Raw genomic sequence first — 64118 nt, 5'->3', positions numbered from 1 at the left:
GCTTCTCATATGGTTCTACAAGTGTGTTTAGAGTGGTTTGTAGATCTTCTGAATGCACACAGACGACGTTGTCATCGGCATACTGGAGTTCTATAACAGATGTTGTTGTAACCTTGGTTTTGGCTTTCAGTCTGCTGAGGTTAAATAGCTTGCCATCCATCCAATAGATGATTTCCACTCTGGTGGGAAGCTTCCCATCAACAAGGTGAAGTATCATAGCGATGAAGATGGAGAATAGAGTTGGGGCAATAACACATCCCTGTTTGTCACCTGATTCCACCTTAAATGGGTCACTTTGGGAGCCATTGCTCTCCAAAACTGTTGCCATCATGTCATCATGGAGGAGCTGCAGGATGTTCACAAATTTGTTTGGGCATCTGATTTTTTGGAGGATGGTCCAGAGAGCGCTGCAATTCACTGTGTCAAATGCCTTTGCAAGGTTGATGAATCCATGTACAGAGGTTGATTTTGTTCCCTGCATTTTTCTTGGAGCTGTCGTGCAGTGAAGATCATGTCCACGGTTCCTCTGGAGGGGTGGAAGCCGTTCTGGGATTCTGGGAGAGTGTCTTCTGGGAGGGGTAGAAGGCGGTTTGCAAGGATTCTTGTGAGGATTTTCCCAGCTGGGGTAAAAGGAAGATAACTTGATAGTTTCCGCAGTCTGTTCTTTCCCCTTTTTTGAAGAGGGTGATGATGGTGGCATCCTTGAAATCTGCTGGGATTTTCTCAGTCACTCACACTTTTTCTATGAGCCTGTGGAGTTGTTGTGTCAGCTCAGGTCCTCCCTCTTTAAAGATTTCAGTAGGGATCCCATCCGGTCCACTGGCTTTGTTATTTTTTTGTTGGCTGATGGCATTGCTGACTTCTTCCAAACTAGGCAGTGCTGCAAGTTCATCCCTGGTTTGTTCTTGCGGGATTTGTGAGAGAACCTCTTCGGCCACATCAAGAGGCTTTGGTAGTGTTCAATTGATTTTTGGTCCTTCAGGAGTTTGGTTCCATCTGATGAGCGTAGAGGCTGTATGCCATGGTCTCTTGGTCCATAGATGACCTTTGTGGCTTTAAAAATCCCTGAGCATCATTGGCATCTGACAGGTGTTGGATTTCTTCAGCCTTCTTTGTCCACCAGATGTTCTTGAGTTCTCTTGTCCTTCTTTGGACCTCAGCTTTTGTGCTGGTGTAGATCTTTTTCTTAGCAGCACAGTTGATGTCTATCTGCCATGTTTGGAAGGCTTTTCTTTTCTTGTCAATTAGCTGTTGGATCTCGTCATTTTCGTCGAACCAATCTTGATGTTTCTTGGTTTGATATCCAATAGTTTATTATTAGACTATATTATGGAAATCTATCAGATCTTATACATATAAAATACAATATATATGTATAGGCAACACAATTAAAAAACAGGCTTGTTTACACCCCATTCATTGGCATGCAGTTTCATTACCTCTTGTTCAGGTTTCCACAGCACTAGTCTTTTTATTATGACAACTTCCAATCCTTCCTCTGTATTTTTCTCTCATGAGAATAATTTTGAAATACTGCACATTCTCACAACTGCCTCATAAATCTCCTAAACATTGATGAGCATCCTTAGCTAATGAAAGCTTTCCCAATAAGACTCTGCTAAAGAAAGCAATAACAGTATGTTTCAAAGCATGACAACACCCATCATCCAGTATATATGCCTGCATAGCTTTTCAAGTAACTATATAACCAGGTACACAATAAAAAGAACTGAAGAATGTAGAAATACACAACATGATATGCCTTAAGAAAACATGGCAGGAGTTAAACTCCTGACACTCTCCATGAGACTTCTAAGCAGAAATGTTGGGATTTGATTGGGAAAAAAAGTAATCAAGGATAAAAAGAAAAGCGCTGATGTAAGGAATGGGGGAAGTTAATATGGTTAGGCTAACCAAGACCAGTCTTCCTTTCATCTCTTCAGGAATCTTTTTTCTCCCATGTTGCCTCTACTAAAACATCAAGAGAACCCACAAGATTCAGACATTATCTATTACAATGTAAAAATGAGAAAACTGTTGTTGCTTTCCCCCCAAAAATTGTTTATTCAGGAAAAGATTACATTTTAGGGCTGATAGAGACATAATAGGTTACATTGAAAGATGTTTAGTGAGAACAATTAATTTACAAATCTATTATATAATAAGGATGGAGATGAATTGTCATGGCTGATGTTGTATATGCTATGCTGTGCACTAGGCCTGGGTAACAACGGAAAAATTTGTTTCTAAAATCGATTTGTATTTGGGGTTTTTTTTTTGTTTCGATATTTAAAATAATTACAAAATTTTCCTTTTAAAAAGTTCGATATTTACGAAATTTCGTAAATGGTAAAAAATTAACGAATTGATTTCCGAAACAATAACGAATCGATTCGTTAATGGCGGACGCGACCGCGAAATACGCTAAAAAACCTCCAAAACCTTCTGAAGCTTCCCTCTCCCTCTGTTGTTGACTGTTGGTGTGATATTATAATTTTTTTTCACTAATTAAACCATAAAACTGGCCCAGACATGCGGAAATAATAACGAAACGACCTCAAAACAATAACGAAACGAATACAATATCGAAATACGAAGCATTTACAAAACGTTTTTGAAAATTCGTTTTTTTTAATAATTGCTCCAGAATGGTTCGTTATCGTTTTGTAACTGAAAAAATTAACGAATTATTAACGAATTACGAATTAACAAAACGAAACCGCCCAGCCCTACTGTGCACCTCTGTCCTCTCTCCCTTCTTGTAGGGTAATAGAGAATAAAAGCCCCAACAAGCTCAGCAAGGGAATTGAAATTTCAATCTACACTTGTTTCTCCCAAATACACCTTGGAATAGATAAAGTGAACTAAATGAAATGACCATCTACTCCTAGTTGATGCTGGTGTCTTCCATGTCAGGATGCACTCATGAGATTCTGGGTTACATCAATAGGGTGTTCAAATCAAGGGAGGAATTAGTGCCACTATCTTCTGCTTTGGTCAAACTGCACCAGGAATTATGTGTCTATTTCTGGACAACACAGATGAAGGACATTGAGAAGCTAGAACATATGCAGAAAATGTTTTGGTTTTTTTGTCGTGTCAGGAGCGACTTGAGAAACTGCAAGTCGCTTCTGGTGTGAGAGAATTGGCCATCTACAAGGACGTTGCCTAGGGGATGCCCAGATGATTTGATGTTTTTATCATCCTTGTGGGAGGCTTCTCTCATGTCCCCGCATGAGGAGCTGGAGCTGATAGAGGGAGCTCATCCGCCTCTCCCCAGATTTGAACCTGCAACCTGTCAGTCTTCAGTCTTGCCGGCACAAGGGTTTAAAATGTTGACCAAGGTGAACAAGAATCTGGAAATCAAGCCTCTTGTGCCTAGGTTCGGTCTCTGACCTGGCTGTATTGATAATTTTACCCTTTTGATAGTTAGCCAACCGCATGGGCCGCCCATGGAGATGTTATCAAGTGCTGATAAATGCAGTGATCTAGACATAGGTCTTGCTGCAGCTAGAAGATGCTGACTGTGGGTTTTTGTGTTTTTTCATGGGCCTTAGGATTTCGCAAGGTTGCTTCAGAGGTCCTTTTCTGTCTATGCCTCCAGGCTGAAAAAAACATGGCTTGTGCAACATCACTCAGCTAAAAGGGATTTGAAACTTGAACTTTTAGTAGAACTAGTCCAACCCTCAATTCACTCCACTGTTAGTTCCCCTATATCCATCCATAGCAAGAATTCTTCCATTTGAGCAATAGGTACAGTAACGCAAAACAGAATGAAACAAAATTACCATATTTTTTTGGAGTTTATGACTACTTTTTAAGAAAATATTTCCAAAAGTCACAGGTCATCTTATATGCGGGAGTCATCTTATATGTAGGAGAAGTCTTATACACTGGGTGTCATCTTATAAAGTAGGTGCTGAAACTTCCAATCCCGATTGGAAAAATCTGTGGTTGCTGCATATGGTGGGGGGAGCTCAAAAATGGCAGTGGCCACGTCCCTGCCATATGCAGCGACTGTATGAAAGCACTAAGGGTGACACTGTACAAGTACGGTAGAAGAAAATCCATTCATCAGGATTCATGGACTTAATGCAATCCTGATGGTGATCTGAAGGGGTGCCTCACTGAGAAGGTGTAAGTGAAGGGCGGAGCAAGCTGCAGGCATCCGGGGTGCCCGGAGTATGGGAAAAAGAGATAGAGTGGCTCTGGGCCCAGAAAAACACACCTTTTTTACCTGTCTGGCCTGCCCTTGTATCCTATTACCATACCTTCTGCTATGACTCTCAGATCATGGTCCTGAAGACTGCAGTGAAGCGGTGCAGGTGCGCATGTGCGGGATCTGAGAGGCAGAGGAGGTACAGTGATAGCAAAATTACTTTATTGAAATCAAATCTGATGCTTTTTAATTTTTTATTTGGTGTGCTTTGGAAGAGGGGTAGTCTTATACGGTGAGTATATCCCAAACTCTATATTTTAACTGGAAAATTTGGGGGTCGTTTTATATGCCTAGTCGTCTTATATGACAGAAAATACAGTAATTTGGCACTGAGCTATGTCTCAGATTTGCTAGAGGTTCTAGAGGTAGAGAAGGGGTCTGGGAACATCAAATTAACTGAAGGGGGAAATTTGCTTTAAATATACAGCAATGAATAAGAAGTCACTTTAATTATTCTTGAATGTTTTATGATTAACTATTGCGAGGAATAGCACACACTTTATAAGGGCGGGGTGGCAATGTTATTCCCCTTGCAGGTTCTTCAGTGAATTCCTTGACTCCTGGAGGAGGCTGGAAACGGAATACCCTCAGCAGGCGGGTCAAGAAGATAAATAGCTCCATCCTGGCCACATTTTCCCCCAAGCACGACCGAGGTCCTGCATGGGGAGACAAAGGCAGGGGATGAGTATATATTCAATTGAGCAAATAAGGATGAAGCGGAAAAATAGACTATGAATGCATAAGGATTGATCATAGAATGATAGAACCATGCAGTTGGAAGAGGCCCCAATCGGTAACCCGTCCAAGCCCATGTCACAAAATCAAAGGACATCAAAATCAAAGATACGGTTATGTGTTTTGTTTACACTGTAAGTTGTTAATGTATGTAAATAAAAAACTACAGAACAAAAAAAACCCAAACAAACAAAATCAAAGGACTTCTGACAAATGGTTAGACACATATAATCCAGTTCAAAGCAGATAAATCTGGATTTTATATGATAGTGTTGCTGAGGTCCCAGGTCTCCCAGGTCCCTTCTATACTGCCACATAATCCAAATTATTAAATCAGATAACCCACATTATCTCATTTGAACCAGATTATGTGAATCTACACTGCCATATAATCCAGTTCAATGCAGACCATCGGTACTTAATATGGCAGTGTGGTAGAAGAGGCCTCATTTCACACCAAGCATTATATGCACTTCAAAGCCAGGCAACAAAATTTCCACAAAAGCAAGTCCTTTGTGAGGACTTTGTGAGCATCTGTGCTCTGCTTCAAGCTGATTTTCCTATGTAACCATCCGCACACACAGCGAAACTGCTTTGAAACTGCATGACATGATCAGTGTGACCGTTTTCGTCCCTGGCGCCAGGCCAATGCCCTAAAGCAAAAGCTAAAGTCTTCAGAGAGACAAATATCTGCCGGTTTAGATCCCAATGTATGTCTGTGTGCGCGCGCGCTCATGCATTCCCTGCTCCAAATCGGATGGCAGTTCTACAATTTTGAATCTGGTGTAAAAGTTATTTGTAGCATTTACAACTTCCAGAAGGGCCCAATTGAAAGCAGCGAGGATGAACTGCATTGAATTGAGGGGGCCGAAGCAATAGGCAAGTTACGCATTTGCATATAGCGCAAAATCCCTGAGGGGCACTCTTGAGACACCCCCGCTTACACTTGAAAATCACCTAGGGTTGGCCCTACTTCCACCTTATTTCCAAGGTCATCACTGTTGGTTAGGATCAGATCTAAAATAGCTGATCTCCTTGTTGCCTTTTCCATCTTCTGGATTATGAAGTTGTATGCAAGGCAGCTGAGGATTTTTTTGGACCTGATATTCTTAACAGAGTTTGCCTTGTAACAAATATCCAAAGAATTAAAATCTCACATCATTATTAAACCTTTCTGAATGAGTAGTCATCTGTTCCAGTAAGGCACCATCAAAATCCTCAGTTTGGTTTGGAGACCTGTAGTAGACTCCCACAAAGACATCAAAGCAGTTTCTTTCCCCCTAAATTTTACCCTGGTGCTCTTAAACTGGCTTCCAGCATTTATGTAATGGATATCTTCATCTCTTTAAACATCCATGACATAAAGTGTTATACCTCATCCATTCCTGTGTGGTCTATTTTTACATTACAGTCATGAGGTTCATCCTATTAGGTTTCCACCCTCTCAAGTAATCCCTCAAATGCAAGTTACAAGAGAAGGGTTTCTGCCTAAACATTGGGAATAACATTGAATATAAAAGCTGCTCAGGAGTGTAATAGGAGGGTGGTGAACTTTCCATTATTTGAGGTCAACTAACAGAGGCTGGTATCTTTCTGCTTCATTTTATTTAACGGTGCCCCAACAGCAGGCAATCACAGTACTTTGTTTCTTATAGGTCCAGATCTTATTCCAAAAACTTCCCGAAATACTCGTCCATACATAATCTACTTTGTTGTGGTCATGTGTTTTCAAATCAATTGGACTTACAGTAACCCTAAGGCTAACCAATATCAGGGATTTTTGAGCAAGATTTGTTGAAGGGATTGGGTTGCCTTTGCATTCCTCTGATACCAAGAGTCTGTGAACTGCTTGAGGTCATCCAGTACTTTTACCTGTACTAAATCCCAGAAATTCTTTTCTAGCGACAAAATTTCCATCCTTGTCCAAAAAATGATTGGGATTAAATTTGTTTGGGGTTTCCCAGTACTCATCATCAATAAGAGCAGAGCGTATATTGGGTGCAATGAATGTCCCCTGAAAGAAAGAAACAATTAGCAGACAAGTAAACATGCACAGTCAAAAGAATTTGAGCTTTATCTTTAGGACAAGCACAGCTGAAGCAGCTATGAGGGGGTGGGGTGAACAGGCCCAACAATACAGTTTAAACTCAAGACCAAAAACAGCTGTGGGGGAAAATCTTTTTTTAAAATATAAGCACAGGTTTGAACTGCTTTCTGTGATAGGTTACAGTGCCACTTTAAAGTTCTGACCTTCAGGCAGACTTAGACAGGGCCACAGAAGAAAAGCGGACCTCTCCTTGCTCACTGCCGGCACACCTTGGCAGAAGCCTTCAGCAAGGTATCCTGTGAACTAGCACCATGGTTTATAGGGAAGGGCATTCGGCCATCTAACTCGAATAGTTGAGCATCCACACTGGCATCCTCACTGGCAAAAAGAATGAAGTGAAAGCTCACTTTATCATCTTCAGCCTGACACTGGCCTTCTTCTGCTACTGCATTGTGGGCATCTTGAATTGCCTTATTGTTTCCAAGACATTTTGCCCTCTCATCTGGAGAGAGGTCAGCAGAATGCTTGGGTGATCCAAAAAAATAAAAGGTTCAAAACTCATTTCAGCTATTTGATTTTGAAATGATTTCTGAAATTTTCTTGGAAAAAAGATCAGAAATATCAGAAATCCGAATCGCTTCGTTAATGGAAGGTGCCCCTCCTTCCCTTGTTTTCCCAGCCGATTTTAACATTTTTGTCCCTGACGGGGATTTGAACCTGGAGAGTTCTGTTTGCAAGGTGGGAGCATTGCGAGTAGGCTATTTCCCAGCCATTGAGTTGGCCTTCAAGAAGAGGTGTGCTTGGGACTTCCGGTAGTGGCAAGATGGCGGACGCAGCAAACTTGTGACGCTCGTCGTAAGCTTGCCCCCTCGAAAAACCTCTGGGAGATATAATATGACCTCAAAGAAAATTGGCTCAAAGTATTCTATAGGTGGCATCTAACACCCCAGAAATTGGGAAAATTTTATAAGAACTTAAACACAAAATGTTGGAAATGCAGGGAAACAACAGGTACATACTTCCACATGTGGTGGCACTGCAAAAAAGCCAGAAGATATTGGAAGGAAATTCAGGAAAAATTACAACATATAATGAAGATCAAAATTCCACTCTCCCCAGAAATATTTCTACTGGGAATAACGGATGAGAAATTGGACCGGAATCTGGACAAACTTATATTCCTCGCAACAACTGCAGCGAGAATATGCTACGCCAGATATTGGAGAAAGGAAGAGATACCTACGATAGACGAGTGGGAGGTGAAGTTCATGGAAGTGAAAAACATGGACAGACTAAGTTATCTAATCCAGAAACATAAAGGAATGTCAGAAAAGGAAACGGACTAGACAAATGTAGACGAATACTTCAAACAGAAATGACTCAGAAGCAAAAAGGGGGGGAACAATATCTTCACGACCCGAATAGGGAATGAAACAAGAAACATAAGGAAAAATAGAGAACGAAGGAAGAAAGAAAAGGAAAACTCCCCGCAAATGACACCCGGAAGACAGACTGAAGGAAGGGGGAAACCTCGATTTCTGTCTCTATATCTTTTAATACACTTATACACTTTTTCTCGCTTTGAACTCTTTTACCCTCACATTCATCCACCCCTCTGCTTCCCCAAGCCTATTCCTCTTTCCTCATTCCTTTTTCGATTCCTCTCTAAACTCTCTGACCTGCTATTCTGATCTATCTTTTAATATAATCGTACTTTTTTCTTTTTAACTATATGTATTTGAAAAATGTGAATAAAGATTATATTTAAAAAAAAGAAAAAAGAAAAACCTCTGGGAGAGTTTCTCCCTCCTGCCCGGTGGATTAAACAGGGCAGCAAAGACCTCTAGACTTGCACCCCTGGGGGTGCCCCCTCCAAGAAGTCTGGAAGGTTGAGGTCAAGAGTGGGAGGACTGGTCGAGGCCGAGCCGAGCCGAGGCCAGGCCAGAACGCCGGCCATTATTTTAACTTCACATTACTGAAGAAAGCGAGTTACAAAGAGGTCTGTGTAAGGAATAAGAAGAGAAGAGAATAGGGGGAAAGAGAGAACAGATACAACTGAAGATACAACCGAAGACAGAGAAGATAATATAACAACAACAATAACAGGAACAGTAACAGCAATAATAATAATAATAAGATGTCAAGTCCAAATTAAAGTAATATAGCAAGAAGAAAGAAGCAGACGGAGTAAAAAGTTAACGAGAAAACACAGAGAGGGGAAGGACAGGGAGAGCTAGGTGGCGGAGGCGCGGGGGACTTAAGGAAGAACAAAGGGGAAGAAAGGTGATGAGAGGTGAAGAGAGGAGAGGAGATGACTGGGACCAACTCCCTAACTCCCCCCCTACCGAGACCTGACCACACTCTCGGCCGAAGCAAACCGCTGCGAGAGGACTAGAGAAAACCAGCAAAGAAGAAACAAAGGCGGCGACAACTGAACCTTCCCAATACCACGCTCCCCTTTCCCAGCAGAACTCCCCACCAATAGCTCTCCGAACACCCACCTCTCGCAGACCTCAAAGACTCTTGCGGCCCACCGTCGGCCATCCTCTCCTCCAGGCCGGGATCGAGCGGCCTCCGCAGCAGAGCGCACGCCGGAGGGCGTCTGCCCTCCTCGGAGACCAGAGGGGACTGCAGAAGAGAGAGGAAAGGAAGAGACGAACCAGGAAGTCTCACGAGAGAGGCAGAAGGAAGCGAGAAGAGAAAAGAGAAGGTGAGGTTTTGATAATATCGCGAGAAATCAAAATCAAAATAAGGAAGTAGATAAATAAAGGATAGACCAGACGCAAAAGAAGGAACTATAAGAGCAATAAGGGACAAGGATTATAGAGAATAAAGAGTAAAATCACTGAATGAAGACTGAAGACTGAAGATTGAAGATTGGAAAGAGCTTAAGGAAAGGAAGAAGAAGGGAGTGGAGAGGAACGGAGAGAAAAAGAGGAAGAGAAACTGTGAAAGGTAAAGAACCTTTTTAAATACTGACGAAGAAATAAAGAATAAATAATTAAGAGACAGAAACAAATATTATAACAATAATAGAACTATAACAAAAAGCAACCAGAAAGGACCAATAATAACTAGATAACAATCAGAAGAAGACCTAAAAGGACCTAATTATCCAACAAGAAAGATGTCGGCACAAAAAAAACCAGAAAGGGACAAAGAAAAAGACAAAAAGGCGGGCAATAAAAAAGATGCTCCAGTACCAGCAGAAGAACCCAACATCAAAGATGTCCTGGCAGAAATAAACAAACTGTACCTTGTGGTGCAAACTATGCAAACTAATCAGGATACACAAAATGCGGCCTTGAAAAAAGAAATAAAAGAAGATCTAAAAGAAATGAAGAAAGACCTTAAAGAAGAACTACATGTAGCCCTCAAGAGTAAACTGAAAGAAATGAGAGATGATATTACAAGATTGACACAAGAAAATAACGATCTTAGAAAGAAGAATGAGAATATAAGGGACCAACAACTAGACCTAAGAAAGAAGGTGAAAACCATGGAAGGAACAATTGCATCTTTAAAATTGCATAAAGAAGTACAAGAAAGTAGAGAAAAAGAATCTCAACTCAGATTCCGTAACATACAAGAAAATGACCAGGAAAACATCAGAGAAATACTAACGGACTTAATAGCCAAGATATGTAAAACCACCAACGAAACAGCAGAAAAAAATATTGATAGGGTCATCAGGATTAATTCCAACTACGCAAAAAAGAATAAAGTCCCTCGGGATGTGCTAGTCTTCTTCACAAAGAAAGCCGCAAGAGATGAGATCCTCAGAGAAAATGCTAAATCGCCCACAGTGTACAAAGGTAACAGAATTGTGATCCTCAAGGAAGTACCCATAACAATATTAGAGAGACGAAGAAAATATCATTTTTTAACAGACGAATTGAAAAGAAGAAATGCCCGATTCAGGTGGGAAAAAACAGAGGGACTGATGGTAACATGGAACAACACAAAACACTGGCTAACAACGGAAGAAAAAGCCAAAACCTTCTGGGAGAAAACACTGCAGAAAGAATCTCAAAAAGACCCAGAAAAAGGAGCGGAAGAAGGAGAAAGCCCAACAACACCCATGACAGAAGGAGAAACCAGCGAGAATGAGAGCAGTGAGGACACCTCTCTAACAGGGGCAGAACAGAATAAGAAGAAAAGGAAAAGAGCGAGGAAAAAATCGCCAAAACAACTCAACCAAGAGACGGACCTGGAGAGGACCAACCACAAAACTGCAAATAAGGTAATAAAAAACATTTTTAATGGATATAAGTCTTAACATTAAAATTTTATCCCAGAATGTAAATGGAATGAACTCACCGGGGAAAAGAAAAAGAGTTTGGTATTTTCTGAGAAAAGAAAGATGTGAAATAACATGTTTCCAGGAGACTCACATTATTTAAAAGCATGCACATTATTTAGAGCAAAGTAGTTTGGGAAAATTATTCCAAGCATTTAGTACAGAAAAGAAAAGAGGCCTGGCCACATATGTTAAAGATAATTTAACTTCCAAATTAGCCTTCAAAGACGGGGAAGGGAGAATTTTAGGGGTATTGGTGGATATACAGGGACAAAACATCTTAATTTGTAACATATATGCCCCTAATGGAGGAAAATCTAAATTCTGTGAGAAACTCCGTAATTTTATATTGGGAACAGAATATGACGAGCTAATGATAGTAGGAGACTTCAACGGAGTAGTAGATATCAGCAAGGATAAATCGGAAAAAAAGGGACGAAACCCACCGCAATCCTCAACTCTTCCGAAAGTATGTCTCCAAATGTTAGAAGAACTCAGAACTATAGACACATGGAGAGATCAACACAGGAACGACATAGACTATACCTTCTTTTCAAACCGCCACCAAACATGGTCGCGGATAGATATGGTGTGGTGCTCTAAATTATTATCAACGAAAGTGAGAAAGTCAAAAGTACTACCTATCCTGACCTCGGACCATGCCCCAATACTCACAATAATACAGGAAACCACAACCCCAAGAACATCATATATGTGGAAACTAAAGGATTATTTAATTAAAGGGGGAAAAAACATAAAAAGATATAGAGAATTAATAGAAGAATTTTTCACTCTCAACACTGAAAACGAGACTCCTATAGAGACAATCTGGGATGCCTCGAAAGCCTATGTTAGAGGATTCCTTATAGAACATGCCGCCAGAACAAACAAATGGAAAAGAGAAGAACAAGAAAAACTTAAGAAAGAGTTAGAAGGAAAGGAAAAAATAGCAAAATTAAACCCAGATAATAAAAAGTTACAATACCAAATCTCCATCCTAAGGAAAAAAATTAACAACTTTACACCTAGAAGAAATGTTAAAAAAACTGAGATATGTTAGACAAGACTATTTTGAAAATGCGAACAAAGTAAGCAAATGGTTGGCAAGGAAATTAGCAATAAAAAGGCACTCCAGAATTATTACACAAATTGAAGAAAAAGGCAAAATCTTTAATCAAACACCAGACATAATAGAACAATTTACAAAATATTACAGAAACTTGTATGCTGATGACAACATACCAAAAGAAAAAGTTATGCAGTTCCTAGGCAAACAAAAGATAACAAAGATAACAGAAGCCCAAAGAGAGGTACTAAACAAAAAGATATCGAAAGAAGAGATCGTAAAAGTAATCAAAAACCTACCACACAATAAGGCGCCAGGTCCAGACGGCTTTACGGGTAACTACTATAAAACTTTTATAGACCAGTTAACCACACCACTCCTAAAAACAATGAATAAATTTATGAAAGAAGGAAAAATCCCAGAAACATGGAGACACACGAACGTGACCCTGATACCGAAAGACAAGGCGGACAAGACCAAAACCAAAAATTATAGACCGATATCCCTTCTGAACCAGGACTACAAAATATTTACCAACATACTAGGAAACAGACTAAAAGAAATTTTAAGTGAAAGAATAGAAGAAGAACAGAAAGGTTTCCTACCAAAGCGCCAATTAAAAGACAACATACACGTAATAATAAACGCCATAGAATATTATGAGAAAAAGATACAAAAAGAAGTAGTGTTCTTATTTCTTGACGCAGAAAAGGCGTTTGATAACGTCAACTGGTTCCTATTTAAAGAGACACTCAAAGAAATGGATATCGGATATAATTTCATAAACCGAATAGAATCATTATACTCCAAACAATATGCAAATTTATTAATAAATGGTCAAAAATCAGAAACAATCAGAATTGAAAAAGGAACAAGGCAGGGATGTCCTTTATCCCCCCTGATATTTATCCTCACTCTCGAACTACTCTTATGCAATATTAGAAGAAATGAAGAACTGAAGGGACTACGAATTGAGAAATATTCATTTAAGATCCGAGCATACGCCGACGACCTCGTTTGTATTATAGAAGACCCAATAAACACCATAGACAAATGGTGGCAAGAAATAAACCGATATGGGGAGGTGGCAGGCTTTAAAATAAATAGAGATAAAACTCAAATGCTCACCAAAAATATGACGAAAAAGAAGGAGGAAGAACTACAAAAAAGAACATCGATCAAGATAACAAAGAAAGTGAAATACCTAGGGATCACAATAACAACAAAAATATACAACTATATAAAAACAACTATGAACAGAAATGGATCAAAATTAGAGAAAAACTGAAGAGATGGGAGACATTAAATCTCTCCCTGGTGGGAAGAATCGCGGCGATTCAAATGAATATCTTGCCAGACATACTCCAACTTTTCCAGTCAATACCAATAATAAAGACCAAGTTGACCTTTAAAATCTGGCATAAAGACATCACAAACTTTATTTGGAAAAGAGGCAGGCACAGAATCAACTTCATTAACATGTGCGACAGTAAGAAAAGAGGAGGCATGGCCCTGCCAAACCTGCAGTTATACCATGACTCAGCTGCCATCTGCTGGATAAAAGACTGGATAGGATTTAAGGAGAGAAAACTACTAACCCTTGAAAGTTTTGATTTAATGCAGGGATGGCATAATTACCTCTGGAGAGGGAAAATAAAAGGAGAGAGTAACTTCAGAAATCACTTTGTTAGGGATCCCCTCATTCAAATCTGGGAAAGATATAAAGCAAAACTTTATCAAAAAACACCGCTTTGGTTCTCCCCTAACGAGGCCAGCCAAATCAAAGGAACAGCTAGAGAAACATGGTTAACATACAAAGAAATATTTAAAAACTCACCCCAAGGGCTCTCAATCAAAACCCAAGAAGAACTAAGACTGTACGACCCCACACTTTCCTGGTTCCAATATCACCAAATAAAAGAAAGCTACAACAGAGACAAACTGATAGGCTTTGAAAAAGAAGACACAATATGTGAGAAAATCTTAAAGACAGACAATAAACACATTAAGAAAGCATACCAGCAACTACTGACATGGGAAATGGAAAGAGAACAAATAAAAGACAACATGGTTAGATGGGCCAAAGATATAGGCCGCCCTATCAAATTAGAAGAATGGGAGGAAGTATGGACAAAAAAACTAAAACTTACCTATGCAAATGAAATCAAGGAAAACTGGTACAAGCTTTTCTACAGGTAGTATTTAACACCGGAACAGATAGCCAAATTTAGCAAAGGAAAGATAGAAGGGAAATGTTGGAAGTGCCAGGGAGCCAATGGAAGCTTCATACACATGTGGTGGAGTTGTAAGAGAATTAAAACCTTTTGGTGCCAGATTTGTATAGAGACAGGAAAAATCCTCCAAATAAAAATCAAATTAAAGCCAGAATATTTCTTGTTGGGAATTATAGACTTTAAGTTGGAAAAAAATGAAAACAAGATCTTTTTTTACCTTTCCACAGCTGCCTGAATTAAACTAGCACAATATTGGAAATCCAAGAAGATACCGACAAGAGAAGAATGGATTCTAAAAATATATGACATAATGAACATGGACTTGCTGACGAACAAACTTTCAAGCAACTTAGACAAAACAAAAAATACGGACTGGGATAGATTCCTGAACTATCTCAAGAACACAAAGAAATGAAAGAAAAGAAGACCCAACATTGTCTATAAAACAAGAAAATTTGAAAAGCAGTAACAGTGCATAAGCTGGATTGGGTACTGCATTTAAGGAATCCTCCTCAAACCCTAGCACATCCACATACCGCCAGTCAGGGGCAATTCCTAGGTGGTACAGCACTTTGATCAGCATCTCAAGATTGATCTCCATCGGTAGCCATGCCATTGTCTCACTTGTTTAGACCACATCTTTCTTTTCAACTGCAACAGCAGCGACACCACACCTGCAAAGGACCCTCCGCTCTCAACATACACACACACACATCTCTCCCTTAGAACTGAGATTCAGTGGAAATGGTCTGCCTGAGAGCCTATCATAACCTAACTATGTATTTTGCAGTTGCTGAGATGCTTCCATAATATAAATCTACACTCACCTAACTAAATGATAGTCGTGTTACATTATTCTTCTAACTCCAATTGTTTTGGACTTCAACTCCCAGAAATTCCAGCCAGCTTACCAGCTGTTAGGAATTGTGGGAGCTGACATCCAAAACAATTTGAGCACCAAAGGTTGGGGTAGGGTTCTAACCAAGATGGACTCTTCCAGTATTTGGAGAAAGCTTGGGAGGAGTTAATCTGACCTCTTCCTTGAGGAAAGCATCACAGGATTTTGTGATTATATGACAGCAGTGCTTCCCAACCTGTGGATTTCCAAGTGTTTTATCCTACAACTCCCAGAAATCCCAGCCAGTTTGCCAGCTGTTAGAATTTCTGGGAGTTGAAGGCCAAAACATCTGGGGATTCACAGGTTGAGAACCACTGCTGTAAAGACTTGCTGAAATGAGCAGCAACTGAGATCTCATGATAACGGTGTCTGGAAAAAATAGCTCTTTGGTAGCAAATAATGTTGTACCATTTGTACTCTTGTGCTGGATCTTGGCTCTATCACCAATAATGAACTCTGACCTTGGCTCCTGCAATCTGTCCAAGACCCTGTAGTATCCTGAATCCTTGACTCTAAATTTTGACCTCCTGGTTTGATTTATGAACTTGGACATCAATGTGTATCCCTGACTATCTGGTTTGACTTTAGAACTCTGACTTCAGTTTGTACTCTTAACTTTTGGTCTTGTTTTATGAACTCTAATAGATGATCTCCTGGCTTCTGACTATTGGACTTTGACCTTGGCTTTTGTGTATTTTTGCACCTGACCTGGCTCTATCGTATTTGCCTTGTCTGCAGTACTTGGACTCTTAACCTTAAGACTTAAGACTTTAGTTTTCTTTATAAGTCAAAATAATCTTGGCTTACCTTGCTTTTGTTTAAATAGACCTTAGCCCTGCTACCTGGGGAGCCTCGGAACAAGGTAGGGACAAATAGTTATGGACTATCAAAGAATGTCCAAAACATGGTCAAAATTCTTCTTATTTAGTCATAACTAGAATAGAACCATTTGGCCAATTGTTGGATGACGAGTTAGCACATAGATAAATCCAGAAGATTTAATAAGAAAGCAAGTATCACTTAGATGTCTTAGATATAGCGACATGAATGTACTGGTCATGGAAAATAAGCTTTCACATGGCAAGGCAGATATGCTATGATAGCCAAACTTGAAACCACATAAAAAGTCAAATACAAGCTTCCTCTGAACAAATCTGAGCAGGGAAACCCCATGATGTGTTCACCTTAGGGTCCCCATAATTGGGAAACAACTTGAGGGCTCACATCAATCATTTCTAGAAAGGTTTGTTTAGAGGAGATTTGCCTTTTCTTTTTCTGCATGAAACTTGCCAAAGTCACCCAATGGATTTCATGGTCAATTGGTGATTTGAATCCTGGTCTCCAGAATCACATTCCAACACTATTATCCTATACTAGCTCTGTCTGTGTGGATACATTTCTCAAAATGACATCCTTCGAACATCTTTGTTCATGGGATACAGAATGCAGCTAAAACTTCCATCTGTACCTTTGGGATGATGTAACCTCTCATGTGGACATCTGTTGTAGTTTTCCTTGAAACTCCCATTATTATGGGATATCTGTAACGCTGGATTTCATGAACCACTGCATGAGTATAAGGCATTTTTTTGTGGTCATCATAGCAGATATTAGAAGAACCCACAACATCTTCTATCTTCTTGATGATTTTATCTGAGGAAATATATGGAAATGGATCAAAGCTTTATTTCAAATATTTATTATTGTATCCACGAGTCTATCACAATGAATTTATTACATTTATATTCCACTTTTCCTCAAAAGAGTACATGGCCCTATGGGAATCTGAACTTTTATACATCTCTTTGAGTAATGAGAACTTTTAAAAGCCCTGTCCTAACATTGAAACCATTTCATGAGGTGCAGAGTGGGGAGGAGAAAGGGGACAGGGAGAGTCTCTGGCAGTTCCCCAGGACATGCCCCCTTCCATACGTAGGGACTGGGGAGTGCAGGAGGAAGGCAAGCACAGAGTTGAAAGAGACCCTCAAAGAGCATCCAATCTAACCCCCTTCAGACAGGAAGGAAGACATAGTCAAAGCATCTCTGGATGGCCATTCAGACTCTGTTTAAAAACTTCCAAAGAGGATGAATCACTGCAGAAGTGGAGTCCTGATGCTGTTTAAGGGTAGAGACTGTTATAATGGAGCCCCCAGTTGCACAATGGGTTAAACCATTGTGCTAGCAGGACTGCTGACCAATAGACCAATGGTTCGAATCCAAGGAGAAAAGGTTAAGCTCCCTCTGTCAGCTCCAGCTCCCCATGTGGGAGCATGAGAGAAGCCTCCCACAAGGATGGTAAAACATCCACACATCCAAGCGTCCCCTGGGCAACGTCCTTGCGACAGCCAATTCTGTCACACAAGAAGCGACTTGCAGTTTCTCAAGTCATTCCTGACACACACAAAAACTGTTATAATTTTTATAATTTGCACAATTTGTTGGTTGAAATGTTTCTAATTAAGAAAATAATCTGCTGACAGTGGTGTATATGATGAACCACACAGAGCTAGTCGTGGACCTGATATTTGTGTCATCTGTTTATTTCGTCTTTCCGTTTCATACCGTCCATTCAGATGGCACGAAACGGTACACCCCCTCTGGTATGGAAATATCAGTGAAATGAAAGGAAATTGGGAACGGTAACCGTTTTGTCGCTTGATTTTTGTCCCATTAGTGGCAATGGGCAGGCTTCCTACACTCCCCTTCCCCTCAGTTTTAGAGCTAGAGGGTCTCACCATTTCACTGATCCCCAGGCACTCTTCAGTATTCATTTGAGTTGTTAGGGTTGGTGGGATAAACCAGCCCAAACCATTATCTTTTTAAATGGGTAGCAAGCCTCCCCTGTACTTTTCAACACACAGTAACTTGGAAAGAGACTCTCATTAAGAGAGTGTGTGTGTGGCCTGCAGGCCCAAAGTGCCCACGACTGCAAAGGTTTACAGCTGAGCACCGAGTGCCTAGTAAGAGGTGCTCTGTGCTCCGCTTGGCGCTCAGTGCCCAGCTGCAAAGCCCTGTCGGTTGTGGGCACTTTGGATCTGCAGGACACATTCTCTCTTTTTTCCCCAGCATAAATTGTTTCATTTAGTACAGGCTCCTTTTTTCTATATCCACAGGGATAAACATATCCATTCTTCACCTTTGATATCTCCTGCATTCTTCCTTTGGGCAACTTTTCCTAACCTTGAGGCAAATGCTTCTTTTTTGCCATTATTCTCATACTTTCTGCAGAAAGTTCTCTTGTGAAGTCTGACTTGGCCACAGAGGTCAATGTTCTTGTTACATCAAGAATAGATTACTTCAAAACACTCTATGTGGGGTTGCCTTTGAAGACTGTTCAGAAGCTTCAAATGGTCCAGCGGCATACAGGGAGCTCACAACTCCCCTCTAATGCTACCTCCACCACCTGCCTGTCTGCTACTGAGCACAATTCAAAGTGCTGGCTTTACCCTATGGTTCCGGTCCTGCTTACCTGTCCGAACGTATCTCCCTCTATGAACCATCAAGGAGGCTAAGATCTTCTGGGGAGGCCCTGCTCTCGGTCCCACCTGCTTCGCAAATGCGGTTGGTGGGGACAAGAGACAGGGCCTTCTCAGTGGTGGCTCCTCAGCTCTGGAACTCTCTCCCCAGTGAGAATAGACTAGCGGCCTCCCTCCTGGCCTTTAGAAAGAGAACAAAGACAGGGTTATGGAACCAAGCTTTTGACTAGTAAAATAATGAAGTACAAGAAGCAAATATGGAATATGTGCAATCGACATTTGGAGTAGCCCGGTCTACGAGTCGGATCATGTGATTTTAATGCTTTTATTAGGTGTTTTAATTCTTATATTTCATGTTTTAAATGCCCTTTGATTTTATTTTATGGTGAATTGTCCTATTGCTTTTATGCCTAGTTATATGTTGTTGATTTGAATTTTGATTTATGTATGTCAGGCATTGAATTATGCCAATATTTTTGTGTAAACCACTTTGAGTCCACTCAGGGGTGAGGAAAGCAGTATAAAAATATTGTAAATACCTATACCATGCAGCTGTTGACAAGTCTACAGAAGGACCGCCAAATGCACCATTGCCCAAACATGAATCAAGGAACATGAAAGGCACTGCAGACTACTTCAACCAGAGAAGTCAGCCATAGCAGAGCACCTGATGAACCAATCTGGACACAACATATTATCTGAGAACACAGAAATGCTGGACCACTCTCACAACCACCATGTCAGATTACACAGAGAAGCCATTGAAATCCACAATGAGAATGTGGACAATTTCAACAGAAAGGAAGAAACAATGGAAATAAACAAAATCTGGCTACCAGTATTTAAAAGCTCTAAAATCATAACAATAAATAAAGAAGAACATTCAAAAACAGGGGAACATTTAAAAACAGGGGAACTCCAGACAATAAACAGATCATCCAGGACAGCTAATCACTTCTCAACGAAGGATTCCCCAGGCAGTAAGAAGCCAGTTCTAGAAAACTGCTAGGCCATTAAATGCTAATCATGGTGGCCAATTGAAACATTCACACCTACCTCCAACAGACAAGAGTTCTTTCACCCACTGATATATAAACCCAATTTTTCTAGTTTCTAACAGACCTCACAACCTCTGAGGATGCCTGCCATAGATGTGAGCGAAACATCAGAAGAGAATGCTTCTGAAACATGGCCATATAGCCCGAAAAACTTACAGCAACCCACATTCCTTCTCTTTTTTAAAAATACTTTTTATTGAAGGATAACATAGATTTTATAGATTAAAAAAAGTTAAGGGATAGGAAAAATTGGGAGGAGTTGCAGTAATGGGGGGATAAAGAGAAGGGAAGGTTGGGAATGGGGTTGGGGATTGAAAATTGTCTTCCCGTCCAGCAAGCCTGCAGCATCATCAATCTTCATTTTCATTTTTTTTAATGTCCTTTATTCAGGGCAATTTGTCTTCAGCTCTCGCAGAAATTCTTTTAGGAGAGACCAATCCGTTATGTATGTCTCTGTCTGGTTTTTAAGATGGGAAGTTAATATGTCCATGTCCATATGATCTCTTACTTTGGATATCCAATTCTCTAATGAGGGGATATCTTTTAAGCACCATTTCTGTGCTAAAAGAGTTCTCTCAGCTGACGTTAAGTAAAGGAAATTCTCTATTACTGTTGTAAGGAAGTTATTGAAACTAGGTATATGTATTTGAACTGTTTAACTATTTGTTTGGTAACAGTAGCTGAAAACTAGAACTAACTGGTTGTATTCACTGTGGCGTTGCCAAGGAGACCAGGCAGGAGAGAGTGGAAAGTGGGCGGAGCCTAGTGAGAGAAATCTATCTGCGTTTGAAAAAAAGCAGTCAGTTGGGGGTTTGGAGTCGGAGTTAGCAGTTGAGAGAGAGAGAGTGGGAAGTAGAGAAGCAGTGTTTGTGAATAGTCAGAGGTTTCTTCAGTTTAGGAAGGCTGAAGGGGAAACTTAATTAGTTTCATTAGTCAGAGAGGACTAAGAGAAGCTTGTTTAGATCACTAGTTAGAAATGAACTAGAGATCTGGGGTTTGATCACGAAAGGATCAAACAGGAAGGCTATTCACCTCAGGAAACATTGTTTAAGAAAGTGCTTCACCACAGTAAAAGTCAATTACAAGTTGTATCATCCAGAAGTGTGAACTGTATTGCAAACCGAGTTACATTTAAAGTTCTACAAGTTCTCTAAGTTATTCCAAGTAAACCAACAGCCTGCAACCATACGCTTTGTTCAAAATAAACTTGTTTTATTATTATTTTTGACCTATCCATCTGGTTTTCTATCACCCCATTGAAGTCTCCTAGAATTATCAAATTTTCATATTCTTGGTCCTGAATATTTCTTTTTAAGTAATCTACAAATTTACGTTTTTAGATCCGACCAGGGCATAGATATTACATAATAGTGAAGTTTGATTGCTTATCCTTACTTTGACACCTATGACCCGACCCTCCTGATCCTTAAAAGCCAGTTCTGGTTTTACTTTCTCTTTTATGTACAATACAACTCCTCTCTTCTTTTCTTGAGCTAATGAATAATACTCCTTTCCTAATTGTTTTTGAATAAGATGGGATTCAAGGTTTTGTTTAATATGTACTTCCTATAGAGCAATAATATCAAAACTACCAATTTTTGTTACATAAGTTTCCTTTTATTTGGGCTGTTCAGCCCCTTAACATTATCAGAGAAGACTTTCACCATCCTTGCATATTTCTTCCTCCGAATAGTCCTGATTCGCCAACCTCATTTCCAGTAATACATCATTTTCTTCTGGTGAATTTTCTCTTGGTCTTTTTTCAGGTTTTTTTCCGAACTGTTTGCTTCCTTTCTTCTTTCATAGAATCATAGAATCAAAGAGTTGGAAGAGACCTCATGGGCCATCCAGTCCAACCCCCTGCCAAGAAGCAGGAATATTGCATTCAAATCAACCCTGACAGATGGCCATCCAGCCTCTGTTTAAAAGCTTCCAAAGAAGGAGCCTCCACCACACTCCGGGGCAGAAAGTTCCACTGCTGAATGGCTCTTACAGTCAGGAATTTCTTCCTCATGTTCAGATGGAATCTCCTTTCTTATAGTTTGAAGCCATTGTTTCGCATCCTAGTCTCCAGGGAAGCAGAAAACAAGCTTGCTCCCTCCTCCCTATGACTTCCTCTCACATATTGATACATAGCTATCATATCTCCTCTCAGCCTTCTCTTCTTCAGGCTAAACATGCCCAGCTCCTTAAGCCGCTCCTCATAGGGCTTGTTCTCCAGACCCTTGATCATTTTAGTCGCCCTCCTCTGGACAAATTCCAGCTTGTCAATATCTCTTTTGAATTGTGGTGCCCAGAATTGGACACAATATTCCAGGTGTGGTCTAAGCAAGGCGGAATAGAGGGATAGCATGACTTCCCTAGATCTAGACACTATGCTCCTATTGATGCAGGCCAAAATCCCATTGGCTTTTTTTGCCGCCACATCACATTTTTTGCCGCCACATCTTTGCTTGTCGCTCTCTTTCTCTTTTCTTTCCTTTTTTATTTTTTAATTATTTATTATTATTATTATTATTTATTTGTTCTTTATAATTTTGTGTTTTTGTGTTTAATTTATTATTATTATTATTTATTGTTTATTTTCCTTCTTTCTTTCTCCTCTGTTTTGCTTTCTCACTATGTTTCTGTATGCAGGACCTTTGTCAATCACCTTACTTGTTTTCTTTCTAGCCTCTTGCCTCTTATTTCTCTTCTCTCTTTTCTCGACTTATTCCTGTAGTTCAACTGGAAATTATTCTTTTTTTCTCTCCCTGCCCCTTTAATTTATTTGACTTTATTTTATTTATTATTATTATTATTATTATTATTATTATTATTATTGTTTATTTATTTATTTATTTTAATTAGCTTGCCCTACTTTGCCCTTCTTCTGCTTTGCTTCTGCCCTTCTGGCGCGTCACGCACGTTGGTCCCGCCCCTTCCTGTGATGTGCTCTCCTACCTTCGCTGCTTCCATTTTCTCGGGGCTTGCTTTCTTTTTCTTAAAGGCACAGGGCAGGTAGGATGCAAGTTTGTTACTCTCTCTCTTTTTCTGGACCTTCTCTCTTCCTCCTCTTTTCCTATTTCTCTCACTGCTTTTGGGTTGTCTTTTTCCCTTGTTTGGTCTTGGTTTTGGAATTTAGGTTTGGTATCTTAAGTCATTCTTTTTTCCTTCTTTTTGCTTCGTTTTCTGCTGCTCTCTCTCTCTCTCTCTCTCCCCTAAAGGGAGCTGCGGCTGCAGCTTCTGCTTCTCGCGTCACTTGCTTTCCTTTAAGTTTCTTTCTTTGTCTTCTGTCTATTCTTCACTCTTTAAAATGAAGGCAGTCGGCTTTGCAGGGGCTCTGCGAGCCCTACTCCTCCTTCCACGGATGCACCTCAGTTGAGCTCCCAAAGGTTCGACGGACCTCCTTGAGGGAAGGTTTGCCCCCCTCCAGGTGCCCTCGGGAGAGGTTTGCAGCCAGCCTGGTCTCTTACCACCAGACTGGGGAGTCTTCTATCAGACACCCTCCATTTGGAAGGGAGCAGGTCCACCGGATAACTAGGAGCTTTGGTGACCTGTGGCTGCCACCATGATGCCTTCACCGGAAGTCCAACCCACATTCCTTCTTCGTTTGTCCACAAAACTTCTATTTGTTCAACTAATCATAAACTGGAAGTTTTCCATGCAGGAACTGGGAGTCTAGAAAATTCTGTTTTATTTTCACTCTGCTAACCATTGAACACATTTAAAATTTCCATGAACAAGATAGAAAAACATATATCTAAGAAAACCTCCACAGAAGGTGGTTTGCTTAAAAACCTCCAGAGAAGGTGACTCATTTGTCCAAGGTGTTAATGATGACCAACAATGAGGTGGGCACTAGAATAGCAATGCCCCCCCCCCAATTGCCCGGCCTTTTGAATTAAGCTGGCTGGCATTCAGGGAATAAGTGACAAAGCCATTTAGAGCAATATTATCTATGGCCCAAGTTTCCTGCAGAAGGTTCACATCGAAAGTAGAGATATAATTTCTAAAGTGGCTGTCGACCCATTTATTTGCCTAGCATGCAATATTTCAGGAGATTCCAGGAGATAACCTCATTCTCTTCAGTGGGAAACACTATTAGTGGAGAAACTGGATATGATTGTTTTCCTCCTTCATTTAGCACATATCCTGTGATAGTTACAACATTTCTATTTAAAAAATACTGTTGGCACAAGTGAGATCGGTAGTAGCCTCTTCTTTGTGTTGCACAATTCCAATTTTTACCTTGGACATCGGGACGATTTGCCAAAATGAGGACTGCCCATTTCATAACTGTGGTGGTAGTTTCCAATCCAGCAAAATGGATGTCGTAAATTGAGTGAATCAGGTTCTCTTCATCCAAGGCAGAGGTAGGATCATTCTTATTCTTCTCCTGAAAATATAAAATGTGAAGTCGAATTTTTGACTGATCAGAAAACCACTCCTCAATGCTGCTTTTACTCTTGTATATGTGTGGACATCTTGAAGTTGAATATCACCTGTTGACGTATAATAACCCCATTTAAAGATGGATAGAAAGCCGATCCAGTACTTACTTTCTCCATTTCAAGCAGGAAGTAATCAATGAAATCCCGTGGCTCCTGTGTGGGCTCTTGCTCCTTATGTTTCCGTAATTCTTCCTTTGATAGTGAAAGCAGGACCTCTGCGCTCTCAAATGCCTTCTTATGAGGCCCTGGAAGGTGGTCCATGATTGATGGGAACAATTCATACAGCTACAACAGATGAAAGCAAAAAGCCTGCCATTATTACGGAGGAGGCAAGGAAAGACAGTTCATTGGCCAAAGCAGGTTTGACACACACAGGCATGTAGCCGGGGGGGGGGGGGTGAAATTCTCATGGTGGTTCGCGAAAAGACCTTACTGGTGCATTATTTAAACTGTTATGTTTATTCATATCATGATCTGATCACCATATTCAATATATCCCATATGCATGGGGGTATTGGAGTAACAATACAAAAGGTTTGCTAGGCTAGACCCTCTTTCACTCAGACTCAGCCCCCCCCCGAAACTCAGCCCCCCCTGAAAACCCCCTGAAAAAAAATTAGCCCCCCCGAAATGAAATCCTGGCTACGGGCCTGGACACACACAAATTATTTTGAGATAACTAAATTTCTTGACTGTAAAGAAGGAATGGAGGTGAGGAGGATACCTGTCTCCTTCTTCCATAATTTTCTTCCACAATATATTCTGAACTTTCCCTTCCTGAGTAATTCTCTGTTCTCCCATTTTCTCAGCTGCTTTTCCATTTCCCGGCTTTACTTTTTGACTAGTACATTTCCATCTTTGTTTTCAGCTTCCTTCCAATACTGGAGTGTAAATTACTTTTGCCCTCACTCAGCAAGAGGGAAGAGTAAGGCTCAATCTAAAGCGATCTATCGTGATCTTTCCACTTTGAGTATTATTTCTCATAATTTTTTTTGTCTTGATCACATTTGATGTTGTCTTGGCCACATATTCTCCAGTTTTCATAAGTGAAATGTTGGTCTGTGTACAATAGAAGCAAATAATGGCATCGCTAGGGTTGGTGTCACCCTCGTAGTAACTCATAGTACAAACTATTAGAAATTCATGTGTATTTAACTAGAACACTGGTTCTCAACCTGTGGGTCCCCAGATGTTTTGGCCTACAACTCCCAGAAATTCCAGCCAGTTTACCAGCTGTTAGGATTTCTGGGAGTTGAAAACCTGGTGGTTCCAACAGGCTTTTGAAAATGATTAGCCCCAGGTCCTACCCTGGCCATTAGCTAGGTTTCTGCTCTGCACTTTACCCACTTCCCCTGAAGTGACACTGATGTAGGCACTCCAAATGCACAAGTCCTCAATGCCCCAATGTAGCCATGCAAGGAAGAAGCCATAAGTTGGATTCTTACTACAAAGGCTTTATTGCGTGGCCATAGCAATAGCAGCAAACATGCATACAGAAATGCAATCAAAGGGTTTGTCGTGATATCCAATGGGGCTGCAGAGTTTTATCTTTTTTGGCAGTAAATTGAATATAAATTCTCGCTGGTTTCCAAAGACAAATCATTTCCTTGGTCTAAGCTACCTTACTGGTTCTTTATTATTTTGATTGACATGATAGCACACATGGGGACCCTAACAATGGCACAACTATAGTCAGAGGCAGCCCTAGGTAATTTTCAATGGTAAGCAAACAGTATTTTGGCGCCCCCCCCCCCAACCAATCACTAATATATATATTTTCTGTTCATCATGGGAGTTCTGTGTGCCAGATTTGGTTCAATTCCATCATTGGTGGAGTTCAGAATGCTCTTTGACTGTAGGCGAACTATATATCCCAGTAACTACAATGTCAAGGTCTATTTTCCCCCAAGAGTGCCTCAAGAGCGCCCCTGGGCAAAATCAACTATACTGCAAATGCTTACTTTGCGTAATGGGCTGAGCCGCCCCTGACTATAGTCTAATGTTCTCTGACCATAATGAATCAATCTTATCTGTTATTCTGTTGTAAATATAACTCCAGAGCGACTGGGAAACTTGGGAATTCTAACAAGCCACTGGCTAGCTGGTTTTGTTTGAATGTACGGTTATCCTTGATAAGTAACTTCCTCTCTGCAGCAATGTTTTCTCAAACCATCAGCATTTTCTGTAAGCAAAGGCCCTCTGCAGAAACAAGCCAACATGACAGTAAATCAGGACATGTGGGCATTGGGAGTATCTCTGAAAATTCCCTTTTAAAACCCAACCCTATGCTACCTCATGGTACTAGCCCTGGCCCAACCCTAGTACAGCTCTTCAGCAGGTTTTGGAAATGAATACCCCAGGCCCTACCCTGGCCACTTCCCCGGCCTTATGCTTCCCCATTGGCCAAGCCCTCCCATAGCTGTTCAGCAGGCCATGGAAATAAGTAGCCCCAGGCCCCACCCTGACATTCAGATAGGAAGCTGCATGCACTCTGCTCACTCCCTTGGCCCTAGGCTACTTCGTTGCATGAACCCAGCCCTCTCATAGTTGTCTAGGCCCACTCTGAAATTCTAGCCATTGGTAATTCAACTTTTGCCTGATGGAAATTAGTACTGGAACAGGCTTTTAATTTTAAATATGTATGGCTGTTTTTATAGTATTATGTCAATGTATTTTAATAGTTATTCTGTATGGTTCTGTGTTGGTAATTGAATGCTTTACTTATGTTGGAAACCGCCCTGAGTCTCCTCAGGGAGATAGAGCAGCATACAAATAATAGTTTATAAGTTTATCATCATTGAAGGCCAAAACAACTGGGGACCCACAGGTTGAGAATCACTGAACTAGAAATATGTGTTCTCCTTTCCTACATCGTGAATGTTTTTGTATTGTTGTCATGTATGAGTATTCTAGTGCACACCCTGAAGAACATCAATACATCATATAAAGACCAGCATGATGTGCCTTGCAGAAATCAGGATAATCATGAAATGTTAAAGAATAAAAAATACAAACGACAATGAGCACCTGAGAATTTGTTTTCCATTACTGGCCTGGGAAGGCTGTTTGTTGAAGAAATACCAGTGCTTTTGGTCATAATTGAGGGTTTACAGAGGCCCATAAACACTTGTGGTTGAAATGTTTTTTGACTTATAGGTAAATGAAACCATGGTTCTTAAGCTCATGGATAAAGGGATACTGTGTTTTCCAAAAAGTTTTGCAACATTATTTAACCCAGGCATCAAAACTATTTTGAAAAAATTCAGGGTTTTGCTTCGTGACCCATGATTTTAAAGCTGTTTTACCATCATTCAAGTCATTATGTAGATTGTCTTTCAGAGGTCCAAACAGGTAAAACTCAGAAGGGGGAAAATCAGGGCTGTAGGGTAGGCAAGGCACTACCGACCAGCCCATTTTTGCAATCTCCTGGGTTGTAAAAAATGATGTGTGGGGGTTTTCAGTGTTTTGAAACACACAGGGTCTTTTTCTTGTTGATTTTTCCAAAACATGGTGCCACAATCAACAGCAAAACCTATATAACCACACTTAAGAAACTTAAGGAGGCAACAAGAAAGAAGAGACTACTGAAAGACTTCGTTCCATGAAACTTAATCATGATAATGCACGCCCATACATGTCATATTAGTTCACTTTGCAGACAGAAATAATTTCTCTCCAATCCCTACTCATAATTTTGGTCTGTTTCACTCTGAACTTGTTTAGCTGGTTTCACCAGACCATGCTGTAAACTCTTTCATTTATATATTTTCCTGGGAGTTATTTTTCTCTTTTGTCTTGTTTTTGATATATTCTGGATAGTTTCCGAGTCTCTTTAAACATTTGAGAGTAGGAGGATGGGTAAAGCACATGCATGTTGACTGAAATGTTGGCCAAGTTTACAGAAACAGAAGCTTTGGAAGGGAAGATATATGCCTGTGATCAGTGCAACAAAGCACAAAAACAGCTTATGGTATGCCAGCTACCTCAAGTTTTGCGGTTACACCTTAAGCGGTTCAGATGGTCAGGACGCAATCACCGTTAGAAGATTGGTGTACATGTCACCTTCAACCAGATACTAAATATGGAGCCCTATTGCTGCAGAGAACCCCTGAAGTCCCTTGTTCCAGACTGCTTTCTCTATGACTTGTCTGCTGTGGTAATGCATCATGGAAAAGGATTTGGATCAGGACATTACACTGCCTATTGCTGCAATTCAGATGGAGGATTCTGGGTACACTCCAATGATTCCAAGCTCAACGTGTGCACTATGGAAGAAGTATGCAAGATCCAGGCTTACATTTTGTTTTATACCCAGCGAGTTACTCAGGCAGTTAGGCCCTCTCTTGTATCAGGTCTTGACTCACCATCTGGAAGACAGCCAAATACTGAGGTTAACTGTTCCAGTGCAGGCAGTAACAGCTAATCCAAAGCAGAAAATTGAGGTGTCATTTGTACGTGAACTGAGACAAGTAAGTGCAGTATTGTACTAAATCTGTCTTGTGTTGCTAGCCTTTTGTACTTTGTAAAAAAATTCATTTGGGGAAAATGTTTAGCATAATACTTTATATTGATGGTAGGTAACTTCCCACGTTACTAGGATGTCTGTATAGCTTTTTTTTTTTTTACAAAATGCCATTTGAATTTTAAAAATCTTACCTCAAGCTGTTTTTCAGCTTTTCTATATTTTGATGTAGGAAACATAGATGAGGAATTTCAGTGAACAATTTTTATGTTATTCTGGAATTTTTTTTTATAAAAAGTGCATTTTATACAATGTTCCTTGTGTTACCATTACCTATGTCTGAAGGAATCAGTCTTGCTTCGACAAAATTAAAACGTTTTGATAACAAATAATTACATTTTCTTTGTTTTCCTGTGAACTAATATCCTACAAATAGATAAAAGTATAAATCTGCATACTAATCCTTTCTAAATTACATTGCTGTATTCACATAATTACTGAGATACTGGGGGGGGGGGGGAGTAAAGCACATGCTGGAAGTGATATGCAGCCTTTCAAGAGTAGACTTGAGTTCACCCATACCCACAGCATCCATTCAGAAAAATCCTTGCAGAGAAACATGTGTTTGGTTTTCTTGGCTAATGTTTCTGCCAGATGATTTCAATATTCCTCTCTATAACTAGGATGCTCTAGAGCAAGCATGGGCAAACTTCGGCCCTCCAAATGTTTTGGAATTGTGGAAGCTGAAGTCAAAAACATCTGGAGGGCCAAAGTTTACCCATGTCTGCTCTAGTCCGAGTAGAAACCCTCTCTCTTCATAGCTATTTCCCTTGCACAAGCTCACAGATTTTTACATTCATGCACATAAAAACCACGTATGTTTTTTCTGTACAGCAGTAGTCCTTAACCTGTGGGTCACAAGGACAAAAATCTGGTCCACAGGCCTCCTCCTTCTTTGTTTTATTTTATTTTATTTCCACTCTTTTTTGCGCCGCCTGCCCATGTCATATGTTCTGTATCAGAAACTAGAGCTGATGTTGTTTATCTAATCCAATTTTCTGAATGAGCACCCCAAACCAAATCTAAAGTTGACCAAAAACTGATTCATAACCCTTTTGGTACTAATGTTGGAGAGTGGTCCCTGGTCAAAAAAAGATTGGTAACCACTTCTGTACAGAATTATTCTCAGAAATACTTTGAGATCTTACTTGATCTGTAATGCTATATAACTTTAAATATACCAAGCCATGAAGGAGAGGCATTACAGAATCCCTTTACTCAGTTGTGGAAATGCTTAACTGGTCACTGGTGGGAGTACCAGATATGTATTGGTGCCAAATGCCAATAGGAATGTATGCAGTGTTCCTTGGAAGCATTTATCTTCATACTTGAGAATGAAATAGTCAAATATTTACTTTCCTAGTATAATTTGCAAGGGTTTACTTCTTCAGGCTTTCTTCTGGCCTCTCTTGATGAGGTCCAACAGTCAAACCACTACTGATAAGGTTTTCTGAATGTTCCTAAGTTAAATAGATCTTCCTAAGGAAGATCTCTTTAACTGAATGAAATCAGAGATGCAGGGTTACTTACTAGGGCAAAGATAGTTAGTCCATAACTCAAGATATACTCAATGGATTTAACCAGCTTCTTGAAGGTTGGGTCTTCAATGGACCACCGGTATCCAAAAATCAGGGAAGTTGCCACGTTGGAGACTGAATTGGTGATGATCAATGCTGGATCAAATGGCTTCCCTGCAAATGATGTCTGGTTAATATCAGTTCAACTTCTTAATCCTGTGAAATTGATTTCCTTTTGGAAAAAGGAACTAATGGAATTCCTGCCCACTTATTTTTATATAAAAAAATCAATGAAATATGATAAATTTCACACCAAAGAGATATTGGCTTCTGCCAGCATCATCTCCTCATGTTACAAACCTTTTTCACTTGCAAAAATCTCTACAAGCTGCTGGGCTTCATCTTCTATTCTGTCTTCCATGGTTTTTTTTCCGACTCCCAATTTCGCCAAAGCCATTTGGCTAAGCCGTCTCTGTTGCTTCCAGGCATGACCACTTGCGAATCCAACACCTGAGGGCATCAAGATTCAATACGCAATTATTGCCCACAAATTCAAGTCAGATAAGGCTGGGTGGCTACCCTGGAATAGGCAAGCTTTATTAAAGCCCGTGCTAATGCATCCAAACATTGCACATTATTTCAAAAGCTACAACATACAACTCGAGTCTCCTTTTTCCAGATTTCTGAAATCTCAAGATCTCAAAAAGCAGAAACTTAGTCACCGACCTCTGAGGATACAATTGAGCAGGAATATAACAATGCTATTTCTAGAAGTCTGGTGTTGTGATAAATATGAGTATTTGTGCTGAAAAGCTGAAGAAAGAAGAAAAGCAAATGGAAAATCACAATGCATGATGGTATGGAGCAGCGTTTCTCAACCTGGGGGTTGGGACCCCTGGAGGGGTCTCGAGGGGGTGTCAGAGGGGTCACCAAAAGCCATAAGAAAATGCAGTATTTTCTGTTGTCATGAGGGTTTGGTGTGGGAAGCTTTGCCTAATGCATTGGTGAGGTTCAGAATGGTCTTTGATTGTAGGTGAACTATAAATCCCAGCAACTACAATCCTCAAATGTCAAGATCTATTTTTCCCAAACTCCACCAGTGTTCATGTTTAGGCATATTGGCTATTAGTGCCAGGTTTGGTCCAGATTCATCAGTGTTTGAGTCCACAGTGCTCTCTGGATGTAGGTGAACTACAACTCCCAAACTCAAGGTCAATGCCCACCAAACCCTTCCAGTATTTTCTGTTGGTCATGGGAGTTAGTGTGCCAAGTTTGATTCAATTCCATCATTGGTGGAGCTTAGAATGCTCTTTGATTGTAGGTGAATTATAAATCCCAGCAACTACAACTCCCAAATGACAAAATCAATCTCCCCCCCCCCCCACACACACACACACAAACACACAAGTAGTCATATTTGGGGATATCGGGTATTTGTGCCAAATTTCATCCAGTGAATGAAAATACATCATGCATATCAGATATTTATATTATGATACATAACAGTAGCAAAATTACAGTCATGAAGTAGTAACAAAAATAATTTTATGGTTGGGTTCACCTGAACATGATGAACTGTATTAAGGGGTTGCGGCATTAGGAAGATTAAGAACTCCTGGTATGGAGAGTTTTTGGCAAACAAGGTAAGGAATAGTTGATCCATGAAATTAACTTTGAATCTTGATGGATTGTAGACAACAAGGATACCTCTCTACAGGTACAAACAAGGGAGTGCCTGCATCTGGGAGATTATCTCTTCAAAATGATGAATTGAATTGGGAACCACAAAGGATACCTCCCAATTTGTTACAATATGGTGTACCGGTACCAACACCTAAGAGGAACTGTCTGTCACTGTTATGACCAAGAACTGAAAGGAATGTGGAAAACATCTGGTATGGGTTGAGATACACCTGAAAATGATATAAAAAGGGGGGCTTTTCAGATGATTGTGTATGCCGGAGACAGTCTTAAGATGCAGATCATTGGGTTTCCCCTCTTCTCTGGATAAGAACAAACTGCTTTTGCTTAAAGTGTTGTTGTTTCTTAGTGCAGTTTCTAAAAGATAAAAATCTTCCCTTGTCCTCATATTATATCCCCAGGGAAAAGTCTGGTGCAACTCTTCACCACTTACCTTTTCCTTGTGTTATTTTTTCAAAAAAAGGAGTCGCCCGCCGATCCAATAATTCCTCTGAGTGATCGACCAGCCCTTCTTTAACAGCATCAAATCCAGACAGGATTACCATTGGAAAATTGCCCAGCCAAAAAGTGAAAACATTTCCATATTGTTTTGCTGCCTGCGTTTGGATCAAAGCAAGGAGGAAAAAAACTATAAACACACAGGGCCGGCCCAAGGTACTTTTCAAGTGTAAGCAAACAGTATTTTGCCCTCCCCCCCCCCCAAAAAAAACAATTACTAAAAATAGAAAGTAGAAGGTAGAGGTGAATAAAAGAGTTACCTTACAAACCAGAAGTTTACTTGCAACATTATGTTCATATAGTTACATTACATAGAATTAACACCAATTAATTTTTTTTAGAATGCAAATATTTTATTAAACTTAGCAACAATTTAAAGTTTTCGTTGTTATTTTTGGTCTACAAGTACTACACAAAGGTTTCCTGGTTGTGCTGTCTCTTTTTCAGACTTCAGGCTTGCTAATAACAGAGAAGTGCAGTGCAGAAGGGGCCTCAGTGTTGTGACTCAGCTTGACTCTGAGTCTGAAGCTGACCCCTGTGGGCTTTGTGAGCCAGAGTTCCCACAAGATGATGAGGAGGAGGATGGGTTACAGATTTCTGTACATGCTTCAGATAGGGTTGACTGTGAGGCTGCCAGGGGAAACAGCAAGTCAGTTCTCAGGGGAAAAGAATGTCAGTGAGACTGATAACAGGAGTGAATTCCCACACGGCCAGGTGGAGATGTCTTTGCCTCCTTTGCCTTCCCATGATCCGGTCCAGCTGCTGGACCAAGATAAGGGGTTAGAGAGCCTTGAAGATAACGAATTAATGAGCAGGCAAGATCGTCTGCAATTAAGGGTCTGGAGAAGCTCTTGCTGGACTAGCAAGCAAGAAGCCAAGTGTGCCAAAGGTTATCGCAGTGTGTTCATGTCTGCAAAGGGTATATAGCCTTCTCACTGATACACAGGCATTGTCAGTTCAATGTGGTCATGAAAACTTCTATGGATTAACGTTGGCTTTAAGCAGCACACTTCTAGCTTCCTGGGTCTGGGATTTTGGGTTCTTGTGTTCAACTGTTTTTCATGGACTATTGTTTAACCATTGCTTAAAGGGTTATGCTTCATGTTTTTGCCTTTGGATCTTGGGAACTGTGTCTTTGCATTTAAGCCTTTTTGGAACTTTGCATTTTTATACTATGTTTTGACTTTGCCTTTTCTTCAATAAACTACAAAATCTACAGCTTTGATGTGGAGTGTTTGGGAGCAAGGTGAAAACTACCCGGAGTTGCAACACTCAAGGTGCATCTTCACTGTGGTGCAGTTTGGTACCACTTTAACAGTCATCTCTCAATGATATGTAATAAAGCAAGTAGTCTTTTTACAAATCCCAGGATTCCATAGCATGGAGCTATGGCGGTTGAAGTACCAAACCACTTCACCCTGACACTGCTTGATTGAACCACCACAACTTGATGTTCTGGAATCATGGCCCTTGTAGTTCAGGGAGGCACCAGCACTCTTTGGCAGAAAAGGCCAAAGATCTTATAACACTACAACTCCTGTCATACCATACCACTGAACCATGGCAATGAAATGGCCTTGTCTGGGCCCTTCCACACAGCCATATAACCCAGAACATCAAGGTGGAAAATCCCACAATATCCACTTTAAACTGGGTTAACCGAGTCCACACTGCCATATATTCCAGTTAAAAAGCAGAAAATGTGGGATTTTATTCAGCTGTGTGGAAGGGGCCTGGATTATCTGAGGCCCCTTCCACACAGCTGTATAAAATCCGCATTGAACTGGATTATATGGCAGCGTGGACTCAGATAACCCAGTTCAAACAGATAAGGTGGTATTTCATTCAGCTGTGTGGAAGGGGCCTGGGTTATCTGAGGCCCCTTCCACACAGCTGCATATAATCCAAATTGAAGTGGATTATTTGGATGTGGACTCAGATAACTCAGTTCAAAGCAGATAATGTGGGATTTCATTTAGCTGTGAGGAAGGAGCCTGGGTTATTTGAGCTCCCTCCCATACCGCTGTATGAAATCCACATTGAACTGGATTATATGGCAGTCTGGATTCAGATAACCCAGTTCAGAGCAGATATTGTGGATGACCTGCCTTGATATTCTGAGTTGTATTGCTGTATGGAAAGGCCCTGAGTCCACACTGCCATATATTCCAGTTAAAAGCAGATAATGTGGGATTTCATTCAGCTGTGTGGAAGGGACCTGGGTTATCTGAGGCCCCTTCCACACAGCTGCATAAAGTCCAAACTGAAGTGGATTATCTGGCTATGTGGACTCAGATAAGCCAGTTCAAAGCAGATAATGTGGGATTTCATTCAGTTGTGTAGAAGGGGCCCCAGCCTGAGTTTGCAAGGCATCTGAGCTGCCGAAGGGTCATAGCCCTATATCTCATGACATCAAGGCAGGAAATCTCACACTATCTGCATGTGGATTCAGATAAGCCAGTTCAAAGCAGATATTGTGGGATCTTCTGCCTTAATATTCTGGGATATAGGGCTGTGTGGAAGGCCTCACTGAATCACAGAGTTGGAAGAGACCTCGTGGGCCATCCAGTCCAACCCCCTGCCAAGATGCAGGAAAATCACATTCAAAGCACCCCCAACAGATGGTCATCCAGCCTCCCCCCCCCTTTTTTTCTGATTTGTGTTTTGGGCAGCATTCAGATGACAAAATACAAAGGCTAGACTTTCTAGGCTGGCCAACAAAAACATAGCCTGCAGGTAAAACTTGAGTGTCAAGAAGGAACTGAAGGAAGGAAGGAGGGAGAAAGGGGGAGGGGAGGGATCAGGGATTCATTTTCAGGACTTTCGTGGATGAAGAAAGAGAAAGCAAGCCCTGCAGTGCAAGAGATGGTAGGAAGGAAGGAAGGAAGGAAGGAAGGAAGGAAGGAAGGAAGGAAGGAAGGAAGGAAGGAAGGAAGGAAGGAAGGGGCCGTGCTTATCTTCTGCCTCCTCCTCCTCCTCCTCCTCCTCCTCCTCCTCCTCCTGAAGGTGTCACAGGAAAGTGCTTATCCTGGGATGGAAGCGAGGCTGCACAGGGTATAGTGAGCCATTGCTGTCACTTTGGGGGCTGTTCCTCCTGCTCCTCCTGTGCGCCTGGGCCCCCTTGAGAGTGTGCCCTACACAGAAGCCTACTCCGCCTAATGGTTGAGCCACCCCTTTTCACACATGAAGCAAACTATTTCAGAATAATAAATCAAATGCTAGCCATCTTCAGAGCTTCACCTCTGAAATTTCTGCCCATGAGGAACTCCCATTTATGTCCCCTGATTCCCCTTACAGCTGATTTTTATCACTAAGACTTAATTCTGGAATAGTCTCTCTCAAACCCTTCCTCATATATTCCCAACTCATCGACCCTTCCTCTCAAGAAAGGGAGGATCTGTGGAACCCTTGCCTCAGGATGGCTTACAGCCACACATGAAAGCAAGCTTATGAGGCTCCTCTGTAAAATGCAGGAAATCTTTTCTTTGTCTCCTTTTCCATCACAGATGAACTTCCAGAAATAATAAATGTAAGCCTTTCCTTTTAAAAAATTTCCAAAGACATATTCAGTATTCATTTCATGTTTCTATCACAAGCTCATTTTTCACTGGTTATGATGCACTCTGCTTGATATAGATTAGGCTTGGTTGATTTAAAAAAATGGTGCAAAACCCGTTTTGGATGTCGGGGGCACTGGTGATTTGATTCTAAAGTCATTTTCCAAAAATTCTGAAACTTCCAAATCACTTCATTAATGGCACGCATGCGCAGTAGGAAAAAAAACAGCACTGGCATTGGGGAAATTTCAGGGGATTCTTCCTCTTTTATTTTTAGACCAATCCTGATGAAACTTGCTATGGGGGTAAAACACATGGACCACTGTTATTTCACCAAATTTCATAACCTTTGACTTATCCATGGATTTTTAGCAAAGGAGGAAATGAAAAATTAGAATTGTTATATGACTTTTCTTTTGCTTATCTGTGGTAATCGATACCATGAAAATTATGCACAGGTTTTTTTTTCTTATTTGCGAATTGTCAGTGTTAGTATATTTTATTCCTTCTTCCAATGTGCTCCAAGAGGTTGGATACTCCTGGGTTAGGAGATTCTGGGAGATGTTTTGCAGTTAAACAATATTTCCAAACTCTGATAAAAAGATTAGACAGATTAGATTAACACTACTATAACCAAAAAAGGGAAAGGCATACGGCCGGGCTGTATACTCTCACCCAACCTATTCAACCTGTATGCAGAACACATCATGCGATGTGCATGGCTTGATGAATGCAAGGCTGGGGTAAAAATTGCTGGAAGAAACATTAACAACCTTAGATATGCAGATGACACCACTCTGATGGCTGAAAGTGAGGAGGAACTGAGCAGCCTTCTAATCAAAGTGAAAGAAGAAATTGCAAAAGCTGGGTTGCAAAGATTACTGCAGACGCAGACTGCAGCCAGGAAATCAGAAGATGCTTACTTCTTGGGAGGAGAGCAATGACCAATCTTGATAAAATAATGAAGAGTAGAGACATCACACTGGCAACGAAGATCCGCATTGTTAAAGCAATGGTATTCCCCATAGTCACCTACGGATGTGAGAGCTGGACCAAAAAGAAGGCTGAGTGAAGACAGATAGATGCTTTTGAACTGTGGTACTGGAGGAAAATGCTGAGAGTGCCTTGGACTGTGAGAAGATCCATCCAGTCCATACTTCAGGAAATAAAGCCTGACTGCTCATTGGAGGGAAGGATATTAGAAGCAAAGATGAAGTATTTTGGCCACATAATGAAAAGACAGGAAAGCTTAGAGAAGACAGTGATGATGGGGAACATGGAAAGAAAAAGGAAGAGGGGCCGACCAAGGGCAAGATGGATGGATGGTATCCTTGAAGTGACTGTCTTGACCTTGAAGGAGGTGGGGGTGGGGGTGGCCGACAGGGAGCTGTGGCATGGACTGCTCCATGAGGTCACAAAGAGTCGGAAGCGACTGAACGAATGAACAACAACAACATAACCAAACATACTAATAATAATTTCCATATTGAACTCAAAACTCTTTTGTTCTCGGTAATTAAAGGGCGGAGATCACAAAGATCTTTACAAGCATTCTAATTCAGAGTCTTAAGCTTTAGCTTAATTAGTTAAAAGTACCTTTATCGGTGTCGTGCCATCCAATCCCTTTTCAAAGGCAATTCGCCATAGGCCTCCAATGATGGGAAAGGCAAGAGGTCCAGGTGGGTAATGTCTTCGTGACCACAGTAGTTTCAGAAAGTATAACAGCAGAAGAATTGGCAGCAAAACACTCAAAGATAACTGGATCTCTGCCATTCTGATGTCTTTTCTTTAACCTTGAATATTTTCCACCAACTATGAGAGATATTGAAAGAAATTGGTTGGATCTTCTTTCTTCAATGAGGATGGCACTTCTCTCCTTCCCTCTCTCTTGCTTTCTCTCTCTCTATCTGTTCTTCTTTCCTAATAACATCATTATATATTATTCCAGATATTAAAAAATTAACAGCCAAATCATATTCTGATGGCCTACCCAAGGAGATGTTTAATTGTGATGTGCCAAGAGTTGCTCAAGCAAATTAGAATGGGATAGATTAGACCTGGATTTCTGCCATCTGATGGCTGCAGTTTTAAGGGAGCTCCTGCCAACATAGGCAACCTATGCAGACACAAGATTGCATTAGCACAACCAAGGAGAAAGAGTGGTGTTCAGAGTGCATGCATTTGGACGTTCTGCTCCGAGTTGGCCCCTCAGTAAGTAGCTAGTGGACATGAACCCAAATCAGGATAAGACTAATTTTGAAACAAATTTTTTTTCTTTAAAAAAATTTTCATTACAGTTTATGACTGTGGGATCAGAATTCCTTAGTGTGACAGTGTTCTAGTTGGTTACAGATTGACATTTTAGGTTAAGGATCCATAGTTTAAACTTATCTTAGTTTAGTCTTTGGTTAGTTTTAGTATATAGTTCTATATGTATCTTTGTTTTTGTATATGCATATTTTCAATTTTTGTCTTTCTTTCTTTTAGACTTTGTTTCTTCTCTGTTTGCATTGTAAATGCCATTCTTTCTCCCAAAATGAATTAAAAAATATCCTTTCTAAAAATGGCAAGCTGAAGGATCTACATAGCACTATAGAGTTGGAAGCAATCGAAAGGTTCATGCTGTTCAGTCCCCTCAGATTCAGGACTATGCAATTACGGTATTCCTAACAAATGGCCATCCAGTCTCTGATAAACAGACCTTGCCATCATTCTCCTGGTCACTATTTATTTATTTAGTTATTTTCTTTAATTTTATCCCACCATCTCCTGCCACATGGACCACAGGTGGCTAACAATAAATATTTAAAAATGCTAATGTAGATTTGGAAAGGAAGATATTCAAATTTCACTTTTAAAGCTGAGTCACACTGGATTTGAATAAGATTTTCATACTCTGGCATGGAGGTTTTAAAAAGTTTATGCCCACCTTTAGAGGATTCATAGGAAGAGATGCTTTTGTTCAACCCTAGGATTCTGTGGGAGCTGCTGACCCTATTATTATTATTACCAACAAAGTCAAAAATATTTTAACAAAAAAAATGCACAATAAATTTATAGATAGATGAATGAAATTTTAAAAAATATTTAAAAACTTGCATTAAATACAGATGCAAAATTGACATACAGATGCAAAATTGACTTTGGGCCGAGTAAAAACCCTCCCAGTTACATATATTTCTTGCATTTCTTTACTTAGGGTGGCCAGGCTAAGAGAGGGTGCCCAAGATCATACGAGGAATTTAATTTAAGCTCCAATTCAGTGCCTTAATTACAAATGATCTGCATTTCCTTCAGAAGACCCATCTCTTTAATCCATAAGGACTGCAGATTTAGTACTCTATCTTCAAAGCAAAAGGCAAAAGAGGATATCCATATTCATATATGTTATTATGGCCATCTATGGAAATCAGGAAATAATTTCCATATTTTCAAATTCAGACAAGGCAGCCTAATTAATTTCCCATCTGCATCATTACTCATGTAAAATGTGATCTGGACCCACCCAAATGTGCTCATTTTATTAAATCAATTTATTACATTACAGATTCCTGCTCTCGAGTAACCCTTTTTCCCCTTCTGGCACCCACACTACTGTTTGTAACGTTACTCACAGGCTCTACTACAACACTGTGGGCTCCCAGATGTTTTGGGCTTCAACTCCCAGAAATCCAAACAGCTAGTAAATTGGATGGGATTTCTGGGAGTTGTAGGCCAAAACAACTGGTAACCCACAGTTTGAGAACCTGTATTATCCTTCCTAAATCAACCCAATTTGAATCTGAAATTGATAAGAAATCACTGCCAACCTCATTGAATCTGTTGGTGTTGCCCTGGGGTCACCGAGGTTGAAAATGGCAGTATTCCCCTTGTCCAAAACCTATGTATAGTAAAAGTTGGGAACAATACTCTTACACTGTTTGTCATCAGAACATACAGTACACTTATATTGCTGCCTGTTGTCATTAGATACTGGCGTGTGCATGACACAAAGGAGAAATTCCCAGGTTGAAAAGTTCATCACCTTCCATTTCTTTTGTATCTCAATTTTTATTGGCAAGACCTTGCAAAAATTTGTGAAGAAGTTTGAAAAAAAACAATACTGCAAAATTCTCTACTACCTACACTGGAAAATCCCATAAGTGTCTAAGATCTTGTTGGTGATATCTGCAGACCTAAAGTTTTGCATTACTGAGCCAAACAGATATTCATGCAGGACAGATATTCATTTGTAGGATGAAGCAGAGTTTCATATGTGGTTGCATTATGCACTGAATGACATTATTCAATAGTATTTGTGTGTAACTGCCTAAATGTGTAACGTTGCACTTTCCAGAGTGAATAGCACAACTGCTATGCAACTCCATGAGTGTGATATTATGCTCCCTCTCTTCCAAATAAGATCTTTGGCAATTATGTTGCTACATCTGCCTGCCATGTCTCATTTAAAGATAAAAGTCCAATCTCTCTTTAAAGACCCCCCCCCCTCTAATAACAATATAAATGTATAGCTTATTTTACCAATCATAGCTGGATCTCAGCCCTAGCCCAACCCCAAACATTCTTGGGAGGATTAAACCCCCAGGCCATACAGGGTGCCCATCCAAAGAAGAAAATTGCCTCACTTCCCTTATAGAGGTTTTCATTGACAAAACATTTTGGCCTTCTCCTATGTCTTGATTTAGTTTTATGCTTTATTAATAAACAGAGAGGGGAGAAGACTCATGTATATACACAAAAGCTGGGATACAACCATAGACATATTCCCAGACACCCAAAAAAACTTGATATAAAATGTGCTTGGGAAACGTGGGAAACAGGAAGCCTTAACACCTTAATCTGAGCAACTCTCCTTTTGTGATTCTGACAAAACCCTTGGAGCCAAAGCTGTGACTATTAATCTTTCCCTCACCTCCCCAGCCCCAACCTTTCAGCTTCAAGAGAAATAAAAATTAAATGATAACATTCCCTGTCGCCACAAGATACATTGATGCATACAGTTACAGATACTAATATACATATATAAATATTCCACTGGGTACCTCTGTCCTTGTCCCCTAACTCCTTCACTGTTGCAAAACTTTGAATCATTGAACTGCCAGCTCCAAAATGTTACCATTCTATTTCTACAACTAAACCCCTGATGTAGACTACACCAGCACAAGATGCATTACACCCTACTTTGTTAAACATCATAACTTATATCATGTTGTGCTTATGTGACTTTGGACTATTTGGCTGTCTTGAGAAACAGCACAGATTCTTCTAGTGGACTCTCTGCTGAGCGATTGATTGCCCTCAACCACTAGGGCCAAGGACTCATCAAGGACTTTGTTACCCCACTTGATTGACTTTCTGATTTGCCAAGCCTCACTCTTTATGTAGTGATTATTCCAAGCTTCCAAAACCCATTAGTACAAAATTCCCATTCTTTCCAGTCTGGATGATGGGACACACACCCTCAGAAGCGGGCCCTGAACCCCACCAATCCCAGCTGTTCTCTCTTCCTCTCTACCCTGGTCTGTGATGTTGGAGGAAATCTTAGCCAATGAGAAGGCTAGGAAGCATGTCTCCAAACCAACCAGGAGAGGGAGTCGGAGTTTGTCTAGCTGCCAAACTTTGAAAAATGACCTGCATTTCTCCATGAGTTTGCTTATGCTTGTAATTTTTGAAGCAAATTTCTTTTACTTGCATTCTTTTTTGCCAAATCATAACAAACCTCTGTGGCTTGTCTTCAACCAAGTGAGTTTGGTTTTTTTGTCCTGTCCTATTCGATTTAGCATATGCTCGCTAGGCACTGACTCTATTGGTGATCCTAGCTGAAATTCATAACATTGAGAGAGATAGAATAACCCTTTTTAGGAGCTGTCTCCATGTTCCCTACAATTAAATGGTATAGATTTTCCTGAATTGAATGGTTTTAGGGTGCACATCCAAAAAAGAGGTCAAGGGTGAGATTCAAAAATGGTAGCTGATGGAGCTGCAAAGGTGAATGGATGGGCAGGCAAGTTCAACCTTGGTCTCTCTATAGGGAAAAGCCCCTTATTTTCTACTTTTACTATTGACAGCTATACAGTGCCGGATTTACCACTGTCCTTACATGTGCTTAAGCACAGGGCCCTGTTGGCCAGGGGCCCCATCTTCTTGCCAAAATTATTTTTGCAATGGACTTTGCTTATATGGTGTAATTCTAAATTTGAAGATGTTCTGTTTCAGAGCGATTCCAGACATAATGATGGAGTTGGTGACGTATGGGAGTGTGCATAAAGCAGGCAGTGTAGACCTACCAGGCCAACCTCCTTCGGGGCGCAAGTTAGAGGCCTCATAACCGAACTAGCACAGGGCCTTATTTATCCTAAATCTGGCACTGCTGCTATATGTGTTTGACATGCCTCACCAAGGTATAAGCTAGAAAGTTCAAAGAATTGCACTCTTGTTGCTTTTAATGTTCCATAGTTCATTTAGGAAAGAGTTTTTGGATAATGTCTATTCAAATTTTGAGGGGAGGGAACAGCCTGACCATCCTTCCCTCTGTTAAGTACAGGCTTTCTCGGGGTCCTTCTACACTGCCATATAATCCACATTATCTTTTTTGAATTATACGAGTCTACGCTGCTATATAACCCAACTCAAAGCAGATAATCTGGATTTTATATGGCAGTGTAGAAGGGACCCAAGTTCTCAGGAGGTAGAAACCACAGTTCAAATAATACAAGGTTGAATGAAAAGTAATGACTCTTTTCATTCATGTCCCCCTGCCCCAATAAGGGATGGTAACTTATAATTTTGTAAAGGGCAAGGGTACCAGACTGCACAATAGTGGTCAAGTCTTGGTCAATTTGCCAAGACACTATCAACAAGGACCCCATGAGGCTTTCGGGGAGCAGATTGGTCCCTGGGCTCCAGCCCTTGGAAAGAGTTACAGTTTTCCAAGGGCCAAGGAGAAGTCTCAACCTCAAAGCCCTTGGCTGGCTCAGTGGAATCTTTTGGACCCTTCCTCATGAATTTCATGCTTTTAATCATTCACCATGGACCTTTTTGTTTCCCTTTCAAAAGCATACTTTTATATGGACCTTTCCTGTAATGAATTATAAGCATATGGTTCCTGCAACATCAACCCTATATATATTTTCCTTTGTGCTAGTGGCCTTCTTTAACGTTGATTACGGGCGGATTCAGGGACTTTCAATGCAGCCAGGGGGTAAAACTACCTAATCCCTCCTGCTTTTACCAATTTGAAAGTTTAAGACATGCCGCTGGCACCAATGTAATAAGAATATGCCCACACACGGTCACTGTAAATCTTAAGAGGATCCTGGACTAATATTTTTCTAACGGATCCCCTCAGACATACACACACCCACACGCGTTCCTTCAGCTGTTATACATCTCACAGCTGACCACCACTTTGAAAGATCAGGGTACAGGATTTTACTTATTTAGGTTCTGGCTGAACACTAACACAATCCTGTCACAAAGCACTTCATTGTGTGTTGTGGAAATGTGAGTGTGTAATGGTAGGGTTGCTGCCATCACGCAAAACTCAATTTGAGAAATTGTCTTGATGTTATACTGGAGGTAAATCTTCCTAATACATTGGCTCTTCCTTTTTGGCTTCCTTCAAGTGACTGATTTGTAAAGATGCTGAGAATTACTGGAACTAATCTTATATAATGAATCAAGGCTGAGGCAGTTTAAACAGTGAACTAGAGAATAAGTTTATTAAGATCTTTGAAACATACTACTGACTTCTATGAGGTACACAAGCGTATTTTGTTACTGAAGCACAATCTTCTCAAGAAATGGTTTCTTTAAACTGAGTTTCCTTTCTGTAACATGAGCTATTTCCCTCACTCTATACCTTGTAGCAGTGAGTCCTTTTGACAAGACTCTCTTGGCTGTCTCCCAGAGTATCTATGTTTCCCTAGACTACTCTGTCCCTAAGAGAATAAAACAACTTGAGTCCTAACTCAACCCAAGTTCACAGGTCTCCTCTTTGACTCTCCTAGTCAAGCTCTGTGGAAGAACCTGCCTTAAACTATTCTCTAACAGGCAAACTCTTAGCTCACTAAGAAAATCGACCCTCTTCTCCCTGTCAGAAATCCTTCTTCTCTGTCAGAAACCCTTCTCCTCCTCTCTGTCAAAACTGACAGCCTTTTTTACTCTCTCCGCTCCAACTTCTCCCATCAGGTTTTAACCAATCAGGAGATAGCTGAGCTTCTCCCCTCTGCTTAGCTGCCTCTCCTAAGATGTCTGCTACACTGAGCTGCCTTACGAACATGGAGGGCGGCTTACTGACTTCTAGGCTGTGGCCTACGAAATGTATGAATCATGACACCTTCCCTTGACCTTTTTCATTCCCTTCCAAGGACACACACATTTATGAACTCTTCCCATTATGGACTATGGACTTATGGTATATATTTTCATGATTTTCCTTGTGGCTGAGGCTTTCCCCTTGACCTTTTTTCTTTCCTTATGATAAAATCCCACCAGGAAATTGCAGAGCCCAAAACATTCACAAAGAACCTAATCTGTAGATCTCTTGCATGGACAAGAACAAAGGTGGCACCCTTGCTCTCGGAGTTTCGACCAGCAGGTGGGGTCGCCTCTTGGCAGAACTTTAATCATTCTTATATTTGGAGATCAGGGTGCCTTTGGAAAGCCCCCACCTCCATTTTGATTGATTGAATTATTTACCCACTAAGGAACACTCATCCTAGTTTTGCCCAATTGTCCTCATGCTCCACTGTTCGGAAAGATCCAGATTTTCCTTTGTTTATGTTGATACATTCCAATCAAGAAACAATAGGTTGGTCTTGCTTGAGACTATGAGTCTCGTGAGGCCCCCTGGCAGTTCCTTTTTTTTCCAACTCATTCATAGATTCTATTGTGTTTCATCATCCCGCCTTCTTCTTTCCTGATTTGCTGCCGCCGCTAGGCAGCAGAAGTTCTCTGGCTGCAACACATTGCTAAAGCTTCCTGATTGGCCCTGAGGCACGGGAGGTGGGAGGGCCGCCTCTCAGATGTTGGCTCATCGGCCAATCACAACAAAGAGCAGCAGGGAGGCAGGGGTGGGAATTTTGGACCTTACGATTGTGTCACAGTTTGCAGACTGCTGCTGCTTCTGCCACAGGGGTCCTGAATCCTTCCACCCAGCTTGGCTGCCCTGGACTACTTGTGAGTAGGAGAAGCCCCAGGCCCTTTCCAACTGGGTGCGACTCAGCAATCCTCCAAGGAGGGAGTGACTATAAAGCTGTGTTGCACCTGCCTTGGCCTAGTCTCAGACTGCTGCTGCTCCTGCCACAGGGGTCCTGAATCCTTCCACCCAGCTTGGCTGCCCTGGACTACTTGTGAGTAGGAGAAGCCCCAGGCCCTTTCCAACTGGGTGCGACTCAGCAATCCTCCAAGGAGGGAGTGACTATAAAGCTGTGTTGCACCTGCCTTGGCCTAGTCTCAGACTGCTGCTGCTCCTGCCACAGGGGTCCTGAATCCTTCCATCCAGCTTGGCTGCCCTGGACTACTTGTGAGTAGGAGAAGCCCCAGGCCCTTTCCAACTGGGTGCGACTCAGCAATCCTCCAAGGAGGGAGTGACTATAAAGCTGTGTTGCACCTGCCTTGGCCTAGTCTCAGACTGCTGCTGCTCCTGCCACAGGGGTCCTGAATCCTTCCACCCAGCTTGGCTGCCCTGGACTACTTGTGAGTAGGAGAAGCCCCAGGCCCTTTCCAACTGGGTGCGACTCAGCAATCCTCCAAGGAGGGAGTGACTATAAAGCTGTGTTGCACCTGCCTTGGCCTAGTCTCAGACTGCTGCTGCTCCTGCCACAGGGGTCCTGAATCCTTCCATCCAGCTTGGCTGCCCTGGACTACTTGTGAGTAGGAGAAGCCCCAGGCCCTTTCCAACTGGGTGCAACTCAGCAATCCTCCAAGGAGGGAGTGACTATAAAGCTGTGTTGCACCTGCCTTGGCCTTGTGTTGCCTGCGCAATTTAACCGGATAGAGACCAACTGGGCCGACCGCCACCGTGTCGACCACCTCCGGAGGTCCATCCGCTATCTTACATCAATCGTCTGTTTTACATCTGAATCATAGCACTTGTGCCAACTGTCAATCTCTTGTTTACTGTGTTTACATATTGCCAACATTGAACGTTATAGTTCCATCCTTACTTGCTGCTAATGTGATAATAAGAGCATAGCATAGCACTTTAAAGGCGCCTGCCTCTGTCGCCAACTGTTTTTGCACTTTGTCCCTTCCCCGAGTCCCCCTGCCGCACTTTAGTAGCATTGAGGGCCAAGTTTTGGGCTTGTTGCACTTTAATATCTTGTCGCACTTTAAGTTCCTGCACTTTAAGAACTACCCTTGTAGCTGTGGATTTTGCTACTGTTACTACTGTTGCACTTAAGACTCTAGCACTCTAGGGACCACCCTATTTTGCGGTTGAACGTTTACCATCTGTATTTACCATCTACCGAAGTGTATTGTTCCCATCCATGTGGTCCCCCACCCTCCTATGTATACTGTCTCTGATACTATTGACTGGTGGAAGAAGCAGGGGAGGAAGTGGGCTGGAGCCTGTGAAGAACAATGAGGAGGGGAGGGGGGACAAAGAAGACCAAAGTAATTGGCAAGAAAAAACGCCAACATTTCAAATATCTGATGAAATAGAGATTAAGACCCTGGTCAGGAACTGCGGCATGGAGGAGGGGGGGTGTTCCACTAGCCGAGGGGCCCCCATAGAGGTCGTGGTGGGAAGGAGGAGATGCGGGAAAAGGAGACCTCAAATTCAGCCAAATTCGGACCATTTATCCAAAACATTAACAATTCCAACTCGGTCTCCTAAGGTAAATTGGTGTAACCAGGTGAGCGGACCCTCTGGACTGAAGGTGGTGCTGTTGAACGCCAGATCTGTCAACGGAAAAACGACCTGGATCCAGGACCTAATCCTGGACGAGCGGGCAGATCTGGCGTGCATCACGGAGACCTGGTTGGATGAAGCTGGAGGAGTAAATCTGACCCAGCTTTGTCCTCCGGGCTTCTCCGTGCAGCACCAACCGAGATCCGGAGGGCGGGGAGGCGGGGTCGCAGTGGTCTATAGAGATTCCATCCATCTGACCAGGGGCCCCATCCCGCAGACCGCAAATTTTGAAAGCGTCTACCTGAGGGTGGGTGACCGGGACAGAATAGGGATTCTGTTAGTGTACCGTCCACCTCGCTGCACTACAGTCTCCCTACCTGAGCTAGCGGGGGTGGTCTCGAGCCTGGCGTTGAAGTCTCAACAGCTCCTTGTGCTGGGAGACTTCAACATCCATGCCGAGGCGACCCTCACAGGTGCGGCTCAGGACTTCATGTCTGCCATGGCAACCATGGGGCTGTCCCAACAAATATCTGGCCCCACCCACTGTGCTGGACACACATTGGATTTGGTTTTCTGCCAGGGATGGGAACAGGGTGGCGGTGTGGAGGAGTTGTCCATCTCTCCGTTGCCATGGACCGACCACTTCCTGATCAGATTTAGGCTCACTGTGCCCCCTAACCTCTGCAAAGGTGGAGGACCTATTAAGATGGTCCGCCCCAGGAGGCTGATGGATCCGAATGGATTCCTGACGGCTCTTGGGGATTTTCCCGCCACCTCGGTAGGTGACCATGTCGAAGCCTTGGTGGCTCTCTGGAATGGGGAGATGGCCAGGGCTATTGACATGATTGCTCCGGAACGTCCCCTCTCAAGTAGCCGAGCTAAACCAGCCCCTTGGTTTACTGAGGAGCTGGCAGTGATGAAGCGAAGGAAGAGGGAACTAGAGAGCGTGTGGCGTTCAGATCCGAGCGAGTCAAACCGAGCACGGTTTGTGTCCTTTCTCAGGGCATATGCCGCGGCAATAAAGGCCGCAAAGAAAACTTTCTTTGCGGCCACTATTGCGTCTGCAAAGAACCGTCCGGCGGAGTTGTTTCGGATTGTCAGAGGTCTTTTAACTCCCACCACTGCAGGTGGGAGCCCTGACAATTCGGTCGCGCGCTGTGAAGCATTTGCTCGGTTCTTTGCAGACAAAGTCGCCTCGATCCGTTCTGGGCTGGACACCGCGTTAGATGCAGACTCCGAGAATGTAACAAGAGCACCTGCTTGTCCTATTTTGATGGATTCTTTTCAGTTTGTGAAACCCGAGGATGTGGACAAGATACTTGGAGGAATGAGGCCCACCACGTCCATCCTAGACCCCTGCCCATCCTGGCTTCTGAGGGAGGCCAGAGGGGGATTGGCCGAGTGGGTAACAGTGGTGGTGAATGCCTCCCTTCGGGAAGGCAAGATTCCAGCGAGCCTAAAACAGGCTATCATAAAGCCGCTGTTGAAGAAGCCATCACTGGACCCCACTAAATTAGACAACTTTCGGCCTGTTTCCAATCTCCCCTTCTTGGGCAAAGTCATGGAAAGCGTGGTGGCCTCACAACTCCTGGTATTCTTGAGAGACACGGATTATCTGGATCCGGCACAGTCTGGTTTCAGACCGGGGCATGGTACCGAGACGGTCTTGGTCGCCTTAGTGGATGATCTGCGCCGGGAGCTAGACAGGGGGAGTGTGTCCCTGTTGGTGCTCCTGGACCTCTCAGCGGCCTTCGATACCGTCGACCACGGTATCCTTCTGGGGCGCCTTGCGGAAATGGGTCTTGGGGGCACTGCTCTGCAGTGGCTCCAGTCATTTCTGGAGGGCCGCACCCAGAAGGTGTTATTGGGGGACTCCTGTTCCGCACCACAACCTTTGACTTGTGGGGTGCCACAGGGTTCCATACTGTCCCCCATGCTGTTTAATATCTACATGAAGCCGCTGGGTGAGATCATCCGGAGTTTCGGGGTGCGGTGTCATCTGTACGCAGATGATGTCCAACTCTGTCACTCCTTCCCACCTGCTACTAAGGAGGCTGTCGAGGTCCTGAACCGGTGCCTGGCCGCTGTAACGGTCTGGATGAGGGCGAACAAACTGAAACTAAATCCAGACAAGACAGAGGTACTCCTGGTCAGTCGCAAGGCCGAACGGGGTATAGGGTTACAGCCTGTGCTGGACGGGGTCGCACTCCCCTTGAAGGCGCAGGTTCGCAGCTTGGGTGTGACTCTGGACTCATCGTTGAGCCTGGACCCCCAGGTTTCAGCAGTGACCAGGGGAGCATTTGCACAGCTCAGGCTCGTGCGCCAGCTGCGCCCGTATCTCGGGAAGTCTGACTTGGCCACGGTGGTACACGCTCTTGTCACATCCCGCCTGGACTACTGCAACGCTCTCTACGTGGGGCTGCCCTTGAAGACGGCCCAGAAGCTTCAGCTGGTTCAGCGCGCGGCAGCCATGTTACTAACTGGAGCGGGTGGCAGGGAGCACACAACGCCCTTGTTGTCCCAGCTCCACTGGCTGCCGATTTGCTACCGGACCCAATTCAAGGTGCTGGTTTTGGCCTACAAAGCCCTAAACGGTTCCAGCCCAAAATACCTTTCTGACCGCATCTTGGCCTACGAGCCCACGAGGACCTTGAGATCGTCTGGGGAGGCCCTTCTCTCGATCCCGCCTGCCTCACAGGCACGGCTGGCGGGGACGAGGGAGAGGGCCTTCTCGGTGGTGGCCCCCCGGCTGTGGAACACTCTCCCTGCACACATCAGACAGGCGCCTTCCCTCATGTCCTTTCGAAAAAGCCTTAAGACATGGCTGTTCGAGAGGGCATTTAATTAAGTGCTAAACAATACGGTAATGAGAACTGGAATGGAACAAGGAATATGAGACTGGCTATGATTCCACTAAGAGACGAAGCGGATGTTTAGTGTAGTCTGTAATTGTTGTATAGTTTATATGTTGTTGAAACTGGCTTTTTTGTAATTGTCTTTTATGTGTACTGTACACCGCCATGAGTCGCCCTTATGGGCTGAGAATGGCGGGTAAAAAGTGCATCAAATAAATAAATAATAAATACGACTCTGTATTTCCTATAAAAATGGCTGTATGGATGTAATTTCTCATGCTCTGCTGGCGAATGATGGCGGCTCTGCATCCTTTTCAGCTGAATCGCTAAATAAACCTCGATGGCTTTCTGGGCCTTTCTGCTCTTTAACTTGCCAAGGGTTTCGGACTCTCTTTGGTGGGTTTAAGGGCTCCTCTCTCCTGGGCAGGAGCCTCCAAATTCTAGCTCAATAGCAGCTCCACCTTCGTTACTTGGGTTTGGATGGGAACATTTTAAAAAATCAAACGCAGAAATAATTCTCAGAATGTGCTCTTTACCTACCACTATTCGCTTTTCCAAATCATCACCAGACAATTGGATATATTTCTGCCAACAATTAACAAGTTTTCTGAAGCCGTCACGAAAGAAGTCGACACACGTTTTTGTGAAATGCCGATTATGCTTGAAATTTCTCTCTAAGTGATACTACAATCATCCTGAATCAATCTGTCAATGTGTTGATTGTGAAACTCGGTGGTTGCTGTCACAGGGCCTCCAACTTTTTGTTTGTTACGCAAGTCAGACGTTCCCACCTCAACATCTTTAAACTTTCTCGCCCAACAACGCACACTACTCACATCAACACAATCACCATAAACAGTTTGCATTCTCTGATGAATCTCCTTTGGGATGACACCTGCTGTCAAGAATTCAATGACAGCACGTTGCTTAAGTCTCATTGACCAACCATCTGTGCAGGGTTCCATACTTCACACTTTAACAACACAACCGTTCAATGCTAAGGCTTCCTGCTAAATGGAACTGTAGAGGAGAGTCTACTGAACAAGCCAGTATGTTCTGCATACCAGTACTGCCATCTGTTGAGGAGTCACGAAGGTGGAGGCATTACTTTTCATTCAATCCTTGTAATGTGGCAGACTATATTATGGAAATCTGTCAGGTCTTATAAACATTAAATCCAATATATGTATAGGCAGCACAATTCAAAAACATAGGCCTGTTTACACCCCATTTGTTGACATGCAGCTTCATTACCTCTTGTTCAGATTTCCACACCACTAGTCTTTTTATTATAACAACTTCTTCCTCTGTACTTTTATCTCATGAGGACAATTCTGAAATACTGCACATTCTCACAACTGCCTCATAAATCTCCTAAACATCAATGAGCATCCTTAGCTAATGAGAGCTTTCCCAGTAAGGCTCTGCTAAAGGAAGTAATATCAGCATGTTTCAAAGCATGACAACACCCATCATCCAGTATATATATGCACGCATAGCTTTTGAAGTAAATATATAACCAGGTACACAATAAAAAGAACTGAAGAATGTAGAAATACACAGCATGATATGCCTTAAGAAAACATGGCAGGAGTTAAACTCCTGACACTCTCCATTAGACTTCTAAGCAGAAATATTGGGGTTTGATTGGGAAACGAGTCATGAAGGATAAAAAGAAAAGCGCTGATGTAAGGACGGCGGGACGTTAAGACCTAGGCCAACCAAAATCAGTCTTCCTTTCATCTCTTCAGGAATCTTTTTTCTCCCATATCGCCTCTACTAAAACATCAAATGAACCCACAAGTTTCAGACATTATCTACTAGAATGTAAAAATGAGAAAACTGTTGTTGCTCCCCCCCCCCGCCCCCAATTGTTTATTCAGGAAAAAATTACATTTTAGGGCTGTAAGAGACATAATAGGTTACATAGAAATATGTTTAGTGAGAGCAATTAATTTACGAATCTATTATATCATAAGGATGGAGATGAATTGTCATGGCTGATGTTGTATATGCTATGCTGTGCACCTCTGTCCTCCCTCCCTTCTTGTAGGTAATTGAGAATAAAAGCCCCAACAAGCTCATCAAGGGAATGGAAATTTCAGTCTCCACTTGTTTCTCCCAAATACACCTTGGAATAGATAAAGTGAACTAAATGAAACAACCATCTACTCCTAGCTGATGTTGGTGTCTTCCATGTCAGGATGCACTCATGAGATTCTGGGTTACAACAATAAGGTCATGGTGTTCAAATCAAGGGAGGAATTAGTGTCACTATCTTCTGCTTTGGTCAAACTGCACCAGGAATTATGTGTCTATTTCTGGACCACGCAGATGAAGAAGGACATTGACAAGCTACAACATTTGCAGAAAATATTCACCAAAGTGAACAAGAATCTGGAAATCAAGCCTCTTGTGCCTAGGTTCAGCCTCTGACCTGGCTGTATTCATAGTTTTACCCTTTTGATGGGTAGCCAACCTCATGGGCCGCCCATGGAAATGTTATTATCGAGTGCTGATAAATGCAGTGATCTAGACATAGATCTTGTTGCAGCTAGAAGATGTTGACTGAATCAGTACTGTGGGCTTTTGTGTTTCTTCATCGGCCTTGGGATTTTGCAACATTGCTACAGAGGACCTTTTCTGTCTATGCCTCCAGGCTGAAAAAACATGGCTTGTGCGACATCACTCAGTGTATTTCCACAGATAAAGGGGGATTTCAAACTTGATCTTTCAGAGAACTAGTCCAACCCTCAGTTCACTGCACTGTTAGTTCCCCTATATCCAGGGCTGGCTCGTCCATTAGGCGAAGTAAGCGGTCGCAGAACACTTTTTTTGCCAGGGGCGCAGAGGCGCCTCTGTAAATGCCCCTCGACCGCCACTTGAGGAGCACCCCCTCAGCTCACAACAGCCCTAGCAGTCCAGGGGGAGCCTCTGCTTTCTTGCCTCGCTGCTGGGCAATCCTCTTCCCAAAGGGGCCAGACACTTGAGCCTCACCTAGCCCCTCTCATTCCTGCTCCTTGGCCACCGGGTGCGTGAGCAGAGCCGGCGCTCAATCGTTCTCCGCGTTCAATCCCTTCCCCATGACCGGCTCCCTTTCCCGATCCCCCGGCACTCCACCCGCCTCCTCTCCTCTCCTCTCCCTAATCCGTGGGTGGGCCAAAGGGCGGAGCCACTGCACCTGGCCCGCTTTGGGTCCAGAGGCATGTTTGAAGACCCCAGTGTGTGCACCAAAAGTCACTTCTTCTCCTGATTTTCTCTTCAGCCATTAGGACCGAGAGAGAGAGAGAGAGAGAGCCCCTCCGGCTGGAAGTATCTCCCACCTCCGCTCCCTCCTTTGTTTGTGTGCCTACCTTCAGGAAAGGTGGGCATCTCCACCTCTGTCTCTCTCTCTCTCTCTCTCTCTTGGTCTCAATGGCTGAGGAGAAAGTCAGGAGAAGAGGTGATTTTGGTGCACATGCTGGGGTCTTCAGGCACGCCTCCGGACCCAAAGCGGGCCAGGCAAGGGAGCAAGTGCGGCAAGTGTAGTTACTGGGATGTATAGTTCACCTACAATCAAAGAGCATTCTGAACTCCACCAATGATGGAATTGAACCAAATATGGCACACAGAACTCCCACGATGAACAGAACATATATATCAATGATTAGTTGGGGGGGGGGCAAAATATTGTTTGCTTACCGTTGAAAATTGCCTAGGGCCGCCTCTGCCTATGGATATCCATAGCAAGAATTCTTTCATTTGAGCAATAGGTACAATAACACCAAACAGAATGAAATAAAATTAATTTAGCCTTGAGCAATGTCTCAGATTTGTTAGAGGTTCTAGAGATAGAGAAGAGGTCTGGGAACATCAAATTAATTGAAGGGGGGATTTGCTTTAAATATACAGCAATGATTAAGAAGTAATTGTAATTATTCTTGAATGTTTTATGATTAATTATTGCGAGGAATAGCACACACTTTAAAGGGTTGGGGTGATGCTGATAAGTTCTTTGCAGGTTCTTCAGTGAATTCCTTTATTCCTGGAGGAGGCTGGAAATTGAATACCCTCAGCAGGCGGGTCAAGAAGATAAATAGCTCCATCCTGGCCACAGGTTCCCCCAAGCATGACCGAGGCCCTGCATGGGGAGACAAAGGCAGGGGATGAGCATATATTCAATTGAGCAAATAAGGATAAAAGCTGAAAAATAGACTATGAATGCATAAGGATTGATCATACAATGGTATAAATCATGCAGTTGGAAGAGGAGCCAATGGGTAAGCCCATGTCACAAAATCAAAGGATACCTGACAAATGGCTATCCAATTTCTGTTTAAAAACTTCAAGAGATGGAGACTCTGCCACTGACTTGGTCTACAGACTGATAAACATTACAGAGAGTGCCAAAAACGAGAAAGCTCAAGTAGGCATTAATTGCATTGGATAATTGCCTTTGACTGGGTGGGTTGGGTAGTGTTGAAATCACTAATTAAAAAATATGGTTTTGAACAGGGTTTCCAACATATAATAGAGCGAATTCCATCCTGCTTTATGCTGATGATGCAGTTCTTCTTTCTAGAACTCAAATTGGACTGAAAAGAGTCCTGAGAGCATTAACAAATTACTGCCAGGAAGGCGCGTCAAGCCAACCCCAACTGGGACCACCTTCCACCTGGAAACCAATGCCCTCACAGCCCTCACTGAGGGAGAAGATGCAAATCAAGAATAGGGCTCCAAGTCACCTACACACCCACCACCAGTACACCGATCTTGGAAAACAATCCTACTTGGACAATGAGGGATCACCTAAGTAAAGTAAGTAAAGTAAAGCTGCATCTCAACTTTCAGAAAACTAAAATTATGGTGTTTGCTAAATGACCCAAGAAGCACAACTGGAGAATAGATGGAAACAAAATAGAGCAGGTCTCAAGTTTTAAATACGTGGGAGTAACCCTCCATAGCAGTAACAGCAGGAAAACTCACACAGAGTATACAGCAGAGACCGCACAAAAGAGCTCATCCGCTATCTTAAGATATCTCAGGATGGGAAGAGGTCACTTTAAACCGGCGGCACTTAAACTTTTTGAAGCAAAACCAATCTCACAAATTCTGTATGGAGTCCAGCTTGGACCCTTCTCAAACTAAACTGTGCCTAATCGAAGTTTCTATGAGCAGCTCTACAGGCTCCCAGATGTGTCTCTAACGCCACCCTGCGGTTGGAGACAGGCTTTGTGAAAATGGAAGTGAGAATATAGACAATTATTCTCAATTACTGGCTACATCTATCCTTCTCCCCTAACCATGAGAGACGACTTCCAGTCCACAAGGATTAAAACAGTGGCAGCAAAGATTGCAACTATTGGTTTCTCCCAAGACCAATAGTTAAAAATGAGATGGGATCAAGCCAAGGATCTCATTAAGCAACAGATCCTGGGCATAGAGCGCCAATCTGATCTAGCCTGTTCCCCAGCCTTTATTGTTAGGGAAGCCACTAAATACCTCATTGCCCCCATGGCATACCTAAAAGACCTAGAGGTGCCCAAACAGCAAAGAGCTTTTACCCTGACAAGATGCCATGCCCTCCCTTCAGCTGTATTGGAGGGGAGGTATTGGAAGACCCCCTTCAAGCAGAGACTATGCCCCTGTGAGTCTGCTCATGTAGAAACCAAGGAGCATGTGCTTCTTCATTGCATGTTCTACAGAGATCTTAGATCTAAACTCATTAGGCCATAGCTTCTAAAATACCCCAAATGCAGTGAAAATATTATTTCAACTTGCTGCTTTCGGACTCTAACACTACAATAACTAAAATTAGACGGATGATGATAGACCCCACAAGGCAACACCCTGTTGAGAATATAGTTAGAGCAAAATGTAACAGCTGAAATGCTACTAGACTCGTAATGTGCCCCTCCCTTCCCCTTTAGTGCCCCCCCCCAGTGTTTTTGACCCCTCCTATCAATCTCTCCCCTTCGCCCCGCCCTCCTTCGGTTCCATACTTGTTACAATATCCTGTGTTTTAAAATGTGATTTTAAACTGTTTTCTAATCTACTTTTAAATAACTGCTTTACTGGGGAGTTGTCCTTCCCCTCCCAGAGTGCTTGTGCCCTGCTTTGTGCTGGTCAGTGGCTGTAATAAAGTTTTGTTGTTGTACTCGCCCATACATAACCTAATTTCTTGTTGTCATGTGTCTTCAAATCAATTGGACATACGGTAAGCCTGAAGCTAACCAATATTGGGGATTTTTGAGCAAGATTTGTTGAAGGAATTGGGTTGCATTCCTCTGATATTGAGAGTCTGTGAACTGCTTGAGGTCATCCAGTACTTTTACCTGTACTAAATCCCAGAAATTCTTTTCTAGCGACAAAATTTCCATCCTTGTCCAAAAAATGGTTGGGATTAAATTTGTGTGGAGTTTCCCAGTACTCATCGTCAAGAAGAACAGAGCGTAGATTGGGTACAATGTATGTCCCCTGAAAGAAAGAAACAATTAGTAGACAAGTAAACACACACACACACATCTCTCCCTTCGAACTGAGATTCAGTGGAAATAGGCTGCCTGAGAGCCTAACCATGTATTTTGCAGTTGCTGAGATGCTTCCATACTGCAAATCTACACTCACCTAGTTATATGATGGTTGTGTTACATCATTGATCTAACTCAGTGTTTCCCAATCTTTGGTCCTCCAGTTGTTTTGGACTTCAACCCCCAGAAATCTCAGCCAGTCTACCCTGAGTCCCTCCAGGGAGATGAGGTGGAATATAAATAAGTTTTATTATTAATTGTGGAAGTTGAAATCCAAAACATCAAAGGTTGTGGAGGGCTCTAGCAGAGATTGACTCTTCCAGTATTTGGAGCAATCTTGGAAGGGGTTAATCTGACCTCTTCCTTAAGGAAAACATCACAGACTTCTGTGATTATCTGTACAGGCTTGCTGAAATGAGCAGTAGCTGAGATCTCATGAGATCTAATGGTGTCTGGAAAAGAATAGCTCTTTGGCAGCAGATAATGATGCACCTTTTGTACCCTAGTCCTGGATCTTGACTCTACTGCCCCTGGGTAGAATAATGAACTCTGACCTTGGCTCCCGTAATCCTGATCCAGACCTGAATCCTTGACTCTGAATTTTGACTTCCTGGTTTGATTTGTGGACTTGGACTACAATTTGTATCCCTATCTGGAATGACTTCAGAACTCTCACTTCAGTTTGTACTCTTGACTTTTAGTCTTGCTTTATGAATTCTGATAGGTGATGTCCTGGCTTCTAACTATTGGACTGTAACCTTGGCTATCATTTGTTCTTGCACCTAACCTGCTTCTATAGTACTCAGCTTGTCTGCATTACTTGGACTCTTGACCTTGACTTGTGTTTATTGTTACTTCAGCTGTGTACTGCAATTCTGATATTTTGGGCAAACCTTGAAAGACTTTAGTTTTCTTTATAATATAGTCTTGGCATACCTTACTTGGGTTTAAAAAGACCTTAGCCCTGATACCGGGAGATCCCCGGAACAAGGTATGGACAAATAGTTATGAACCATCCAAGAATGTCCAAAACATGGACAAAATTCTTCTGGATTAGTTGTAACAAGAATAGAACCATTCGACCAATTATTGGATGACAAGTTAACATGTAGATAAATCCAGAGGATTTAATGAGGAAGCAAGTATCACTTAGATGTCTTAGATATCGCGACATGAATCATGGGAAAGAAACAAAACGAACTGAGCTTTCACATGGCAAGGCAGATATGCTATGATAGCCAAACTTGAAACCACATAAAAAGTCAAATACAAGCTTCCTCTGAACAAATTCGAGCAGGAAAAACCCCATGATGTGTTCACCTTAGGGTCCCCATAATTGGGAAACAACTTGAAGGCTCACATCAGCCATGGAGTGTTTCTGGAAAGATTTGTTTAGAGGAGATTTGCCTTTTCTTCTTCTGCTTGAAACTTGCCAAAGTCACCCAATGGATTTCCATGGTCAATTGGTGATTTGAATCCTGGTCTCCAGAATCACATTCCAACACTATTATCCTGTGCTAGCTCTGTCTGTGTGGATACATCTCTCAAAATGACATCCTTCAAACATCTTTGTTCTTGGGATACAGAATGCAGCTAAAACTTCCAGCTGTACCTTTGGGATGATGTAACCTCTCATGTGGACATCTCTGGTAGTTTGCCTTGCAGCTCCTACCAGGATGGGATATCTGTAACGCTGGATTTCATGAATCACTGCATGAGTATAAGGCAGTCTTTTATGGTCATCATAGCAGATATTAGAGGAGCCCACAACATCTTCAATCTCCTTGAAGATTTTATCTGAGGAAATGTATGGAAATGGATGAAAGCTTTATTTCAAATATTCAAAAATGAATAACTACTGAAAGATTTTTTATTATACCCATGAGTCGATCACAATGAATTTATTATATTTATGTTCTACTTTTCCTCAAAAGAGTTCACTTTTATATATCTCTTTGACTGATGAGAACTTTTTAAAAACCATGTCCTAACACTGAAACAGTTTCATGAAGTGCAGAGTGCGGAGAGGAAAGGGAACAGGGAAGAGTCCCTGGCAGTTCCCCAGGACATGCTCCCTTCAATCCATTGGGACTGGGCAGTGCGGTAGGAAGGGAAGCACAGAGTTGAGAGAGACCCTCAAGGGGCACCCAATGTAACCCCCTTCAGACAGGAAGGAAGGCATTCTAAACAAAACCACAAGACTACACGGAGCAGCTATAGTGGATGCTACATAAGAATCAACTGTAGTACATAAGAAGTGTGCAAGGAGAATGTCCAATTTTCTTTTATACAGTAAAGATTATAAGAACCATATGCTTATTTGAATCAAATATGAAACGTTTGGAAAGATCTGCCCTAGAATGACAGCGGTGGACCTACTCATGCCTACTGAGACTTGGTCCAAAGCCAGTTTGCTGCAACCATTTCCATTTAGATTGTATTGCTTTTGCAGAAATCAATTGGGATATCCTTGAGAGATTTACTGAGACATGTGTAACAGTACTCTTACTTGACAGAAGACATTTTGGGCTTGAATAAAGTCCTTTTCCCCTGCTGAATATGCCCTGAATATGTTTGACAGGTCATGCAAATGGGGACATTTCATGTATCCCTTCCCATAGAAGGGTTGTATGGACCCCATGACAGCGATATAAAAAAGGCCCTGTGTGTGCATCTGGCTACCATAACCTGATACAAAAGGGTTGTGTCAAACTTTGTAGATACTTTTGTGCTAATTGCTCCTGATATGTTAACATACATATCTTTTTTCCGGCATAAACTGTTTCATTTAGTACATGCTCTTTTTTTCTTTACCCACAGGGATAAACATATCCATTTTTCACCTTTGATACCGCCTGCATTCTTCCTTTTTGGTAACTTTTCCCAACTTTGAGGCAAATTCTTACTTTTTGCCATTATCCACATACTTTCTGCAGAAAGTTCTCTTAACCTAATTTCAGTAAACCTTTGCTATCAAATGTTATTTTTTATTCATTCATCAGCCATTCCTTCTTTGTTTGTCCACAATTTCTTTTATTTGTTCAACTAATCACAAATCGTCTTTCTCCTTCATTTAGAACATATCCTGTAATGGTAGTTACAACATTTCTATTTAAAATACTGTTGGCACAACTGAAATCGGTAGTAGCCCCTTGTTTGTGTTGCACAATGACCATTTTTACCTTGGACATCTGGACGGTTTGCCAAAATGAGAAGTGCCCATTTCATAGGTGTACTGATAGTTTCCAATCCAGCAAAATATATGTCGTGAATGGAGTGAATCAGGTTCTCTTCATCCAAGGCAGAGGTAGGATCATTCTTATTCTTCTCCTGAAATGTGAAGTAGAATTTCTGACTGATCGGAAAGCCACTCTTCAACGCTGCCTTTCCTCTTGTATATGTGTGCACGTCTTGAAGTTGGATGTCACCTGCTGACGTATAATAACCCCATTTAAAGATGAATAGAAAGCCGATCCAGTACTTACTTTTTCCATTTCACTCAGGTAGTAATCAATGAAATCCCGTGGCTCCTGTGTGGGTTCTTGCTCCCTATGTTTCCGTATTTCTTCCTTTGATAGTGAAAGCAGCATCTCTGTGCTCTCCAATGCCTTCTTATGAGGCCCCGGAAGGCGGTCCATGATCGATGGGAACAATTCATACAGCTACAATAGATGAAAGCAAAAAGCCTGCCATTATTCTGGAGGAGGCAAGGAAAGACAGTTCATTGGCCAAAGCAGGTTTGACACACACACATTATTTTGAGATAGCTAAATTTCCTGACTGTAAAGAAAAGAATGGAGGTGAGGAGGAGGAGGATACCTGCTCCCTTCTTCCATCATTTTCTTCCACAATATATTCTGAACTTTCTCTTCCCGAGTAATTGTCTGTTCTCCCATTTTCTCAGCTGCTTTTCTATTTCCCAGGTTTAGTTCACTTTGCAAACAGAAATAATATTTCTCCAATCCCTACTCATAATTTTGCTCTGAACTTGCTTAGCTGGTTTTACCAGATGATGCTGTAAACTCTTTCATTTGTGTATTTCCCTGGAAGTTTTAATTATCATTATTTTTCTTTTTTTTCTTGTGTTTTTCATTTATTCTGGATGGTTTCTTAGTCTCTTTAAACATTTGAGAGCAGGAGGATGGGGCAAAGCACATGCTGAAAGTGATATGCAACCTTTCAAGAGCAGATATAAGTACCCACAGCATCTATTCAGAAAAATCCTTGCAGAGAAATGAGTGTTTGGTTTTCTTGGCTAACATTTCTGCCAGATGATTGCAACATTTCTCTCTATAACTAGGATGCTCTAGAGCAGGCATGGGCTAACTTCAGCCCTCCAGGTGTTTTGGAATTGTGGGATCTGAAGTCCAAAACACCTGGATGGTCAAAGTTTACCCATGCCTGCTCTAGACTGAATAGAAACCTTCTCTCTTCACAGCAACTGCCCTTGCACAAATGCACAGATTTTACACTCACACACATAGAAACCATGTGTGTATTTCTGTGCAGCAGTGTTTCTCAACTTGGGGGTCAGGACCCCTGGGGGGTTGCGAGAGAGTTTCAGAGGGGTCGCCAAAGACCATCAGAAAACACATATCTCTGATGGTCTTAGGAACCCCTTTGGCAAAGAAGACTGAAGATCTCTCTGCCTGTGCTTCTCTTCCTTTTTGGAAATAGATGGCGAATCCTCCCACCAACAGCCCTCCTCCTGCTGTGATTGGCCAACCTTTCAGCCGGCCTCTCAGCCAAGGGAAGAGTTGTTTCTGAGGCTACAAGCGATGAGGGGAGAGTAGCTGTGCTCTGTGCATAGCAGTGTGGTGCGGATGCGCGTTGAGGGAGAGCACGCAAGGCTGGAGGGAGGCTCATGCTAGTGAGTCCCTTCAAAGCAGGGGGAAATCGCCCACATGACATGGGACTGAGAGTGGCCCAGTAGCATCAGGAGAAGCAGCAGAAGCCGCTTAGGTAATTTGTAACACTATTTATTAGAAAAAAGTCAATCTTTCCTCTTTTTTTATTAATGCTCCCATTAGAAAAATGCACAAGGATGTGGGCGAACGACAACTCCCAAAATCTTGGTCAATCCCACACAAATCCCATCAGTATTCACAGTTGGCCATGTTGGATCTGTGTGCCAACTTTGGTCCAGATCCATCATTGTTTGAGTCCACAGTGCTCTCTGGATGTAGGTGAACTACAATTCCCAAACTCAAGGTAAATGCCCACCCCTTCCAGTATTTTCCGTTGGTCATGGGAGTTCTGTATGCCAAGTTTGATTCAGTGAATACTGGTGGAGTTCAGAATGCTCTTTCATTGTAGGTTAACTATAAATCCCAACACCTACAACTCCCAAATGACAAAATCAATCCCCCCCCCCCTCCTCCCCAACACCACCAGTATTCAAATTTGGGCATATCAGACATTTGTGCCAAATTTGGTCCAATGAATGAAAATCCAAAGTACATATCAGATATTTACATTACAATTCAAAATTGAAGTTATGAAGTAGCAACAAGAATAATTTTATGGTTGGCGGTCACCACAAAAAGGGGTTGTGGCATTAGAAAGGTTGAGAACCACTGCTGTACAGAATTATTCTCAGAAATATTTTGGGATCTTACTTGATCTGTTATGCTATATAACTTTAGATACACCAAGTCATAAAGGACTACAAAAATCCTTTACTCAGTTGTGAAGATGCATAACAGGTGAGAGTACCACATGTGCATTGGTGCTGAATGCTCATAGAATGTAAGCTCTGTTCCATGAAAGCATTTATCCTCACACTTGAGAATGAAATCAAATATTTACTTTCCTAGTTTAATTTGTGAGGGTTTACCTCTTCAGGCTGTCTTCTGGCCTCCCTTTAATGAGGTCCAACAGTCAAACCACTACTGAAAAGGTTTTCTGAATGTTCCCAAGTGAAATCAGGGGTGCGGGGGGGGGGGGGGGTGTTACTTACTACATAAAAGATAGTTAGTCCAAAACTCAACATATACTCATTGGATTTAATCAGCTTCTCAAAGTTTGGGTCTTCAACAGACCACCGGTATCCAAACATCAGGGAAAATGTCACATTGGAGACTGAATTGGTGATGAACAGTATTGGATCAAATGGTTTCCCTGCAAATGAAATCTAATTAATATCAGTTCAACTATTGGAATTTACTGATCACTTATTTTTATATAAAAAATCAATGAAATATGATAAATTTCACAACAGAGATATTGGTTTCTGCCGGCAGAGACATGTCAGTGTTTAGCGTAAGTAGCCCGCAGAATGACTCTAGCCCTTGTAACTCTAAGTGTGATAAAGTAACTCATAAAAGAAAGAACATGAGTCTTTCACTTTAAGTAGAAATGAAAAGAAGTTGTATTCACAGCAAACAAAAACAAGACAGAAAAATTGCTCTCACCAAAACATAACATAAAACAATATTTTTGGTGAGTTCTCTTCATTCAAGATGCAGACGGCGATATGCAGACTTATAACAACAGCAATATACAGTCTCTCTTACTCAGTTGTCCGTAGAATGATCTTGTCTTGCCCTCAACAAGCTTTATCTTCAGGAACAGCTCCTGGCATCAAACAAAGGCTTTTCAGCTTAGAATGAGCCCTCAAGCAAAGCTTAGAACACAATGCTCAAAGTACAAACACACTGTGGCTTACTATATATATGAGATAACAATACACTCAATTAACCACTCAATTAACTGTGTCAGCTGCAACAGAAACAGCCCTGATCCTTTCCAAAACTTAGGAAAAGTAGGTTACAAACTCTTAGTAGCAACAAGACACGTGCCAGCATTATCTCCTCATATTACAAACCTTTTTGACTTGCAAAAATCTCTACAAGCTGCTGGGCTTCATCTTCTATTTTGTCTTCCATGATTCTTTTCCCAGCTCCCAATTTCGTCAAAACCATTTGGCCAAGCCGTCTCTGTTGCTTCCAGGCATGACCATTTGCAAATGCAATACCTGAGGGCATCAAGATTCAATATGCAAAAAAAAAACTGATCAAGTATTTGTTGGTACTGTGTTTTGGTTTATATAGTAGATTTTCAAAGTGTGTTTTTAAAGCTGTAAGCATGTGTATGTAATACTGTCTAGAGTTAACAAACCAGACTTTTGTATGTATCCTAGAAAGGTATATGTGTGTTCATTTCCTGCTTCCTGTATGTGAGGCCGGATGCTTCAATGGAATGTGAAGGAGGCGTATCTATTGCTGATAGAGTGAGAAAGCTAAGCATTTTTCTTCTTGAATGCTGTTTTGCCGGAGCCAGAAGCTTCAATGTAACTCTGCTGTATATAGATGTAAATAAAGCTGATTGATTACTTTAAGGAAGTGTGTCGGGACAGCTTTATTACACTCACCAATTAACAATGGTTATGGGCCCAGCACTCTTTTGCTACACGAGGATTGAAGGTGATTTATGGCATGAGAGTTGCCGAGGTGACAGATGGGCAGACCCCAGACCAGAATTCCAGGAATGCTGAGGAGTGACTGCCGGAAAGCCTGTAAGTGTTGCTTAAGAAAAGGTAAAGGTAGTCCCCTGACATTAAGTCCAGTCATGTCTGACTCTGGGCTGTGGTGCTCATCTCAATTTCTAAGCCGAAGAGCCGGTGTTGTCCATAGA

General features: G+C 41.9%; 2 protein-coding genes across 2 annotated transcripts in view; both read right to left on the bottom strand.

Annotated features, from left to right (window-relative positions):
* Positions 1 to 3790: 3790 nt before the first annotated feature.
* Positions 3791 to 38090, bottom strand: LOC132770435 (cytochrome P450 2J6-like). The gene is made up of 9 exons (XM_060767375.2): positions 37858 to 38090; positions 32640 to 32802; positions 30866 to 31015; positions 30519 to 30679; positions 24575 to 24751; positions 24264 to 24411; positions 16968 to 17152; positions 6827 to 6968; positions 3791 to 4875 (listed from the first exon to the last, which is right to left on the bottom strand). The coding sequence occupies exons 1-9, from the start codon at positions 38032 to 38034 to the stop codon at positions 4691 to 4693; spliced, it is 1488 nt and encodes a 495-aa protein (XP_060623358.2). The 5' UTR covers positions 38035 to 38090; the 3' UTR covers positions 3791 to 4690.
* Positions 38091 to 53888: 15798 nt separating this feature from the next.
* Positions 53889 to 64118, bottom strand: part of LOC137096524 (cytochrome P450 2F2-like) — a 25418-nt gene continuing 15188 nt past the window's right edge. Inside the window, exons 3-9 of the mRNA XM_067466084.1 lie at positions 63310 to 63459; positions 62443 to 62603; positions 59969 to 60145; positions 59666 to 59813; positions 58096 to 58280; positions 56289 to 56430; positions 53889 to 54094 (exon numbers count right to left, since the gene is read on the bottom strand). Of these exons, the coding sequence (XP_067322185.1) occupies positions 53910 to 54094; positions 56289 to 56430; positions 58096 to 58280; positions 59666 to 59813; positions 59969 to 60145; positions 62443 to 62603; positions 63310 to 63459 (1148 nt within the window). The 3' untranslated portion in view covers positions 53889 to 53909. The remainder of the gene's footprint in view (positions 54095 to 56288; positions 56431 to 58095; positions 58281 to 59665; positions 59814 to 59968; positions 60146 to 62442; positions 62604 to 63309; positions 63460 to 64118) is intronic.

The sequence above is a fragment of the Anolis sagrei genome, chromosome 3 (genome assembly GCF_037176765.1).
Source record: "Anolis sagrei isolate rAnoSag1 chromosome 3, rAnoSag1.mat, whole genome shotgun sequence".
NCBI lineage: Eukaryota > Metazoa > Chordata > Lepidosauria > Squamata > Dactyloidae > Anolis > Anolis sagrei.
This window is presented reverse-complemented; position numbering and strand designations above follow the sequence as displayed.

Excerpts from the sequence above, each read along its gene's own strand:
- LOC132770435 (XM_060767375.2), bottom strand. The coding sequence starts at position 38,034 with ATGGCAGAGATCCAGTTATCTTTGAGTGTTTTGCTGCCAATTCTTCTG. Across the intron at positions 30,680-30,865 it reads GATTTTTGCAAGTGAAAAAG|GGAAGCCATTTGATCCAGCA; the intron begins GTTTGTAACATG and ends CATCATTTGCAG. Across the intron at positions 4,876-6,826 it reads ATTTCTGGGATTTAGTACAG|GACCTCGGTCGTGCTTGGGG; the intron begins GTAAAAGTACTG and ends CTCCCCATGCAG.